The sequence below is a fragment of the Tenrec ecaudatus genome, chromosome 11 (assembly GCF_050624435.1).
Source record: "Tenrec ecaudatus isolate mTenEca1 chromosome 11, mTenEca1.hap1, whole genome shotgun sequence".
Classification (NCBI taxonomy): domain Eukaryota; kingdom Metazoa; phylum Chordata; class Mammalia; order Afrosoricida; family Tenrecidae; genus Tenrec; species Tenrec ecaudatus.
This window is the reverse complement of record NC_134540.1, coordinates 38,373,397-38,445,485: the sequence shown is the minus strand read 5'-3', so window position 1 is coordinate 38,445,485 and position 72,089 is coordinate 38,373,397.

The window sequence follows — 72,089 nt, the reverse complement described above, 5'->3', positions numbered from 1 at the left end:
TCATACACCAGAAAAAAAGGAAGTAACCATCAATGTATTAAACAATATCTATATAGAACATTCATAGCGTTGCCACAAAAATTCCCTGGGAAATTGTAGATTTTGTGGGGAGGGGGTTGGCTGCCTCCATTCTCAACATAAATCTTCATTTTTTCCCAGACTCTTCTGGGTGTACTATCACATGTTGACAGTTGGAATTTACTGAAGCCGTCATTGCTAGCTGTCTTCTTGAGAAATATGATGGGGTTTAAAACCAATGGACTACACACAGGTAGTAGTTTAGTATTTTTTATCTTTGAAATTAGCCAGACTTAGGTTGGAAAATGTCTACCGATCATTTTAGATGTTTTTAACTCTAATTTGACTTAGGTCAGAACCATGCCTACCAATCATTTTAGAAATGTTTAACTGTAATTTCTACATCCTCCTCTGAGAAATGGGGATACAAGTGAGCACTTACACAGCTGTTTGTGGAGAAGCAGTATAATACTATTTAGAGCCTAGCCTAGCACAGAGTTCACTTTACTTGGGCTCTCAAGCAGCGATCATGGGAGAAGTCAAGAAACCAAAGCATTGAGGAAATCTGCTGCACAAAACATCTTTCAAGTCTTGTAAAGCAAGGATGTCACTTTGAGAATAAGTTGTGTCTGATCCAAGGCATGAACTTTGCAGTGGCCTCATATGCATACGAAGGTGGACAATGAGGAAGATCACAGAAGAACCTTTGAATTGTGCTATGGCACAGAATAAGGAAACTACTGCAGGAAGTCCGATGAACAAACAGCTCTCTTGGTCAAAGTGCAAGCAGAAAGATCCATAGAAACAGGATGAGGAGACTTTTGTCTCACATATTTTAGACATGCTTGACTTATCAGAAAAGACCTGTCCTTCGAGAAGGACATCATGCTTGGGGAAGCTATGGGAAAAAAGAAGGACGACCCTCAACGAGATGCATTAACACGGTGGCTGCAATAATGGGCTCAAACACAGCTGGGAGGAGGGCCGTGGACTGGAGGTGTGTTACGTACACTCTGGTCGATATGGAGTAGCTGTGAGCAGGAACCAACATAAAGGCACCTAAGGCCAGCCAGTACACACCACGCAAACCTAAAGCAGTTGCCGCTCAATCACTCCCAACTCATGGACACTCCAGGGGTGTCGGAGTAGAGCCCCAAGGGATTTTCTTTAGGTTCTTCCATATGTTTCCCAAAGGCTGACTCATCACAAATATGTTGCACAGGTTTTTCTTCCAAGATTCCACTCTGGAGACTCAACCCTCCAACCTTCCAGTTAACAATCAAACACCTTAACCATGGAATTGCATCATGGTGGGTTGGCGTCACGCTGTCATGACTATCTTCTCTATAATCCAGAGATAGTGGTCTTCATTTGGGAAGAGGCCTTGAGCTCATTGTTTACCTTTGTTTTCACATTTTCTGTTGAAGACTCTTTTTGGCTAAATGGCTCCTGATCACTGTAATCATGGCACCTAGCCCACTGCCGACTACCTATTCCCTGGCTTCTCAGTGATGCAATTATTGCTTCTCAACTTCAAACCCTCCCTTCAATATGTCAAACCAAAGGCAAATAGGTCCATAAGAAAAAATATACAAAGAAAAAGATAGCATCCATTTATTGAAGGATAGTTTATTCGGTAATTCTAGGGCTAAGATTTTTTTTAACTCTTACTTATCCCTAGTCAATAATTCCCTTTAAGACTTTGTGAAAAAGAGACCCTCCTGGGAGACTGGAAGCTTAAAGCAGGAGAAGGACTGAACTCCTTGTTTGCATCCTCTTCCTTCTTGTTTGGGCCTTCGCTTGTGGTTTTGGTTTCCCCTTTCTGTGTCCGTCTAACAACATGTCTTCACCCAGTAACAGCAGTTTGTTCCAGTACAGTCACTGATCCCGGTTTGTAATTTTTCTAACACCGGAAAAGTCAACCTCCTAACCCCTCTCAGGGAACCAACTATGCAGATCCCTTCTTCCAAACCACAGAATCCATTCTGCCTCACAGAGTTTGAGAGGCTGTACATCTTTACTGGAACACATGGCCTCATCTTTTCCCCCAGAGCAGCTGGTGGACTTGAGCTGCTGGCCTGGCAGTTAACAGTTACCATATAGCACCACCAGGGCTCTAAACCATTAAATTTTAATAATTCCAATGCTCCTCTTCCTCCAGCCATAGGAATAAACCTCTGTAATCATGCTTTCTTTTTTTCTTTTCATTCAATACCTAGTTAATTTTTTATTTTAAATTCTTTATCTTAAGACAATGTGTTGTCCCCAAAGGACCAATAACTTATGACCCCACTCATATGAAATATATAGGGTAAGTAAATATATTGAGACCAAAATTTAACAGTAATTACCCAGGGTAGGGAGAGGGATTGGAGAAATTACTGTTTAAGAAGCACTGCGTTTTTGTTTTGGGAGATGGAAACGGATATTTTGGAAAAGGACATTGGTGATGGTTGTACAACACAATTTTGCTGGCAATGACCATTTCCCATTGCATCTCAGCTTCCAGTAAGATCATGTATAAAAGGTTTTTAATTCAGGCTGGCAATAGAGAAAATTGTTGGACTCAAGGGTAGCAGAGAAAGGCAAATAGATGCATTCTTATCATACCACTAATTCTCTCGTTCCTTCTGCTCTCTCAAGGACCCTCCAGGTCTTAGAGTCTAGGGTGATCTTCAGTATTTTCTTCAAACAGTTGCTCATTTTTGCACCTTTTCCCGCGATAATGTACAATAACTGGCTATTGCTTAAGGGATCAAGTTCAAACTTCTAAACTCAACTCTGGATATCATTAAGATGGCTTCAACCAATTTGATGGATGGCCTTATATAGAATTATTTTGTACATAGGAACTATTGATTTGGTAATAAACACAAAAACTTACAAGTCTATCTTTTTTAAAGAAAAAGCTAGTAACCACATGTAGGAAGAGGCCAACTCATAGGTTGATGTGCCGCAGTTCGGCTGTCTCACAGTAAAAAGGGATGTGTTGCAGCCAGAGAGAGACACCTCAGAAAAAAGTCTTGGAAAATGTGTTAGACAGGGTCCTCTAGAGGAATAAAACCAGGACGCTTATGTAGATGGATAGATAGATAGATAAGTAGATAGATAATTTCTAATTAGTCCACCCAGCAGTACAGAGGGTTCAGGTCAACTGACTTTGGTGGAACAGTTAATACGCTGAAGGTCCTTCAATTTGTGCAGGCTGCTACCCAAGCTCATGGAAGCAGAAATCAGAATCTACCATCAGGCAGACAGTAGGGTGGGGCAAAACAGCCAGTAGAGCTGGGAGCTTGCTAAGCAGGCCCTGATAGAATCTCAAACTCAAGCTACGTATGCACCAACACAGCAGCGAAAGGTCTCCAAGGAGCCTCAAGCTCTAGCAACACAATCCATGGGTTGGCTCAGACCGCAGGTAGTATAGCACATGGTTGAGGCAAAGAACTAGCTCAAACAGCAGGAAGAGAGATGGGATGCCCCCTGCCAGAACTATTTATCTTAATAGCCCTCCAATCAAGTTGCCACCTGATTAAACTCCACCCACATGTTCCTATGGAAGCCGTTTGCACAATAAACCTAACTATCACAGAAAACTGCTTCTAAAAAATCAGCCACTGACCTACTCAATAGTCTCATAATGAGAACTCAAGATGTGGGTGCTATAGCAAAGTGGTGCAGACACCAGATGGTGCCCTGCTATCAGAATGAATAGTGCCTATTGTCTTAAAACAAGCAGCATCTAAGATAGCTATCAACTAAGTCCACATGGAAGAAGGACACCAGCCCGTGCACATAATAAAGTCCAAATATGAAGGAGGGAATAGTGGCAGAGCTAAAACTGTGAACACCGAGGTTGCAGAAGGCAGTGGGTGACAGTGGAAGTCCCAAACCCACTTGCAGGGTCCACACGTGGATCAAGCCTCCAGTGGATCCCCTGTGAGCACAGAGCAGGGAGAGCCTCGCTATCAGACAGAAAGCAGAACAAAGCCACTTATAGCAGATAGATGTGGTTAGGTTAAAATCTCACACCTTATCATTTGCTCTCCCTTTTAAAGCTGTTTCAGCTTTTAATATCTTCTGCTTTCTTTTTGATTGAGATTTGATTTTCTCTGCTTTGTTTTGTCATTGCTGTTGGTCTTTTGTTTGCTTCCTGATTTTACTGGGTATGATTTTCTGGATAAGAAATCCAGGATAGCTAGATATCCATAGATAGTAGCTACATTACTAATTACCTAGGGGCACGGCATGGGAGCTTGAGGGGAATGAAGAGCTAACAACAATGAATACAAGAAGAAAACGTTCTGATTTGGTTGTGGTGATGATTCCACAACTCTTCTCAATGTGACTGAACAATGAAATTGCATGATATGTGAAATATATGCCAGTAAAATTATTTTTTAATCAGCCACTGTAAACCCTATGGCACAAAGTTATAGTATGATGTAGATGAATTGTCATCAATAGGAAGCAGCGTGATGGCAATTAATGGTAATTTGTAGAAGTTAGCAGATGACACAAGCTATTTGCATACCATAGACTCAGCTAAAAATGGAAAAGGCAGTCTAATTTCTGTATGTTTTTGTCTATATGGTATCAAGTACTTAGATATTAGAAAATGCCTGCATCCATTGTCTAGTTCCATCTAGTGCAGAATAGAACTGTAATTCAACATGCAGAATAGAACTGTCTGTAATTCAAAAGTTTCAAAGACTATGGACTTTCAGGAGCAGATCGGTGGCAATATCTTTCAAACCCACTGCCACTGAGTTAATTCCAGCTCATAGCGACCCCATAAAGCAGTGGTTCTCAACCTGGGGGTCGCGACCCCTTGGATTCGAAAGACCCTTGCACAGGGGTGGCCTAAGACCATTGAAAACACATAAATATTTCACAATATATAATTACATATTGTTTGGTGATTAATCGTTATGTTTTCATTCTGTTTAATTCTGTTCAATTTGTAACAATGAAAATACATCCTGCAGGTCAGATATTTACATGATGATTCATAACAGTATTAAAATTACAGTTATGAAGTAGCAAGGAAAATAATTTTATGGTTGGGGGTCACCAAAACACGAGGAACTGCATTACAGGGTCGCGGCATTAGGAAGGTTGAGAACCGCTGCCATATAGGGTTTTTGAGACTATAAATTTTTACAAGAACCGACAGCCACGTCTTTCTCCTGCAGAGTGCCTGATGGATTCAAACCATCAAACAGCCGGTTACCAGTTAAATACTTATTCCAGAGCACTACCAGGGTTCCTTGCTGATCCATTTGCACCAGGGGCACCTAAAAACTCCATCTAGGCTGCTGGTGTATTTTACAGATCAACTGAGGAAAGCAAACAAGCTAGGAAATGTAAGGCATACTGCATCGTTACATATTTTTAGTGTTCCTACTGAATTTTTACAGTTAATTATGATTTACCTTAATGTTAAATAATATGTTTGGGCTGTTTATTTCTTATAAGATGACTTGGTACTAAATTATCCTATTTTTTTATGTGTCTCTCATGCCTAACTTTTTAAATATATTTACTGTCATTCATTTTGCTTTAGTGTTGCTTCTCAGCTTCACTCATCCCATTTACTCTATTTCAGCTGTATCATGATTAAGATATGGCATATTTCAATTTTTCCCTCTCTTTATTTCTTAAGGATTTATGTCCTTAGCTTAGCTTGATTTCTTACTTAATGTTACAAACTCCTCTGATTTCAGGAATTGACAGAAATACTGAGTGCAAAATGATAGCTATAATCAAAAGAAAGTTTCTGTTACCTGATTTCACAAAGCCATGAAAATTTGATGAACAGGGTCGGGAGGGAGCGGCAGTGCCTAGCTAAATCCATCAATGGGATCCTTCGTCATGTAGTCCACGTTCTCAGCTTCGATGTGCAGCACCTTGCAAAGTATTTTTAACGTCTTCCTTCTTTCCATGAAATCAAATATGTTTACGCTGCATATGTTACTGAAACAAGTCGTTTATTCAAACCTGAAGGTGAAGAACAGGATTCTTGTGATGAATCTCCCGGAGGCAGCAAATGTAAGGAGTGCCACGTTTCTTTGCATTGAAACGTCCTTACTCCCAGTTGAGCAACCACAACTCCACATGCAGCTTGTACTTGGTACCTGGTCCTATGAAAACTCACTCTTACTTAAAAATAAGTGAATGCATATTAATCCACCATTTCGCTCTAGTTATACTCCCTTGGAATTCATCACACCTCAGCGCTGAGACTGCAACTCACTACAGAAACCTGTCAAAACGTACATCCCCGGATGCACCTAGAAATAAATCCAAACTCTCTACTGTGGCTGACAAGGCCCTGCTGATCTGTCCCCTGCCTTTAGCATCATCTCGTATCACCCCTGGCCTTAGTTTGCTCACGCTGCTGGAACCAGAGTACCACAGGTGGGTGCCTTTAAAGAACAGCAAAATGTAATTTTTTTTCCCATGAAACCAGATGTCTAAATCCAGGAACTCGCTCTGGAGAGGGCTTGCTCTCTGTCAGCTCTGGGGAGATGATTGTTGTTTCTTCTAGCTTCTGTAGCCTCGGCCATGTGTCAGTTACCTTCTCCTGTTTCTGTTTGCATGTCTCTGTGTCTATGCTCTGCCTGATGGCTAACACAGGAATAGATTTGGGATACATCATGCATGGATAGGGCCTCACTAGCATAACCAAGAAAATCCTATACCCAAACAGGATTACATCTGTACCTATAGGCATTAGAATTCCACCACACATTTAGGGGACACAATTCAATCAACCACATGTTGTTATTTAATATATTCTAGCTAAGTCAGTCTTTATGTTACTTGGTTTTCCTTGGCCCATTTTCTTACCAGGATCTTTGCATTTGCTGTTCCCTCTACCTGGAATGTTGTGACCCCTCCATTCCTGCCCATCATTCATATTTACCTCATTACTGACTCCACCAAGAGATAAATATCCCATCTCAAGCAGCCCTTCTTGACCCCATCACTGTCTCTTCAATGAGTCTACAAAGCATGCATGTGACGGAAATCATCTGCGTGCTTGCTGTTGCCCATCTTGGGATAGCCGCATGCTCCCTGAGCCTTTTCCTCAACACCAACTGCTAAGTCTGGTCCTAAGAGTCTCTCTGGGTTTCTAGTTCGGATGCAGTTTTCTGCTGGGATTAGAATCTGCCCCCAATTCTGACCCATTTACCTTAACCTTGATCTCATGCCTTTCTCCTATCAGCAACTATGCCTTAGGAACTGGACCCTGAATAGAATGCAAACAAGGCAGAGTCTGTCTGATCCAGCCTCACCTCTGGTTTCCACAGAGGGATTTACCTCTAAGAGATGTCTTATCCAAGAGAGACACTGCTGACATTGGCCAGCTACCTAGATCAGAATCTTTGGACCACACCTGGGAACTTTGAAAACCAGAGGATCCTTAAAGACCAGGATGAACATGAAAGCAGTTCTCTTCCTCTGATAGAATTCCTTGAGACACTGCAATCCCAGTGCTGGGGTCTCCCAGCATTCCTTGAAAATGTCAGGAACATCATCTTTGGAAATAATCAATTTCCCATTAATCAAATTAGGACAGGAAAATATGATCCAAGTAGTTTAATTATGGCAACATTAGGCATGCTTGAGTCTGAAATCATAGATCAAAACCAGAATAAATCATCTTTAAATAAACTTTTAAGTGTTTTCTTTGCCTCTGGAATCATGTAAACATTTCATATATCAAAAGTTTTTAATTAATTTTAAAGTGTTTTAAAAAATCATACTTTAAAATTGAATTAAAAAGAAACAAATGCACCTAAATATATATAAAATTTATCATATAACCAGGTTTTTTTAAAAAGACAAATTTAAGGAGGTTTTAAGCCCAGAGGACTAACTGACCACTCTTCTCAGACATTTTACCAGGCCATACGACTTTCTAGAGGACATGAACATAAGCCAGAGGATGATCCAGATGAATAAAGACGAAAGGGATAAGAAAATTCTGTGCAATATGTGGTCTCTCTTTGATCTTAGAATACGCATTTTAAAATGGAGTAATTATTTGAAAAACAACTTTATTGGGACAATTGAAGGAAATTTGAGTATGGAGTATATGTTGCAATCTACTATTTACCAATGTTATTTATTTATTTGGTTGTTTATTTATTTATTTATTGTATATGATCATGATAATGTAATTCAGAAGAGTAAAATGATTTTGTTCAGGAAGTACATGCTGAGATGGAGTATCACGATTCTTCATAAAACTTAGTTTCAAGCTTTCATCCAAGAGAGAGAAGGAGAGAGTGAAAGAAAATGTGCAAAATGTCCACAATACTATTTCCACTTCTCTCTCTGTTGCTGTTGGGTGCCACTGAATCACTTTCAACTGTGTACGTGCAACAGAATGAAACTTTGCCTGGTCCTACACATCCTCACAATGGTTCCCATGTTTGAGCTCATTGCTGCAGTCACTGGGCCGATCCACCTCTTTGAGGGCCTTCCTCTTTTTCACCATCCCCAGTTTACCAAGCATGATGCCCTGCTCCCGAGACTGTTCTGTCCTGACATGCCCAGAGCACATGAGACAAAGTCTCGCCAGCCTCTCTCAAAGGATCATTCTGACAGTACTGCTTCCAAAACAGATGTGTTTGCTCTTTGGGTAGTCCATGGTACTTTCAATATTCTTCACCAGCACCGGGATTCAAATGCAAGTTCTCGCTCTGTTTGAAAATCATTGGGGGGGGGGGGGGTGAGGAATTCTGAGGCAATAGCCTCAAAAAAAACAAAAAACCCACCAAACCAAGATCTGTGTGTCCACTGACCTGTTAGCTCTCACTAGCTTTAACTCTCCCATTCTCGGAGGCTGTGAGAAAGCCCCCTGGAATAAATACTTAAGGCTGGGAAATAAAAAAGAAATCATGTCCTGGGATCTATTTTCAGCCTACTGAAGCATGTCAGTTGATACTTTACTTATTCATTCCCCATAAGATTTGCCCAGATAAATACAAACCGGCTTCAACTTTTGGGAAAGGGGATGATACTGTCTCCTAGCTTGGCTGGATAGAAGCAGTTAAAGCTTATCCTTATTTTACCTCCTTCTTATTCAGTGATGTGCATTGGCAGAAATTCAAGAGAAGCATTGTTCTAGTCAGTCTCTGGAACACAGACAACACTGCCTCCCAACCCCAGTGACACTTGCTGGGGAGAAGCCGCTGCTTCCAGCCTGTCCATCTCAATAGTGGTGACAAAGCACCTGGCCCAGAGGCAGACCCCTGGGTAGTTGGGTCTATATTGCTTCAGACTTTAAATATTGGGAGGCAGACAGACAGAAAGCCCTTCTCCCAGATCAGGGAGCAGGAAGTAAAATTTACAATACATTAAGCTCCCCTCCTCTGAGAGCATTTAAAGATCCAGAAGCCTTCCTTTTAAATTCCCGGTTTACAATTGACCTAAGAAACCCCTTCAGACATTCCTAAATTATATACTTTTAAAAAATCTTTTTCCTAGATATATAATATTTGCCCCCACAAAGTGATGAAATGACATTTGCCGCTGGCCTTCTATTTTCCTTTCTTTCAAGACTTAAAAGCCTGTTTCACTGCTCTCACAGACTGTGTCCAGGTGAAGGCAGGCACCTTTGTAACTGGGTAAAAGCCTGCAGAAAGGCTCTATTGAAACAGAATGCTGCTCATATCCCGATCCATGCCAGGAGGAATACACTGCACAAAAGCACCTAAAGAAAGCTCTTGTAGAGTTACTACTGTGTTACATTAGCTGACAAGGGAGAGATGATGGCATTTATAGATTTTTTTTACCCTTTTTTATAGAGACAGAATCTATATGCAGTGAAAGAATTGTGTGTTATCACCACTGGAATTTGAATTCACCTAATGAGAACTAACAGCCAAAGGAAGACTGCTGGGGAGACTGCTTGGTCTTGGCCCCGTCCACGGGCCATCAGTCTACGCTGCCTTCCTTCCCTGTGGGCTCAGAGCACTGATCGGTTAAGGTCTTTCAAGATGCTATTTTTGTACCAATAAAAATACTAAAGCATGCATTTCTTTAAATATACACATCCTGGGCTAATTATGGAATGCATCTCTTAATGCCGTGTGATGGTACCTTATATGTATTTGCATAGTGTTATGTACATCCATGTCTTAGAGTAGAGTCACCTTCGTAATCTCACTTAATCCTGGGACCCTAGGAAGGCAGATAACAGGGTTAATCTCTCCATTATGAACTTAATGCAATTTAACAAGACATGATCATTCTCGGTGCTTTAACCTTGTGTGCACCATTTCCCAGAATTGGAAAGCGCTGATTTGAATGAGAGAGAGAGTATGATATTAATTTCAGTTCTGACAATTAACTGGTTGTGTGGTTCTGGATAAAAGATTAAATTTCTTTGTGTTTCAGTTTACTCATCTATAAAAATTTTAAATGATACTTACCATAAAGGAATGGTGTGAGACTTAACTAAGTGTAATTCTTTGGTGACTTGTGGTCATCAAAATATTGCCTGTTTAGATTTTCATCCTTTGCGATTTAGTGGGAAGTTACTATCTCACTCTTCATGTACAGTGTTACCTGTGGAACCTGTATGACTTTCTGAATCTCAAGAAATAGCGCTCATTCCCGCCACCTTAAAACCAGAGGGCCCTGAAGATCTAGGTGTTCCAGTAATTGTATCAAAATCCATAGTGTGTGTGATAATTAAGGTTGTGTGTCAACCTGGCTGGGCCGGGTTACTTGGTGATTTAGCAGTTAAGATGCGGTCATTCCCCATGATAAGATCTAATAAAAAGCAAGCATCTCTACCTGGGGTCTGCTATGATCAACAAATCAATTGAAAGGGAGTCTCCTCGAAGTTCTGACCTGCTTCTAATATGTGGATGTTCTGGAAATGCTTGCTTGTTTTTTGCTGGATCTGCATCCAGCGTCTGGCTCACTGACTGATCTCTAGTTCTTTGGACTTGATTCAATGCCTGACACATTGTCTGCAAATCTTAGGTAGTCAACAGCTCACTGTCTGCTTTCCTACTTTGTATCCATTTGCTTTTGCAACCAAAAGCTTGCCATCTAGCCTGTCGGTTTTCAATTCACCCGCCCCATGGTTTCTGTGAGTCAAGAGAAGCCTCCAGCCTGACATCTCTCCTACAGGCTTAGAGCTGGGAAATTTCTACAACTGTGTGGGCCAATTCCTTCATACTAACTGCTCACTTTCTCTCCCTTTCTATCTATTAATAGTTTTACTTTTCTAGAGAACTCAGTCTAAGACATTACATCAAAATATTTTTCATTTAATTCAAAATACCTCTCATCACTGAAAACATAGTTTCAACAACAAAAAATTCAAAAAAAAAATTTGTCTTGAAAACATAAAGGAAAAATAATTTAGGACTATTCATCCATTCACTCATTCAACAAATATTGCTTTAGTATTTTTAGCAATTGATAAATCGGTAAGATACAGGTCTTGAGGAAGAAAGTAATATCGCTGTGCCACCACTTAAATAAATCATTGCAATACAGTAGTTTTTAGAAAAGAAGTCTCAGTCCCCATGTACAGTTGTGAAGGTTTTACTCTGCAAAACTCCAGTGAAACGTACACATCACTGAATGCATAAGCTATCATGCTCTGGGAATAGATAATGCCCAACCTGAGCGGCAACAAAGCAACTCTGAAGTTGGAAAAGAAGGCTAAACAAGGCTTCATAAAAGTGACCGTTGATAGAGATGATTCCAGAAAGAAAAAAAAGTTCATAAGAAAGTATAAGATTAATATGGAATGAGAAGGCCACCAATGGCCACAGTAGATGCTGTTAGGTTCCACTGAGCCGGCTCTGATTCATAGTGACCCCATAGATAACCGAAAGAAACACTGCCCAGTCCTGGCTAACCCAACAATTGTATTGTGCTTCCTGACAAATGTTATTATGCTTTGAGTCCATTGTTGCAGCCACTGCATCAATCCAACTGGGTGAGGTCCTTCCTCTCTTTCACTGCCGATCTCCTTCGCCAAGCATGATGACCTCCCTCCTCCCAGGACTGGCCAGAGTAGATAGAATGGATAGATGATAGAAAATGAACGTGAAACGATAAAAAAAAAGACCCTCTGCCAAATAATTTGTACTTTATTTTCAAACAATTTTAGTTCAAATGTGTGGTCACTGTCTTTGCATACTTTATTACCCCTCACTCCTAGCTTCCATTTGGAGGGTCACATGGTTTTAGGGATTGTCTAAGCAGAATGTAACAGAAAGCGCAGAGTGAGAACAGGACATTGTGATTGAGAGGGAAGCCAGCCTTATACTAAAGCTGATACTCTGCCAGGCCCATTGGAGAGACAAAAAGAAACCAGGTTCCTGATGACAAGTGAACTTTAGGGTTAAGACTTGCCTCAAGTCCTCCTGCTTCTGGGATCTTGCGTCAACGTGAATCAATGTTGTGTTATTATTTAAGAAAATTTGGGTTCTGTTTTCTGTTACTGCCAACAATTTTTTTCTGAAACAGGTGCCAATGAAAGACACTGAGCAAAGAAGTAGCACAATTCCATTTACATTTTAGAAACTATTACTGGCACCAATAGGGAAGGACTGTATTGAAACAAGCCAGAAGTAATTAGAGTAGTCTAGCACAATTCCTTTGTAAGCCCAAGCAAGAAGGGAAGATGCAATAATGAGCTGTGTATCCTGACATAAAAGGAAGATCTTAGAATATATTGTTAATATGTGAAATCATGTTACAAAATACTTTACATATTATTATTCCAATTTCATTTTTAGAGTCCTCATTATTTCTGTGTCCATATGCCGTTTTACTTTATATATATTCGTAATGTATTATATATTTCTATCATATATAATATAGTTTTATTATATACACACATATATATGATCTCTCCTTTTTCTAAAAAAAAAACAAAGGATTGTTTTGATCAGTTGTGCTATTTAAAGGAAAACAAATTAAGACGCAGTGATAAACTGACTTAAATTTGTGGCCAAGAATGGAAAGGATAAATGGAAAGACATTGAGAAATGACCATCCTTTCAGGTAAAGTTCAAGCCCCTCTTTGTCCATGTCTCCTTCCTAGACGGCCCTGCGCTAAGTGATCATCTTCCTTTGGACTCCAAGTAAATGTCTTTGCTATCTGGCTCATCCTGCAGTCTTCCTTCCCACGGTCAACTTTCCTGACTCTGTTCCTTACGTGTTTGCCAACTGACGACAGCCTTCGAGAGTTCTGGTTCATGGTTTTCCAGTGCCTGACTCCATCCCACTCTGTGCTTTACCCTTAGTGATGCTTCAGACAGTCTCCAGTTAGTTGATCTTTCTTTCCAGTACACAAAACCACCTTCAATTCCCCAGTGCCCCCTGGCCCATTGCTCCCGTGACCTGAAGGGGACACTGTCCGCAAGGGTTAAGGACCTTTGTGTTCTGCTTTTGGACTACATGTCTCCAGGTCTGGTTTTAGCTCTGTGATAATAACGTTGTGTTCTTATTTAGTACCTAATAGTACCAAATAGCCTAGTAGCAAAGAGCTTGGGAAAGTCTCAAACACTCTGGTGTAAAAGTCTTCACAGGACTATCTGTAGGGGTGGAGATCCAAAATCCAGACAGTCAAAACTTGTGAGACACAGCAGGAGAAAGCAGGCTGGTAACGGAAGCTAAGATCAGAATGGAAGGAGCACGTCTGAAGGAAGACAGCTGAAATCCAGTCCAGAGAAAATACAGCCGCTAGAAGACAGCCATTTGAGAACAGCACGAGGTGGCAAGACGGAGCTACAGTGGCCCCCTTGCCAGAAACGCAGATTCCAACCAAATAAACAGCCCTCTCATGAAAGAGAAAGATGTGGCAAACAGGTTTGATTCTGCTATGTGTGTGCTCCCAGACTTATTTGCTCAGTGAAGGACTGAGAAGCCCTGGGTTGGGTTCCTGGAGCACTGGTGGCATGGTGGATTGTGAGTGGGCTGCTAACTGCAAGGACAGCAGTTCGAATCTACCAGCCACTGGGCTGGAGAAAGAAAGCTGAGACTTTCTGTCCCTATAGAGATCGACCGCCTCTGAAACCCACAGGAGCAGTTCCACTCTGTTCTGTGGGCTCACTCTGAGGTGGTGAGAGGGGGGCAGTGTCATACGATGAGCTTGTCTCTGCCCTCATGAAACTCAAGTTCGAGAGGAGGCTGAAAACAAAGGCATCATCAATCACAATAACAGGATTGTTAGCCTTCTGGCTTGGTTTGTCTCACGTCTTGCTTCTCAACGCTGGAAGAATTCACGCAGCAGAAGTACTTTTGTAAATCCAAGTGCCTTTTATGAGGCAAAGCGAAGCTTTAGGTAGAACAGTCTCAGAACCTATGTGCTATCTCTGGAAAGCATGCGAGGCCACAGGGGGACCTCACAAGAGGTCCGACTGAAGATGGCCACGTCAGGGGAGCATGGAAGAAACACGTGGAAGGACTACTGGAGCAGGAACAAGAACACAGACTTCTGGGCCAAGAGCAGGAAAGCCCAAGAGACCAATGGCCTCCAGGGCCCGGTCTTTATGCCCCTCCTACATTACTTGAGGGGGCCTGGTTGAGGATACGGGTCGACCTTACTGGCTGGGTTCAGGTGCACCTGTTGATGTCTTGTCACTGGTACCAAGGTTTTCTCCCATAGGTGTCTCAAGGGTACCTAAATTCTTTATAACCCTTTTATTGCAGCATTTGGTAGAGACAACTCTATCCCTTTATCCCTAATCTATCTACCTCCCCGGGTGAGCATAGGGGCACTCTGCACACAGTTCCTGAGGGCACGCTGTCACGGACAACACTGAGTGGTGCCCTAGGTCAGGAACATAACAAGGACAATCACAGAGCGTTACAGAAGCACCTCGCCCTTGTGCAGTTTTTCAAGCATTTGTACAGCACCGCAGGTCTGGCACTCGGAGATATGTGTTTTAAAATATGATCTGTTTACATCTTTTCTGAGAATATCATAATTTTACACCTTCCCATGATCCTGAACTTACAGTCTGTTCACTGGTTTTCAGTGCCTGGATGATGTAAAGGGTTAACACACTTGACTACTAACCCAAAGACTGCAGGTTTGAATCTACCCAGAAGTAGCTTGCAAGAAAAGCCCAGAGATCCTCTTCTCAAAGAGCAGCCTTTGGAAACCCCCGTGGAGCTCGGGTTTACTGTGACATACAGAGGCTTTTTGAGTTTGATGTTGCTATATTTTCACTGCTTTCACTCACTACAACTGTCTGTGCTGGGGCGACAGCAGGCTCGGAGCTTACCAACGTCTACCCAGAAGTGCCTCAGACAAGAAACTTGGTAGTACACTGCTAAAAATAAATCAGCCATGGAAAACTTTATAGAGCATAGTTCCACTTTAACACAAACGGGTGAGGGTCCTGTGACTTCAACTATTGTAGTGTTTTCACCTGTTTAAATGTTCTTCAGTGTATAGACATTTGAATTCCTAGCAATGTTTTCTGACATGGTGAGAGGGTCTTTCTCTTTAGCAACCCACATACTCGCCCTTCTCCAGAGCCCGGGCTTACTTGCTGGGTCCCTCTTCAGGCTCTGGGTCCCTGCACCTGTCATTCCCAGATTGGCCAGCCTTCATTGGAAAGGGAAGGGTGATCGTCAAGCATCCACTGGTGCCTCCTACCCAAACTGGTGTTGTCTTTGCACCTCCCACCAGCTGCTCATCCTTAGATGGCCATCACCACCGCAGGTCCACATTCCCACCCTTGCAGAAACGAGAGCTAAACATCAGAGCATGAAAAGATGTAGGATGAGCATGTCAGATCACATTCTCTCTCGCTCTCTCGCTCTCTCGCTCTCTCCCCCAGATTGTTTTGTGAGCTCTTGTAATAGCATTGTACAACACTTGTCTGAATGAAAGCCAACTTTGAAAGCACGAGTGAACGGGCCCTCCACGCCCATTTTCTAGGCATGTCCTTTTAACCATGCAGGCACAGCACGGGCCTGCAGGAAGGCTTCCCCAGTTCCACAGCACTGAGTACTCGCCACGGGTGGGAGTCCCCTGCTTGCAGGACGTACCTTCTTCTCCGCATTTGAAGAAAATAACTGATCTTACAAAGCTGGTTACTACTTCCCCACACTATCCATTTTTTAAATTGTGCATCTAGTGACTTGTAACAAGCCCAGTGTGATAAAACTTCAGCTGTGGAAAGAGTCACACCATAGCCCAGGACTCGGATTGATAAAGTCAGCAACCACCCATGAGCCTTGTGCCATCACTGCTTGCAGCTGGCAGCCAGAAGCCATCAAGAGGAGAGATGTTTCTGCAGCTCGTATTATCTGAGGCTCCTATTCAGATACCAGTCTAGAAATCGTCCTGAGGAAGCAAGGTGTGCTCCACATTATTTCAAAAGCAGAGACAGGTCATTCAGCCTACCTGAAACTCTGAGGGGAGAGCAAAGCGCACAGGCGGTACAACTGGTGAACAAGGCTCCTATCTGGGCTGCTAAAGGAAAAACCAGAGTTTGGAATTCAGAGTTGGCTCAGAAGAAAAACCTGGCAGTCACCTTCCCGAACAATCATCCCCGGACCGGCTCATACAGCACAGTCCCACTCCAACCCAAATGGGCGAACACGCCTGGGTTGGTGAATTTCCCACAGTTTTCATGTGTTTAAATAGTCTTGACTGTACTATTACAAAGGGAAGTCCTAGTAGTTGCTGCCCGTTTGTTTCCTTGCTCGCTTTTCATTGCAAATGCAGTGTCCCAGCTCCAGGTGGGTGAGATCAGTTTTTTGTCTACCATCCCAGAAGCCCTTACAGCCATTGTCCCTCTGGGAAAATGTATGTTGAGCTCCAAACACTGGGCTCAAAAGACGTTTGGGAACAGTGCCCAGGTAGGGGCGACCACCCAGGTAACAGCTGACATGAGCTTCCTGCAATTGTCAAACCCTTCAAACACACAGACGGGGTGCACCAGCCCATGAAAAACCAACGATGCCTTTTGAACTGTGCCTTCGTGAAACTGACATTGAGGGCCAAAATAACGTTCCCTCCATCCACTGGTGCCCAACAAATAAATTCAGGACCTCACACTCCAAAAGGGAGGCTCTTTCCAAAGATCACAAGGTTTAATGGAATCACAATTCATTTCCCGAACAAGCGCCTGCTGCCCAAGCAGCTCAGCTGTCCTTACAAACAGGATCTAGTCACTGCTCCTTCTATCCCCAGCATTATCCCTGTTTGACTGAAAAGAAAGCTGGCATGAGACACTGAAGTGACTTCAGGCCCACACTAAGGATCAGGCTTCAGCAGGCAGCGAGTGGAGGTGCAGCCTTCCATGTGGGTTTGCACTGGCTCTGCGCCCCAGCCTGGACTCCCTCCCCGCAGCAGGACTGAAATGCCCATGTCTCTCCACTTGACTGCGTGTACCTGTGAAACAGAATAAAAACAGCCTTTCCTAAGAAGATTTTGTCTTGATCCGAACCCAAATCCCACTCATTCCTGTTAGAGGGATTCTGATGTGTGCCAACCCGACCAGATCCAGAGCAGACCTGTCCAGTCGGGCTTCCTCGGCTGTGCTCTTGGCTGAAGCAGATCACCAGACTTAATTCACAGTGCTTCTGGGTGGGTTCGAACCACCAACTTTAAAGTAGAGCCATCTGTGCCCCCAGGGCCTTCTCTTGCTACTCGTTAAGCCCACAAAGTGGGACCAGGACTTCCGAGGTGCTGAGGAGCTTGGGTGGCATCAGGGTTACGCAGGACTGCAGGTTGAAGGTACCAGCTCCTCCTCAGGAGAAAAGCAATGCTGTCTCATGCCCACAGGAGTTGCCGTCTCAGAGCCGCCCTGGGACCTTGTCCTGGATGGTCTCTGGGAGCAGGAATGGGCGCGATGGCAGTTGGTCTGTTGGTCTGGTTTGGTTTGAGGGGCGTGCCTCTGTCATTCTCCTGGCAGCCATGTTGATCCCGGCCACAGCTGTTCCCTGGCAGGTCTGCAAAGCAGGATCAAGCCCAGCATGGCCCACCCGGCCCAGCGTAGGACAGGTGCCCAGTGCAATAATGCTGGTGAAATAAGTGCCTTTCATGACCTCCCCACAGTGGAGGAGTTTGAAATCCGTCCATTCAGCCCACGTGAGGGAGATTATGTGATTTACATGCGAAAGTGCTCCCGTAGTTTGATTTGCATAGCAAAGACTTTAGAGGCACGGAAACAAAGGATCTGTGTTCACAACAAGAGTGTGATTAACATAGAGCTTCGGGACACTCCAACAGCCCGCCAGGCACACAATCCTGCACACCTGCCTGCAAGCATGCGGTTCCTAGGATTGGACCAAGTCTCCTCTACCCGAAGGAGTGAGCCTGGGGGCTGAGGGTGTGGAAGGAGGTTAACTAGAAAGGCTGTTTCTTAAGCACAATAAGGAGCCTTTCCTTAAGGGGTATCGGGGTACACACACACCCCCCCCTACCACCATCACTTGCTTTCTCCTTTCTACTGATCCTCATTACAAAGCAGAGCTGGCCTGCTTGGAAAAACCGGAAGCGCCGCCTGGCCACCAACAGAGCTGAACTTGACTATGCTCAAGCCCACGCGGTCACACCCGTCCCCTTTGGTCACCTTCCTAAGCTCCCCTCCTTGGGTCCTGGGGAGCACTTCACCACCACGAAAGCACTTTGAGTTCAAGCTGTTGCCTGGGCTCTCGCACAATGAGGCAGCCGTTGAGCTGCCCTGCTCCCTCTTCTGAACAGCGCGGGCACGTTTTGCACACGTGGACCCGGCCCTGCGTGGGAGCAAAGCCCCTTGAACCCCTCCAGCGGGGCTGAGCTTGCAGGTCAGGGTCCTGAGCGCGGGGAGTCAGCGCAGGAGTACAGGGCAGATTGGGGCGGTCTCACCGGGAGCATGCAAATAGCAGACACGGGGCGCTGGGGGTCCTCTGGATCTTCCCACTGTCCTCACACCAGGAGATTCTTCTCACCCTCTCTCCTGAGACTACTCCAGGGAATGCCTAGGAGGGGCGAGGCGTTACAGCAATAAAATGGAAGAAAACACAGCCCTGCTGTGGAAGAGCTCCCAGGTGACTGGGGAAAACAAAATCGTGCTGCAGCTGGGCTTCGCGCAGGCCTGGCGAGACAGGCAGAGAGTTCTAGGGGAATTACAAAGGTGGACTTCGTCGTGAGGAACGGCGTCCCACGGAAGAAGAGGCAAAAGGCAGGACTGAGAGGCTCTGCACACCCTCAAAGCTAGACGGGGCAGAAGAAGCTCATGCTGTAGCCAGCACGCCCCTCCCCACCCCCTTACAGAAGATCACTCCCTTCTTCTGTCCACCCCTGCCCCACCACACAGTAGCTGCTTCCTGGACCCACCAAGGGGCAGGGCAGGGGCTTTGGGGAAACGCATTGGTTTTCCAACTCATGTTTCCTTCTGAATGATCGGGTCCCCATTGATTCAACACACACACTGCTGTCAAGTCGATTCCAACACAAGGTGACCCCATATTTGTTGGAATAAAACTGGGCTCCACGAGGCTTTCCATGGCTAGTTGTTCAATAGTGGATTTCCCGGCCTTTCCACTGAGGTACTTCTAGGCAGATTTGAACCTCCAGTTCGATATCCATCTAGGACTCCAGAACCAACCTTTACTTCTCCCTAAAGATTGTGAAGGCACCCTCTTGCTCATCATTGTCTTCTCTCCACTAGACATACAAACACACACATAACCCCAAGTCAAGTTACTTGCATCCTGTTCATTCATTCACGTGATGCTGACAGAGCAGCATCAGTTGAAAGAATGCTGTTAGGAAGTTAAGAGACTTGGGTTTAAGTCTTGACTTTATTGAATCCTAGGCAGATCACCTCACTCCTTTGTAGTATACAAAAAAAAATACTTTCTCCCCAAATATATGTCAGACCTAGGACACTTGCAACTGATGGTAAATGATTGTCAAGTTATCTCCCTGAAGGTACCAGCCATCCTGAGCAAGCAGACCCTATTGTCTGTCCCACCGCAGGTGAGGCTCACTCCCTTCTGTTAGAGACAGTGGATTGCTTTCCCTGAAGGGCTCAGAACAAATCAAGGGGAGGCCGCCATCGTGAATCTATGATCCGCCCATCTTGTCACATGCATACATGTAATCCCTCCTCTTCCTATAGCATGTACCCCTAGATTGTCCCTGTCCCATTGCTGTATTACCTATAGTACAACCCCTTCCTGTGATGTATGTCTTTGCCTGTAATCAGCTATAGAAGCCTTGGTTAGAAATAACTCGCTGAGGGAGGGGGAAAAATAAAAAGAGGACCTGATGCAGAGGGCTTAAGTGGAGAGCAAATGCTTTGAGAGTGATTAGGGCAAAGAATGTACGGATGTGCTTTATACAATTGATGTATGTATATGTGTGGATTGTGATAAGAGTTGTATGAGCCCCTAATAAAATGCTAATTAAAAAAAAAGAAATAACTCGCTCTCTCTCTCCTGTCCCCTCTGTCTGCGCTGTGCACAGACCTGACTGTTGAGATCATAGCGGCCCAGAGGTGAGCATGCTACTATGGAAGGTGTCTGACTCTTTCATTTTACTCTCTTTCCTATCTCTCCTGATCTTCCACGATGTTACTATAGCCTTTATGTATTTTAACCACACAATTGCACTTAAACGGAACCCGTGATTAGTGTGTGGGGCTGGCTTCCCCCACACTACTTAGCAAACTAGTTTTCTTCCCTGTGAAGATGGAAGTGATGGGCTGAACAACCTTTTCTGATCCCTTCTGGTTCTCACATAAGAGAACATAATAAGGATGATTAATGGATGGCAATATCTGATCATTGGAACCACACGAGTATAGGCACTGAAAAGAAGGCGAGGCTCCCAGAAATCCCATCTGAAGACTTTTGTCACCTGCCACTTTAAGAGCTTATCACTTAACAGCCTGAGTCAGTCGCTAAGTCATCTTGAGAAAAAGATGTGAGAGTTAAATATAGTGCACTATGTAGAAAGGGCTTTGGCAATGATAACCGGAATCCAGTGCTGCTAATGTGTTAGCTCAAGTGAGATTGAAAATCCGGTTGTAACAGCAGGATGCTGTGGCATTTCTCTTCAACCCAGGGATTTGCAATTGGGGTGGGGTGGGGGTCAGAGAGGGGTTGACTTTGTCCCAGTAAGAGACAGTGGGGCCCGTGCTTCAGCTGAAAGGATGACAGTTCAAACCTACCCAGAAAGGCTTTGGAAAAGACAGAGTACAGCTCCTCCAAGTGTTTCCAAGGTTGTCATCTTCCCAGAAGCAGCTGGCCACACCTTTCCACTTGTGACAGCATTGACCTTTAGGCGAGCAGCCTAAGGGTGAACACCTACCCACCCTAATAGCCGTATTGTTCCCTAAAGAACTCACTTTGACTTGTAGAGGCCCTATAGGGCAGAGTAGACTTGCCCACACACCCCGCCCCCCTCCCACCCCGCCTAGCCAACCCAGGGGTTTCTGAAACGACAGCACTTTTTACGGGAGAAATCGCCTCACTATCCTCCCACAGAGAAGTCCAGCCCCAGCCCAAGGCAGTTTTACTCAGAGCTTCGTTATCAAGTCCTTGGCAATGGATATCGTTGTCCAAAAATGTATAAGAAAAGGATGTGGAACATGATCATGGAGTAGGCGACTACGATAAGGAGAAAATGTATGTGCTCTTTTTTTAATTAGGGGAAGGGAAGCCAAATCGCCGAAATAGTTATCATGTATAATTAGGTAAATGGAGTTGGGAAAATAATCCAGGGAGAGTGGTTGAGAAGACAATGCGCTGTTCAGAAGCTGGGTCCGAACTCACTGCTGCTGGTATATTCCGCTTGCACATACACGATAAGGTTGTATCTACACAGACAGTTTTCTCTGAACGTCGACTAATTTAAAGAAAAAGGACATCATATTTGGTAAAGGAGAGGGGCAGCAAAAAATTATATATATATAGCAAAAATTATATATATATTATATATAGATATATATACGAAGTCCCTGGACAAGATGCACGGATACAATAGTTGCAACAAAGTGCCCAAACCTACCAGTTGTGAGGATGGATGGCATGGGACCAACGTTCTGCTGCACACAGATAGTTAGGGCTGCCGTGCGTCAGCACCACGCGGAGGGCACTGAACAGCAACCATCATGTGAACCTGGAAGGTGAAGGCATAAAATACCTGCTAAAACTTTTTGTTTAATTCAGTTTGAACACTATTGAAATCCTGGACACTTGAAGCACAACTGTTTCTACTAGATATATGTTGAGCATTTGCTCTGGACACCTCTTGCAACCAAGATTGACAGGGGGGCAGGGTAAGAGATCTTTGTTGTTAGGTACTGCTGAGCTGACTCTGACTCGTGGTGACAATAAGTATAACAGAAGGAAACGGACAGGCCTTTTGCCATCTTCACGACCATCGGTATGTTTGAATCCATTGTTGCAGCTATTACGTCCATCCATTTCATTGAGGACGTCTCCCTTTTTGTTGGCACTCAATGTTGCCAGGCATGAGTATGATCTTTAGAGGGTTGGCATTTTCAGATTCAACTGTTTCAATACCGTAGATGATGTTATGATTTAAATTCTATCCAAAATACGTGTCAGCCTGGTTGGGTCATGACTCTCAGCTGTACTTTGGCAGTTCTGTATTGATGTAATCATCCTCTATGTGCTATCGTCTGGTGTGAGCATCAGTTTAAGAGGGTTAGGGTGGTAGACACCACCTTCACACAGGTGTACAGAGCAGGGCTTAGCCATGAGATGAACCTGCCCAAGAGTGAACAGATGAACACATCATGCACACATTCTAAAAGTATAACAGATGGACCCAGAACCTTATGGTGCCCCTGACAAGAAGCATCTGCTTAAGCTAATACTCATAAAACTCAGACCATACATCAGCCAGTGGCAGACCGAGTATGTGGCAAAGAGTGCCATCAGCAGCAACAGCTCAACTAGGGCTGACCTCAGAGCCACTTTCTCCAGAAACCCTGACATTGGCTTTCACAGAGGAACCTCCAGCCTGAGACAGATGAACTGAGTATTGCAGGACATGCTGGGCCTCAACTTTGAGTCAACAAAGGAGATTGCTCTCCCTCCCTCCTTTTTTGTAGTTCTTTTTAATCTGATGTTTACATGAGTATGACATGCCTTTTTATAAAAGCATTGGTGCCTTCTACTCAATATTTCAAACCATACCCTTGGTTCATTGAGACAATTGCAAATTATACTAGACTTAATGTGCTATTCCCTTCAATAAACTTGACGTTGTAGAAAAGCACAATCGAATGCATTACAAGCATTTTTAAGTCAACGATCCTCTTTAAGTGCTTTTGACATCACAACCCATATTCAAAGAGGAGTCTCTCTGAGGTGTGGCCCACACTACCTTTTACAATACAAAAGGTCAAAAGACAGAGAAGGAAGCAGAGGAGGGACCCCAGTACCCCCAAGAACGAAGAGCCAGGAGTGGAGTGTGTTCTTTAGACCCTGACTTCCTGCACTGAGATTGATACAAGACACATGGTGAGGGTCTCTGAGGAGACAGTACACTCCTCTAGAATCAGCCGAGGGAGAAAGTCTTCCCCCAGAACTAGCACCATGAATTCAAGCTTCTAGCCTCCTAAACTGTGAGGAAAGAAACTTCTCCTTCTCACCTGTGGTGACTTGCAGCCACTTGTGCTATTTCTAAGCTAGCAGGACCAGCTAACTAAGCCAGGTGGAAGAAAACATGTCTGAAACAAAAGACTCATTTTTAGCACGTACCTGCTTTTTATTCAGAAGAAACAAACACAAAAGCTTTAAACACATTTCTATGGACTGTTTCTCACCCCATTTCCTTGATGAGAATGTGACAATAAATGTGAGGACAAAATCTTAAAAAAAAAAAAAAAGAAAGAAAGAAAGAAAAGAAAGCTTGAAGGTAGATTTGTAAGTAATCCAAACTTATACAAACCATTCTGAAAATGCAGCAACTGCCCTGCACTTGCTTCCGCACGAAGGCTGCCACACCAAGAGCTGAACCGCGTAGTGGGTAACTTAGAAGCAGGGGATGTCTTGATTCAGAGGGGTGGAGGCTAGCACTGTTATTTAGGTAACCAACGAACTGAAATATGCTTTGCTCCGAGGCTGTAGAGAGCGGTCCCTACGGTTCTTTGCCAAGTTCTGGTCTCCCCAGGTTCCCCTGGGCTTGCAGCTGCAGCATAGCTCATCCCGTGGCCCACTTTTTCCCATACCCTCTTCTCTTTTATAAGATTCCTTACAAACCGGGTGAGGACCCATCCTCGTTCAGTGGCCCTGTGGCATGGTAGGTCACCAGCCAGAATCCGCCAGCTGCGTGTTGGAGAAAGACAAAACATTCTGCTTCTGGAAAGGTTCACAATCTCAGAAGCCCCAAGAGACAGTTCTACCCTGTCCGCTCAGGTTGCTGAGTTGGAACCAACTCAATGTCAGTAGCTCACTGACAGCTTCCTTAATGACTCTTTTTTACAAACATTTGCCAAAGTAGCGAGGCTGGGATGTCACCCTAGCATTCTGGGCCATACTACTCACTCCTATGGTGTGGGGTGGGGGCGGGGCATTGCCACGAAGTCTACTCCCACTCATGGCCACGCGTGTGCATCAGAGTAGAACTGTGCTCCATCGGTTTTCAGTAGATGATTTCTTTTTTTTCATAAATCATTTTATTGGGGGTGCTTATAGCTTTATAACAATGCATATATTAACTGTATCAAGCACATTCGTACATATGTTGCCATCAACGTTTTCTAAAGATTTACTTTCTATTTGAGCCTTGGCATCAGCTCCCCACCATCTTACCCTCATGAACCCTTGATAAATTATAAATTAGTAGTATTTTCATATCTTATACCGGCCACTGTCTCCCTTCGCCCACATTTCTGTTGTTTGTCCCCTGGGAGGGTGGAGCTGGGTTATGCATGTGTCAATCATTGTGATCTAGTCCCCTTTCTCCCTCTTCTCCATCCACCTTCCCTGTACTCTTATGGTAACCCTACTCCCATTACTGGTCCTGAGGGGTGTATCTGTCTTGGATTCCATGTGGTAAGAGTTCTTATTTGTACCAGTGTCCACGCCTGGTCTAGCCAGATTTGTAAGGCAGAACTGGGGTCGTGATAGTGGGGGGTAGGAAAAGTTCAAGACCTATAGGTGCTCTACTGCACTGGGCTGACTCGTCCCTTACTTGTGACCCTTCTGTGAGGGGATGTCCAATTTTTACAGATGGGTCTTGGGTCTCCCCTCTGAACCCTCTAATTCGCAGCGATATAATTATTTGTTTGGGGGTCTGATACCTGATCCCATTGACAACTCGTGATCACACAGGCTGGTGTGTTTCTTCCTTGTGGGTTTTGTTGCTTCTCTACTAGATGGCTACTTGTTTAATGAGTTCAAATCTTTAAGACCCCTGATGTTATATCTTGTAGTAGCAGGCACCATCAGCTTTCTTCACCACTTTTGCTTACGTACCCATTTGTCTTCAGCGATAGTGTCAGAAAAGTGAGCATCACAGAATGCCAGGTTATTAGAACAAAGTGTTCTTACATTGAGGGAGGACTTGAGTAGAGGCCCAAGGTCCATCTGATACCTTAATACTTAATATGTAAATAGATATACACAGACCTACATTGCTATCATTATATATTAATATGTCTATATTTATACTCCTATAAATGTCTTTTGCCTCCTACTCTTTTCCTCTTCAGTGGGTGGTTTTATGTACATAGAACTCTAGGCCTTTCTGCAGAAATACCTCTGGGTAGACACGAATGTTCAATCTGTTGATTAGTAGCTGATTATGTTAAGTACTTGGACCACTTAGAGACTCCAATTCAGTCCATCACATCATCTATGTCAAGTCTCCTTAAAACTGAGGTTTTCCTATTCTACATTCTGCCAACCTATTCTGTCGAAGGCCTTTTAAATGATTTGGTAGGAGAGGGTCTCGCAGTACTTTACAACTCTGTCTCGATGTGCCCTGTTCAGACACTGAGCCTGGTGTCAGGCCTCTGAATCCCGACATCACTGACCAGAGCTGAGAGTGCTTCCCTTGACCCTCTTGAAATGTGAGTGGGGGCACCAGCACGGGCTCTCTCCTCTGAGACGAGAGGCTGGCAGGGAAAGAGCATGTTGAAGGTGAAACCCTTGTAGAACGCAGAGCTAAGGCATACAAGCTTTAGAGGCAACACAGGTCACTGTTCCTGAGGGCCTGGGGACACAGCACTGACAACAGCTCAGAAACCCTGGTTTGGCATGCAGTGGTAATTGTAGTCCCTTGGTGAGGAAGCAGCTGGTTCCGGTGTATGTAGATAACATTCCAATTCTCCCTGGGTCTGAGTGCAGGGGTGACACGCTCAAGAGATGGTGTGAGGCCTGTCGCCGCACTGGGATAGCATTTTTGAAAATGACAACCACAATGAACTGCACGGCGGCACCTCACAGGACTTACTGCGTGCTCAAATATTGTTCTTATAATTAAAGGATGAAGCCATTTGATAAAATCCTAAGAATAAGTCCTCGACGAATTCAACTATTTTGGGACCTGCTTTTGTCCGTGCACTTCCCCGAGGACTGTGTGAACTCTGAGATTTTCTAATTAACAGTTTATTGTTAGAAATTCTTAAAAGGCATTATTCTTTCTCCATCCTTGAATGTGCACGCATACACCTACATACTTCCTAAAGCTTCGGGTTAAGAATAATTCCAGCTTCAGAAAAGGCTTGCTCGTTTGAGGCAATGAGAGAAACAGAGGGACACGGCCTGGGTCGCCCTGTCCCGCAGCTCTCGCTGGTTCTCGGGTGGGCTGTGATCTCCAACTTCCGAGAGGACAGTCTGTAGAGAGCAGGAAGGAAGACTTGTTTTCCGCTGACTTGGATACCTTTGGTCAGGACGGCATAAACAGACATCGGCATTCGACTAGTAAGTTCGTAGTTGGCAGTTCACACCTACCCAACAGCATGCAAAAGAAAGGCCTGGCAATCTGCTTCTATAAAGAGTACAGCCCAACCCCTACAAACCCTTTGTACTCTGCAGTATACATGGTCGTCACAAGTCAGAAGTGATGGGCTTGATTTTCTCTTACAGATCAATGATCTCGTGTAATAAACCAAAAAGAGCCCTGCTCTGGGTGCAGAGAGATCCAATACCTGCATACTATCCTGTGAGAAGGAGAAAGTCGTTTTATGATTGATTACAAAGCACTGAGCAAGCAGCCAGGAGGACAGTTCCTCAGAGCTGACTCCCTGATAGCTGCGTTTTACCTTTTTCTTTTTTTTTAAATCATTGTCTTGGGGGCTCGCACAATTCCTGTCACAATCCATACATGCATCCATTGTGGCAAGCACACCTGTACATTTTTTGCCATCATCATTCTCAAAACATTTGCTTTCTACCTGAGTCCTTAATATCAGCTCATTTCTCCCCTCCCTCCCCACTCCCCCTTCCCTCATGAGCCCTTCATAATTCATAAATTATTATTATTTTGTCATATCTTACACTCTCCGACATCTCCCTTCACCTACTTTTCTGCTGTCCATTCCCCAGGGGGGAGGTTATATGTAGATCCTTGTAATTGGTTCCCCCTTTCTACCCCACCCTCCCTTCGCACTCCCGGTATCGCTACTCTCACTACTGGTCCTGAAGGTATCATCTGTCCTGGATTCCCTGTGTTTCTAGGTGGCACCTAAAAGAAGTAGTGCATGTCATAAAATTCATTTGGGAACGTCATACTTAAGCATTTGAGGCAGATTAAGGTGTCCATGCAGCAGACATGTGGTCCACGGACGTCTGCTCAGAAACTGGCCTTCTTAGCGTGATCTGCTGGAGACGTTTGTGGGGACATGCGAAGCTGGGCCATGAATAGAGAAGGCCGGAGAAGACTTGTGGCCTTGGCATTTTGGTGTTGGTGAAGACTCTACCACAGACTGTTGGAAGAACAAGCAGTTCGTTCTGTCGTGCAAAGAGTGTACATTCAGAAGATTTCTTGGAGGTGAGGGCTTGGTCTCGTGCACTTGGGGCATATTGTTAGGAGAAGCTCGTCCCTGTAGAAGGACATCATGCTTCAGAGAGTTCAGGGATTGTGAAAAAGAGGGAGACCCCGTCAAGCCAGACGGACACAGTGGCTGTAACAATGGACTCAGACCTAAGAATGGCTGTGAGGACGGTGCAGGACCAGGCAGGGTTTCCTTCAGTTGTTCGTTGAGTCGCCATGAGTTGGCACCAACTCATCAGCACCTAACAGCAATAGAACACTGTGCTGATGGGTAAACCAGACAGAGCAACCCCACAGGGAAAACCAAACAAGACGCAGATAGAACCCAAGGGGAGAGTGTGCTCGGCACGCTGTCCTGACCAGACACTTTTGACCTACTTTCTATCCAGCCCTGGGTGACTATAGACACCTGGGACTTAGGCTCGGACCTTTTTAGATGCACAACATCTTTCACAGGCCACACCAGACGGCTCAATGAGGAACCCCCGCTAAGTGAACTTGCAAAGGACGGACATAATCGCCTGTACTTAAGGCTGAAACACCGAGCGTGAGAGGAAGCAGATGATTCCTCTCCCAATGTTATCAAATCGGTAGTCATGGGACTTTGGTTTAGATCTCCTGCTTTGATGGCGCCCAATGAATGGTGGCCTGGGACTACCACTTATTTACTATTTCAGTACTTGCTTGGCTTTCTTAAGATGTGTATTAACTAAGAGGCATCCTTCCGCCACTCTGTGAGTGACTGTTATGGAAAGGTTTGCCCGATCACTAATCCCCATTTTTCAGGTGACTATTGTCCAGCCACTTAAGTATTTGATCTCTGCAAGTCATGTGTTGCAATCGGAAATCCGGCCTATATATGTATAATTTTCTTTTCTAAACAGTTTTTCAAATTCTATACCATAGACTATATGAATGACACCATCAGTAGACTCACCTTATGCCCCAGGAGGATGATTTATGACGTTCTCTATCATAAACAGATAATGCTGTCTCTCTCTCTCTCTCTCTCTCTCTCTCTCTCTCTATATATATATATATATATATATATATATATATATATATATATATATATATATATATATATATATATATATATATGGATTTGGGGCTTGCACAAATCTAAGAATTAGTTCTTATGATATGGATCTACTCAATATTCACCCTCACGAAGAGATCATCGAAGATATGGGTGCTGTAGCAAAGAGCGGTGAAGAAACCAGATGGGGCCTGGCTGTCAGAAAGAATCGCATCTGGGGTCTTAAAGCAGTGGCTCTCAACCTTCCTACTGCTGCCATCCTTTAATACAGTTCCTCATATTGTGGTGATCCCCCCACCATAAAATTATTTTTGTTTCTACTTCATAACTGCAATTTTGCTAGTGTTATGAATTGGGCAACCCGTGTGAAAGGGTCGTTCGACACCCAAAGGGGTCACGACCCCCAGGTTGAGAACCGCTGTCTTGAAGGCTTGCCTTCAACCAAGCAGCCATCTAAGCGAGGACTCAACATAAGTCCATGAAAAAGCACACCTGTGTGAGCCAAGGGTGCAATCATGAGCACCTGGTTGGTAGAAGGCTAACATCCCAAATCTCCTGGCAGGGTCTCCACATGCATGAAGCCGCCAGTGCATGTCCTCTGACCACAGTCAAGGGACGTGAGTGGCCTTGCTCTCGGTTGAGAGCGTCACAAAAGTGATTGTGGCAGATGCAGTGAGGTTATCATTTGACCTTCTTTTTAAATTTGTTTCCGTGTTGAATAATTTTTCCTTTCTTTTTTGATTGATGATGTTTTCTGTTTCGTTTGGTCATAGTGGTCGGTTTTGTTGTTTGTGTTTTGTATGATTTTCTGTATACAAAATCCAGCATAAGGTAAACATATAGAGACAGTCACTGGATTGATAATTACCATGGGGCACGACAGGGGGGCTAAGTGTGAACTGGGTAGTTAGCAGCAATAAGAGAAGAAAATGTTCTGAAATTGATTGTAGTGATGATTATACAATACACCGTAATGTGGTTGAATGATTAAATTGTAAGATATGTGAATCATATGCCAGCAAAACTATTTTTAATAATCTAAGGGACATACATGAATAATAAAAGAAAACGCTTGGGACCTTTTGCGTGATTGAAGAGCCTCACGACAGCAAATGAGATGATTGCGATAAACTTTTGCAAGGGAAGTGGGTTCAATCCATGGATTAACTCATTTCAGTGTAAGGGCTGATTCACACAACATTAAAAGGCAAACACAGTATGCAACTTATAAGACAGACGTTTGTACCCCAGGGACTTCCTGCACTGAACTTTTTTCCATGCAAGGAACTCTATATCTGAACAATATGCTTTACAAATCAAACAAAGCTCTGTGGCTAGTTGATCTTAGCTGGCGCCTGAGATTCCTCTTTGTATGGTCTAAAGCAATCCTTCCCCGGCCCTCAATGGATGGCACTCACCTAGGAAACCGAAAATCCATCTTTCAATAACCCCAGGAGATTCTTTTTCAACGTGAATATCTCTGTGAGTTGTTCATGTCCTGTCGACTCTAACCCTATTACTTTGATTGGGAACAGATGCTGGTATGCTGTGAGAAACTAATATTCATCTGAAAAATTCATTTGGATCATTGCACGTGAACTCCTAGAAACAGATGCAGGGCCAAGACAGAATTTAAGAACATGGGCATTCTCACAAACAGCACATTCTGGGTATGGACATTATTGCCTGGTAGTGGAAGCAAAATGCTTAGCCAAAAATTGATTGGAAAATCCTGTGACCTAAATCAAATGATAAATTAGGAGACTGTAGGATTTTCTTCAGACACTACAAACTTTTGCTTTCCAGATAGCTGTTTATTATGCAGTTTTATATATGTTCTTAATGATACTCTGTACTAATCAACATAATTTAGTTCATATATGGCTTTAGTTCCATTTGGATTTTAAGAACACACTGAATTCCAAATATAAAGGAAGTGGTGGAGACCCGCTGCACAAGAATGCCTCGTGATGCCCAAACACTTGTGAAGTTAAACAAATGATAGTGAATAGTTTGGTTATGATTAAAGTATATCGTGATGACAGATACAAGGAGCTTCAAAGAGATCCTGTAAAAAATACACTATTTTTTCATTTCCGTTTCCTACAAACTTTTTGAAACCCCGTTGTACATATCAACAAATAGGGACATTATTGGGGGATTCCAGGCCTGGTGCTTTGACGTTAGACTGTTTGCTGTCTTAGCTATCCAACAACAGCTGCTCATTATTCCAAAGGTAAAGTGTTGGTGAGTAGTCACCAAAGGTGTTTCCTTGGGCATCGAATCCTTGAATGGTTATCAGTTGTAGGGTGTCAGACAACAAAAGCATAAATAAAACCTCATTACCATCCAGTTGATTCGGACCCATAGTGACGCTACAGAACAGGATAGAACTGATCCTGTGGACTTTCCGAACTGGAGTAGAAACCCTCCTGGATATCCCTCAGAGGGGTTGGTAATTTCTAACCACTGACTTTGTGCGGGGCGCAGCTGAACATGTAACCCACTGCCACCTGGGCTTTTTATATCAGACAAGGGACTTTTAAAATCAGGCCCTAGTATGAGAAAGGTGCGCTGGTGGCACAGTGGGAGACCCGTGAAGTTGCAGCAGGCTGCTAACCACAAGGTCAGAGGTTGGACACCACCAGCCTGCTTATGGGCGAACAATGCGGTGCTCCTCTCCCATACACATGTACAGCCATAGAAACCCTCAGAGACGAGTCTGCGCAGTCCTAGAGGGTCACTCTAAGGCAGAATGACTCAGCGGAAGTGTTTGGGTTTTTAATTTTAATGTTAGTGTATTTAGCTGCATGGCGGTGTGACTTCAGCCAGGGGCACTTTGGAAGAAATACCTGGAGCGACAAACCCACTGCCATGGTCATGAATTCTGATTCACAGCCAACTGTAGATAGGCTTTGGGAGGCTGGCACTCTTCATGGGAGCATCTTCATCTTCGTTCTACAGAGTGACTACTGAAGGGTTTGAACCTTCCATGGGGAGACCGATACCGCAGGGCTTATCCTACAGCGCCACCTGGAGATCTATTTCCGAACAATTAGGCATTGAGAACTAGGAGCACAATTCTTCCCTTGACACACATGTGTGTGGAGTCCACAGCAAGTGATTTTAGTATTAGAAAAGTCCTCAAGATTGGATGCTGGATAATGACCAACCAAGAGATGGGCCTCACCAATGACAAGAATATAGTTCCCATACCTTGTCATCCTGGAAAATATTTTGGAAGTTGGAACAGTATAAGATCATCCAAGAACATGTCAGTATTTCTCGGTAGGATTGCTTCAGTCTAGCCACGCTGCGATCAACACAAGGCAGTGATAATGCAAATTAAGATGAAAGGCGTTTTTCCTCTCCTAGTCTTGCTAGCAGGAGTTCTGGTGGCACGGTGGATTAAGCATCGCACTGCTAACCACAGGAGTAATGATTTTACCCCACAATGGCTCTGCAGGAGGAAGACAATGCTGTCTGCTCAGGCTGTCTGCTCCTGTAAACATGACAGCCCTAGAAACCTGAGGAGCAGTTCTCCTGGGACACACAGGGTCCCTGTGACTTGGAGGTGACCCAAGGGCAACAGGTCTTCAGTGTGGTAGAGACCTACCCTGAAGAAGAATGTAAGAATCAGACCCAGAATCAAAGAATTTGTGTCACAAAAGTTAAAGGAAATGTATAATTAAAAAGGAACCTAAGAACTTTTCTCTAACTCCCATATTTTACAGAAAAAATAGGCAAATAAATTTGGAAATACGGAATGTCTTATCTTAACAAGTTAGTGGTGTATAGTTAAATTTGATAGTGCATGTACAGCCTGCTAGTATGTGACCAGGAAGCATGCGCCTGCCTTTCTCTTGGTTTCAGCTTCTTTATTCATGACTAGTGTGGATGCTCTTTTCCCTAACGTGACAAAGACCAAAGGATACCCAGAGGCCAGTGCAAGCCCCGGTTGGCTGTCAGTCTGTGGCATTGTGGTGGCTCACGTGCCACTGTGCTCTGGAAGCCCTGCCACTGGAAGCAGTCTCCAGACTAAGAACAGACCAGAAAAAGAAATGGAGGGCCCATTTCTGAGAGATTGACCACGGAAAAACCTTATGAATATCAGCAGAACATTGTACAAGCAGTGGTCATATATATATGAAATTATTTCTTTATAACCTAAAACTGTATACATTCATTTACAACTCACCCAGTGGCTCTGTGGGACAACCACCAGGGACCTACTCCTATGAAGATCACAGCTCAGGAACTCTTTGGGACAGTTCTACTCTATCACCTGGGGGCGCTGTGAGTTCAATGTCAACTCCTTAGCACCTGACCTCAAGCAATTCATCTGTCTTGTAAGCTCAACACCTTTCTTTTGAATATAAGTGTGCTCTGGTTGGATTCTCATTCTCTCTCTCTCTCTCTCTCTCTCTCTCTCTCTCTCTCTCGCTCGCTCTCATATAGGCCACATGCATGAAGCTTCCTTTCCTTTCAAGTAGGCAGGGGAACATTTTAAAGACACTTCGGAATCAATCTACGTTAGAAGTTTTAGATTTTTTACAATTCCTGAATTCATTGTGGTTACCTTATCAATATCGAATTCAAGCTCATCTTTAAAAATAGATCATATTTATTGAATGGTTCCACTGCATTCAACTCAGTTTTTATAAAAATTGTTTATTCTATTGGAATTCAATGTTCATTACATTGTGTTATATTTAGTGGAAATATGTAATTAGATTACTGAGTGCAGCTAGAGTAATCTGATTTTAATCCAAACACCACTGACTCTTGGCGACATGTTCCTTGACCTTGGGGAGCAAAGGTGGTCTAGCTTCCTTGAAGCAGACCTACCCGCTGTTGTCTCTCAAGGTGCCATGGTGTGGAGCCCCTGGAGACAAGGTCAAAGCTTAGAGACAAAAATGAAGCAAACACACAAACAAAAACACCAGTGAAGGAAGATGGCTCACTCTTTCCAAATGAGTTTGCTAACTGGCTTCTCAAAAGCTTGTTTTGCGGAAAAGTGACTGTTAGGATCAGCCTGAGTTAGATCTCTTTGGTTCTTGCCTACTGAACCTGAGCAGTCAGACTTTGCCATGTCCTTAAAGATGCTTTGAAAACACATCCCTGTGAGAAGTTCCCTGTAGAGCATGTGAAGGACGCCTTTATCTCAACATGGTACCCCTGGCCACAGATGAATCCTGATCTGTCCCCAAATGCACCCACATGAGGTTTCTGAAGAAATGTTATGAATATGTAGTTTCTCTTATGTCCCACCTGGAAAAATGTAACACCTCAACCAATGACGATTCCGAGCAGAAGCACCATCCTCCTGCTTCCTGGCTCAGCAGTTCACAGAGAAAACACTTGTTCTTTCTCAGGAGCTCAGTCTACAGCTGGGACAGAGTAGGGATCCTCTTGCTTCATGTACAGACACTGGCCAGTGTGTGTGAGGGATGGAATGGAGAAAGTCGAGTATTCTTTTAAATGTTGAGAGTTAACAAAGCATCCACTTTGTTAAGTCATGGAATGGTACCAACATATAAAAAGCATTAAACAAGTGGAAACAATTAATATGCAAGTTTGCAACCCACTTCTTTTGATTTTGCTACAATTATTCTTATATATGTGCAGTTATCTTCAAAATGAACTCCCTAACCTTAAGCATTATTGATAAAAATTACCAGGGGACTAAACTATATACACACTGTTTGTTGTCACAGTAAAGACTAGCAATCAATTTTAAAATCATTCTACCTATCATATTGGTCTTAGTAATTTCCCTTGACCTGACTCCAGTGCATGGTGGGTGAGCCCAAGTTGGTTCCAGCACAACCATGATGCCCAGGGACCCAGTGGTGATTTTCGGCAGGTGGATTGTCAAGCTTTCCTTTAAGGCATGCCTGAGGAAAGTCACACCTCTAACTATTCCTCTAGTAGCTGAACAAATGACCTGTTCGCATCACCCGAGGTTCCCAAGTTAAACACGGCCTCGATGACGTATGAAATATATTTTTACTACTTTAATTTTAATAGCTGGTTTCTATTTTTCTCACAATGAAGATGCACACAGCTTAAAAGCCAAATGCTGCGCTTCGCTGCGTCTAAGGTGCACATTTCCCCGCATTTGAATATCTTTGACACCTGGGTGCCTTCTTTCTGTCCGTGACATCTTATAATTACAGCGGGCCAGGTGGCAGTCCTAGCACGGCCACACCATCTGCACGTTGACACTCCTTCAAAGTCCCAACGTCAGAATCCAGAAGTGCCAGGAAGGATTCAGAAGTGATGGCCACTTGGACGAGAATCACAGAGTCGCGTGTCCTGCTTTTGAAGAGTGTTGCCTCACCAGTGATCTCAGTGGCACCGAGCTGCCTGGCTGGAAACATACCAACGCTGACAACTCTGAGGGAATTTAATTCCAAGGAAATCTGTTTGATCAGATTCATTTCACTCATATTTTTGTTTTCTCCTGCATGCACAGGAGCAATGTGGGATTTGAAAAGATATCACATAAACACAGAAGGGTTCTCTCACCAATATCATACAAAAATTAGAGTGATTTCTGACCATGGTAGAGTAACTGGTGTCAAAGTAACCTTCGTATCAGAAACAGGCATGATAATGGGCATTTTAGTTCCTTAGTGCTGCCATCGGAGGCCTGGTAGCATAGGGGTTTCAAGTTGAGATGCTAACTACAAGGTTAGCTGTTCAAAACCACCAACTGCTCCTTGGGAGCAAGGTGGACTAGGTACTCCCCTAAAGAGTTAGTCTCCAGAATTGCCAAGGGCAGTTCAACCACGCCCTGAAGGTTACTATGAGTGGGCATCTACTGGATGGCAATGAGTGCTGTCACAACATGAAATTACCATACATGAGTGGGTTTTAAAGAACAGAAACACATGAGTATTTGCTCATATTTCTAGAGGCTGAAATTAGTGTCGGATCATGGACAAGTTCATTCTTTGGGTGGGCTCCTCTCCTATTTCATACAAGGGGATACCCTGCCCCCGCCAAAAGAAACAAGAAAAATGCTCCAGTGGGTGGAGCTTTCCTAGTATGCATTTTTCTTGATAGAGGAGCATCCAGCAACTCACTCTGAGTCAGCGCCCCCAGTGACACATCAGGAAGGGTTCTTTCTGGTCACTGTGAATTTTTGTGTGAAAGCATTTTTGCTCAGACCTCTTTGTGTGTGTGTGTGTGTGTGTGTGTGTGTGATGGCCAATTTCAGAGAACAGCATTTAGCTGTGAGATTTTGTTTCCTGCTTGAGAAAAATGCTGCAGAAACGGTTGTGATGTTGAACACAGCTTACAAGGACAATGCTAAGAGAAAAACTCAAGGGTACAGGTGGTTTTCTCATTTCATAAAAGGTGAGATGTCAATTGATGACAACCTTATTCGGACATCTGTTAACTTCCTGAATGGATGAAAATGTCAACTTGTCATGCATTTGGAATTCATTCCACCAGGTAAAGCTTTCTATTTAAAGCAGTGGTCTTCAATCTGTGGGTCGCAACTCCTTTGGGTGTCAAACAAACCTTTCACGGGGGTCACACAATTCATAACAGTAGCAAAATGACAGTTATGAAGTAGCAACAAAATAATTTTATGGTTGGGGGTGGTCACCACAACATGAAGAAGCATATTAAAGGGTAACGACATTAGGAAGGCTGAGAACCACTTATTTAGAGGTTCTGAAAAGATAGCATAACAGTGTGGAACAAAAGAGGCCTTATTTATGCATGGGGGGGCTGGTTTTGCCACCATGAAAATGCACCTGCTCCTGCAGCCACTTCCTTGGACCTGGTTTTTAGCAAAAACAGCATGTCTCCCTGTCCTATGCACCTTACTCACCTGACCTCAATCCTTGCAACTTCTCTTTGTTCCTGCAGATGAAAAGGGGCATGAAAGGACGGAGACCTGATGACATAAAGAGGTGAAGAAAGAAACGAGGAAAGTGCAGTCAGCCATCAAACAGATGAGTTTGAAAAATGTTTCCAAGAATGGAATTGGAGATTTTGTAACTATATTAAGTGTAATGGAGAGTACTTTGAAGGTGATAAGGTTGTTTTGTTAAAAAAAAAAATTTTTTTACCGAGCATAAGGTCCTTCTCCGGGGACTGGTCCTTTGTGACAACATGCCCAAAGCACATGAGACAAATCTTGCCATTCTTGCCTCTAAGGAGCATTCTAGTGGCCCTTCGTCCAAGACAGAACCAGTTGCTCTTCTGGAGGCCCATGGCACGTGCAGTACTCTTCACCAGCACCATCGTTCAACTAGCTCAATTCCCTTTGGCTTTCTTTGTCCAATGCCCAACTTCCACATGCACATGCGGCCATTGAAAATATCCTGGCTTGGGTCAGGCTCGCCTCAGTCCTCAAAGAAACCTGCTGGGCTTTCAACACTTTCACGTGTCTTGTGCAGCAGGTTTACCCAATGCCATGTTCCTTTGGTCCCTTGACTACTGCATCCACAGCATTGATTGTGGAGCCAAACAAGACAACAACCTTGGCAACTTTACCCTTCTCAGTTTACCACAGCCCAGGTGTGAGAATGTTTGTTCCCTTTACATTGAGTTGTAATCCATATGAGACTGAAATTTGTGATATTTATCAAGATGTGCTGCAATTCCTCCTCACTTTCAGCAAACAATGCTGTGCCATCTGCACATCACAGGTTGTGAGTACACCTTTTTCCAATCCAGATGCTGCATCCTTCTTCAGATGATGCAGTTTTTCTGATTTGCTCAGTATACAGAATGAACCCTGATGGACACCTGTAAACCACGCAGCGCTCCCCTATTCAGTAGCCCTCATGCCCTCATCTGCCCTCCCTTCAGAGTGGATCATTGCCGTTGCACTTAGGTTAAATTGTGAGAGCTTTTCACTTGATTTCCTTTTGATCCAATGTGGATTTATTCCAGTTTGTAATTTTTTCTTTCTTTTCTATTCAGACTTTCTGTTTTAGTATTTAGTATCTACTTTCTGTTTTAGTATTTCATTGTTTTGACTTGTTTTTGTTTTGACTTTTGTATGTTTTTCTGCATATGAAATCCAGGATGGATAAATCTACAGAGACAGCAAATGGATTAGTAGTTTCCTATGGGAATGGCAGAGCAGGTTGGTGGGAAATGGGAGCTACCCACAGTTGAATGCCCGGAAGAAGAAATGCCCACCATTGATGGTGGTGATGATTGCACAATTCTTTGGAATTATGGAAATGTATGCTATGTGAACTACATGTTGATAAAACTGTGCTTTACATTGAACTGGAGACCTTTGGGGAAGCAGTCAGCTGCTCCCCATTTCTCCACCAGAGTCCTTTGGTTAGCATCAGGGAACCTCACTGTGCTCATCAGAAAAATAAAATAATAAGACCATGAGCTCCTGCTTTTCCACATCCCATCTCATCTTTTCACTCTGATCAAAGATACCTTGAAGATTATATTAAGAACTCAGCGCCGTGGAGTCAGTTCTCACTCGTGGCAGCCCTACAGGAAAGAAGAGAACTGCTCCTTCAGACTTCTGAGGCTGTGTGCTCGCTGCAAGGAGAGAGCAGCATTTCTCCCACAGAGCAAAGGGGGAGTTCAAATGCTCCCCTTGTGGCCAGCCATCCACTGCAGGACCAGTTCACCAGCACACCACCCGGCCTCCTCCTGAAGAGCATATACATTCTGTAAGTTGTGGATTTTTTTTTTGCCTTACTTTGGATTTGTAAAGAAAATGTTGCATTCCAATATTCTTTATCTTGATTACTGAGGGATTTGGGGACCGCCCTTTTTATTTGGAGCTCAAGGTAAGGGACCAACCCTAACTTCCCTAAAACCTGAAACCTGTGTCCCTGGCTGAGTGCAAACTCCATACTGTACTTCGGTTCTCTTTGCCTGCTCTGCGTTCTGATCCCTCACCAGTCAGTGATCTAAGCAATGCTAGGGCTGAACTCGCTGGTCCTCCTTCTCTCACAAATAACTCTCTTACACTACCGATTGTCCAGTGGCTGAATGTCATGGTTTTTATATTCATTGTCCAGCTTTCTAGTTGTGTAAGGGGGAGATTCTCAGTTTCCGTGCCTACATCATAGGTAGATACATAAACACTATGCAAGACTTTTAGAAGTATGTATATATCCAGAATAGCTCTAGTTTATATGTTTAAAACGGGATGCTTTTGGCAAGTTTTTAAAATGTACTTCAGCGTTGTGAATTGAATAATGTCCCCCCAAAATAGTTGTCCATTTGGCTGGGCCTTCATTCTCTATGTCATGAAAGAAAAGCTGTGAGTAGGGTGTGTCCTTTGTGGATGAGGGGTCCCTAAGCTGTGAACATTTGAGACTCAAGAGAAGATTGATGCCAAGATGCATGGAGCCCTTTGAGGAAGAGTGGGTTCACAGATGCTGGACGGAGACCAGGATCTCCTCAATATTGGCCAAGAGGCAGCGAAAGCCTTATCCCACAGTTGGTTCTCTAACTCAGACTTCCAGCCTTCTGGGAAGGAATACATTTCTATTTGCTGTTGGGAAAGCACTGGATCACAGACACGCAATTGAAACTGATTTAGAAGAGAGAATACTCATATTTTTCTAAAGGTATTATATTTTTATTCTGCATTAGCACTTTTATCATGCTGATTTTTAAAACACTATTTGGTAAATACCTGTAAGATTGCTCTGTGAAGTACACTTGCCTGAAATTATATCCGAGTGCAAATGTAGGAGGCATGACTCGCTGTAATATGATTCGTGATTATGCCTACTTGGAGTTGTTGGATTCGTTTGGATGATAATACAATTGTCTCCATTTGATTTGTAAAAACACATTCTCTTTGTATGGGAGAAACCCAATACCAGAGGGAAATGGACATACTAAGAAATTCAATTTACATCACTCCTTCCCCACCAAGGGAGTCATTGGGTGGTGCAAATGCTCAGCACGGTGAATGTGAAGTGAAAGCTGGGGTTCGAGTACAAGCAGAGGCAGCTGGAAAGAAAGGTTTGGTGTTTTCGCGCCAATGCCAGCCGTTGATAACTCTGTGGGGCACATGGGATCATGCTGGGTCAATAGTAACACCTTGAAAAAATAGTAACACTAGAGAAGATTTGAAAGATCCTCCCCCCCCCCCCCAGTCCAAGAACAAGGTATAAAGTCAGATCAACTCGGGGCAGTGAGTGAAAGTTGAAAGTTAGGATATCTGTTGCTTCTGAGTGCAGGCTCGCATGGGAAGAGGTGGTCAGGATGGTATGTAGTTCTGGAATGGAGAGCAGAGAAACCAGGCACAGGAAGAGGATGGGACGTCGAGAGCAGCTCGGTGGTAGCAGCTTTGAGTGGATCACTGTGACTTACCGTTCATAGGTACTTGAGAACTTTGTCCAGAGGAGGAGAGAATTTCCATCACGCTGTCATCAGCGGCGTGCATGGGCTAGGAGAGAGCAATGATCAAGAGAAAAATGATTTGCCTTTTTAAGGTATGCGCCTAGAAGCGTAAGATATTATTTAGATTAGCCTCAATTAAGCAAATTGTCTTCTTGTTTTTCCTTTCCTGACCAAATGTAGAACAAGCTTCAGCATCGTTCGGCCTTGCAGCCACATGTGCTTATTGCCACACAAATGGGAAAGGAACTGTCATTAGGTGAGGCATGCAGGGGCCCATTCAGTTTTAAAATGATTCAGTCTTCCCCCTGCTGAGACTGCCAGACACCTGCCAATTGTGATGAATTTTATGATACGGACACAGGGAGCTAGACAAAGCTCACCAATTAATTTCCTTCCCACTAAATGACAAAACATATCACAAAACAGAATCACTGAACCCACTGGCCGCTGCTTCCTGGGTTCCACTCCAGAGGCAAAGCCGTTTCCTCTCTGACAGCGGCTTTCACTAGGGAGGAACTGGGCAGCCTCCACCCCCACCGCCGCAGCTGCTTCAGCCAGGTCTGTAAACAGTGTGCCCTGGTGGAATATGGGCGAGACTGCAGAATTGATGTGATGCCAGCCGCCCAGTTTCATGAGATAACCGAGGCCCTCCAGAGCTATGTACCTTGTGCGAAGACATCTGACACATTTATCCAGGTAGTTGAATCATTGCACCTTGTTTCACTTGCTTTCTCTTGACTATCCAATCTCAGGAAAAGTGTGTATTTGCCCAAATTATTAAACTAGTTTGCGAATGTATGCTTTGGCTTTTTCAAAACCAGGTTCCGAGCCTGATTCACAGTGAACCTTTAGAACTAAACTGCATTTCCAAGAATGCAATCTTTACAGAAGCAGGCCATCTGCCACGACGTCCTTCTCTAAAGAAGTAACTGATGGGTCTTAACGGCTACACCTTTGGGTTGGCAGCCACCAGCTTAACTGCATTGCAGCCAGGCCTGCGGTCGCCACCATATTAAAACAACACAATGAAAACAACCCAAGCAAAATGAGCAAAGATTCTCCATCCTTATGCTTACCCTCAAGAGTGACTCACTAGAGATTCGGGCGCTGTATTAAAACCCAATGAAAGGATCAGACAGGGCCCCGCTGTCAGAAAGCATCTGGGTTCTTAAAGGCTTGTCTGAAAACAAGCAGCCATCTAAAGGAGTCAGCATCCAATCTGTGCAGAATAAAGCACATCCACCTAAAGATGACTCCAGGATTTTTAACAAAATGTATGATCAGAAGAAGCAATGTCTTAGAGTTTACATGTCCAAGTACTTGGCTTGTGGAAGGCTGCAGTTCACTGTGGGTGTGCTAACTCCATTTTGGGTAGTCTTGATGTAAGTTCAGCTGCCACTTCATTCTGACCTTTAACCCGAAAAAACAAAGTGCTTTCATAAATAGGTGATAACTCCCCTGACTAGCCTCTGCAGGGCCCTCCTTGCCTCGGGGAATGTGCCTAGTTGTGACTTATTTACCTACAGAAGAAAGTCACCTGGAAATGGAGGGACAAGGGCTGTAGAGTCCTGAGTCACATGCAGACCAAGAAGTCACGTGGTCCAAAGACCCTATAGCCAGTCCTGTATCTGTTCCCTTGTATGAAACACATTGACATGAACAATTAATAGTTTCAGTGGTGGGACAAGGGGCAAGGGAAGGTTTGCTTGTGACATCATGTTAGTGGTGGTTGAATATTTTGTAAAAAAAAAAGGTAGAGTTGTGGTGTCACATGAAAACTGTAATTAATGTCACTGGATTATCAATGTGGAAGTTGCTTGGTGAGTGTTTTGCGTTGTATGCTTTCACCATATTAAAAACAAACAAAAAAACAGCAACAAAACCAAAAGCAAGAGCTCCAGAGGAAATATTGAAGTTGTTAAGGATTTCGTCTTGCCTGGATCAGCAAGCATGCTCTGGGAAAGAGTGTCATGCTTGATATAAAAAGGACACTGAAAAAACAGACTCGCAACAAGGTGGCTTGGTACGGCGCTACAACCGTGGACTTGGTGCAGCCACTGTGAGGTTAGTGTAGGGTCGGGCTGAGTTTCATTCTGCTGTGCGTAGGTCGGCTGAGGTGGAACTGACTAGACAACACCTAGCAATAACAACACAATCTTATGAACTAGCATAACTAAATAATATACCATCTGCAAAGAGGAGGAAACTTCAGTATGTAAAAGGGTAACTAACTTGTCCAAGGTCATCTCCTTGGTGAATATTGAGGCAAAAGTCAAGCCCAAGAAGTCAAATTCCAGACACTAGACTCTTGACCACAAGTAATGGTGCTACGCTAGCTTGCTAGTTTCACTGCAACACATTGCCACCAATGTAGTGGCCTTGGACAGTATAAATTTATCCTTTTACGGGTCACAAGCTTGTCAAGACTGAACTCTTATTCGTGACTCTAGGAAGAAGCCATTTAGAAGAATCCATTTCCTTGTGATGGGAGGACTTAATGTCCTGTTCTCCTGTTGGCTGTTGGCTTGGAGTTACCTTTATCTCCGAGATTCGAGGACCATGGTGCTTCTCTCCAGTCATGACATGTGAACCCAGGGGGCCATACAATCCTTCTAGTGCTTAGAATATGAATCAAATATCTAGAATCTTCTGCCACAACTATCTTTCCTTCTTTTTTTGCCTCTTCTTTTTGACTGGAGAAAGTCCGCTGCTTAAAAGTTTCATGTCTAAGATTGGACCCATCATATAATCCAAGATAAATTCATTTTTTGATGGTTCATAGCTTGAGTTACATCTGCAAGTTTCCTCTGTCTTCTAATATCACACAAGTTCTAGCAATTAGGGTATGAATAACCTTAAGAGCCAGTCTACCCACCATGAAGATGAAGTGCTGTCAGACTTCAGAGGGGTATGTAATCCCCAGAGCTACGCGGTTAAAAAGCGTTCATGGAGGTAACCTCTAAGTTTGAGTGTGAGAGATGCACACTGTATCGCTAAGTGCTCCTTGTGCCGGGGAGGAAGAAGGCGATGCTGAAGAGTTGCACAAACACAGACACACAGGAAAAGATCAGGCATTTGTGGTCAAGAATAATGACGAGAATGATGTTTTGCGGAGGCAGTCGGTGGGGAGATACGTTAGAGTGCAGGTTAAGGTCAGCGGTGGAGAACCGTAAGTGCCACATGAAGGAATTGGGGTTTTATTCCAAATAGGAAGTCATTAGGGTTTTGAGTGGAATGTTAAAATGATCTTCTGGGGAAATGAATCCAACTAATTTATAGGGAGAATAGGGGTGTGGGAGGCAAGGCAATGGTCAGATATGTCAGAGGCTGCCACCACTGTCCGCTTATAAGCAGATAATAAGGATAAGCAGCAAAGTAAAGAAATTGGTGAGAGACCCTAAAAAGCAAGAGACAATCAGACTGTGAGGTTTGAATGTTACACAAGAAGGAGGTCAATGCGATCTTGGGAAAATGGGTGAAGGATGCACAGGATGGAATGTACTACTAAAGAGGGAAGGCCAGTCACGGTGAGCATTAGACATGACCTCCGTCTGCACAGAGCAGCCCTGCCCTGACAAAGGTGATTGAATTACGCATCACAGAGCCCCATTCCCAGTTAGGGTAAGGCATGAGCCCCTCCACAAAGCTCGATCCTGTCCGAGTCCCTAGGACTTCAAAAGGCACTTCTCCAGGTAAAGAAAAGCAGGAACACATTTCCCTGAAAAGTTCCTTTTAATATTTGCAGTTATTTTCCAAACAGTGGTTTAATTAGTGTTTTTAATCTCTATACGTAATGAAAAATTTATAGCTCCTCAGTTGCTTAGGAGGATTTGGTGCATTTGTTGAGTGTTTTAACTTTTTTTTCTTTGTTATTTCTTTCTATTTTTTTAAATGCAAGACTTTTATGGACTGATAATCTTCCAAACTTTAGTCTTTGAGGGAATTTCTGCAACTCAGAATTGATGTATATAATAATAATAATAAGTTCTCTACTGTACAAGAGGGTGGAATAAGAGATCACCATTTGAAGGTACTTCTTAATAAATATTCCTTGGCAAGCCCGAGTTTTACAGGGGGCCATCATCAAAGTGACTGTGTAAATAGGGACCTATTGATAGCTATCTTCAACAAAGCGAGAGGCAAAAAGGATTTATATGTTTCCACCAGAGCTCCCTTGGGAACTCAAGGGACGTATTTTGTTTCTCTTTAATAGCTCCTCGTGGGTACTTTATGGACCAGTTCTCTCATGGCAAGTGTCTGATCTCAAGACATAAATTAATTTTAGATGCACCTTTTATCCATCTTGTCTGCTAAGACAATATTCACTATTTGTTTTGGTTGCCATGGAGATAATTGACTTCCTGCTGTGGAAGGAGTCTTGGTTGGGGGTAGTAAAGGGGATTGGGTCCAGGGATTCTTTAATTTCCACACAGTGAGGCTTTATATACTTATCATTGGAATCACTTTTACTATTACCTGTGAAATCTGCCTTTTTAATTTTCCATCACTTTCTTTTTCATATTTTAACCTCTGCTCTCCCAGGACGCTAACTGAAACCACACAAAGGGCAAACAGTCCATTTATTACTGTTTTGTAAGATGGTTGGACCCATCCTCCCGGCAGAATATTATCTGGGGGAAAAACACGGTTGAAGAATTTGAGAAAATGGTGGATTATAGGACTATACTCCAGTGGAACAAGAGGCCACATTTTATCAAGGCAAGAAGCACTTTGAATAGCAATTCATAAAATCAATCTCCCAGTGACCAACTCTGGCTGATAAAGAGTGAGCCCCTTTGGAGCTTCCATACCAGTTCTGATATTTACAAAGGCAATTGTTAGATTTTGCTATGAACTCTCAGAGCAGACAACAAGTCCTTTTCAAGTATAGTGAGAAAAAAATAGAAATATGTTTTTAAAGTCTCCTTTTTAAGGTATATAAACAACAAAATGCAGCACTTTATATACATTCTCTCATTCTGTCCCCCTGTTGACTGTCACTGCATATAAAAAAATCTCCATGTCAGATTATCCAAAGACCTTTGAAAGCATTATAAAACAAAGCTAGCAGAAACACATCATATTTGTCGCCCTCAGTCTGAGAAACATCTGAGCTGCAGTGTTTCCACACACATATTTGCAGCAGTACCACCCCACACCTCTGAGAATCCTCTACTGATTGCCACAAGGCTAATATTTTTGCTAAAATACATTTTTTGGTGGTTGTAGTTCAGAAAGCTATTACCAAAAAAGAAAAAAAAATGAATCAATGATTAGAATGAAAATCCTTAGGAGCAATAATAGTGAACCAAACTCTCAGAAGCTACTTCACTCCTTTTAAGTGCACAGCACAAAATCAATCTGCAATGACCCCGAGAACCAGCCCTCCTCACCACACGACAACAAAAGAAATGGGGGATGAAAACAAATTAAAGTAAGTTCTTAAAAGTCTTTTTTGGCTTCCAAAGATTTCAGGGTATCTTGGAGCTATGAAACTTTTCAAGGCAGCCCTTTGACTGTTTATCAATATCATTGTATATTCTTGCAGTAATGGCTTTTCGGCTGACCCTAGAAGTTCAGGACTCACTTGCTGATTTCTCTGACATTCTCATGATTTGTTTACTCCAGAAATGTCTTGTGAGTGCTTATAATGTCCAAGGCAATGTGCTAGGAAATAAAGGGATCGAAAAATGCAAGACACGATCACCAGGTTTTAATAAAAACAACCCAAGACAAATAATGGGGTGCCTGTGTCTACAAGAAAGCAAAGGGATGCAACAAAATGTAGGGGAGGCAAGGAGGGGACCCCTTTAGTATTTCAAATACCAGTGGGGAGGGTAGCCTGTGCTGGGCAGGTCTCAGCAGAGCTTCCAAACTAAGAGAGACTAGGCAGAAAGGCCTGGAGATCTACTTCCAAAAAGTAGCCAATGAGAATCTTATGGCTCACCACACAACATTGTACCATTCATTTGCTTTGGGCATGCCCTGAGGAAGGATCAGTTGCCGGAGGGGGAAATCGTGTGTGTTGAAGTAGAAGGACACCCTGGGTGAGATGGATTGGCCACAAATCTAGCACAGTGATGGACTCAAGCATGCCAGCATTTGTGAGGGTGCTGAAGAACTGGGCAACATTTCACTCTGGTCCATATAAGTTACCACAAGTCAGAGTTGGCTCAATAGCAGCTGTCTATCTATCTATCTATCTATCTATCTATCTATCCTCTATGTAACTTTTAGGACATTCAGGTCATTGATGACAAAGCTACAATTTAAAAGGTGTTAGTGATGGACACAGACTCAATTTGACCCTAGGTCTACATGAACCCTAACTGCTAACTTACAATACTTCCTGATTTAAAGTATTGTAATTGGCTTCAAGCATGTCATTTAAGCTGGGCCAGAAGGTATTTTAACATGGCCAGAAGATGAAAAGCCATTCCAAAGGAACAAAATGGAAAGCAGAGAATTATTCCCTGGGATGATGTAATTAAAAGTGAAGCCTTACAATGTACTGCTTGGTGCCAGACATCATTCTAAGTGTTTTAAATATATTCTCTTTTCCTTGTAACAATCCAGTGCAAGGACGGACTGCTCTTATTTCTACTATATAAACGAGGAAATGGAGGCATGGGGAAATCGAGGACTTGCCCAAAGTGAAGCAATTAGTAGATGACAGAGATTTAGACCCCAGAATACTGGTTCTTTAGCAATGCTGCTACCCCACTGCTCAAACCATGCTCATCCCCCTGAACTCGGCTGCTTTCCTGAAGATTTTAGAGAAGAAAGAGAGGTAGAGTAGGTCAGACACTATTGCTTAATGCTGAAGGCTGGCAGTTTGGGACCAGATAGAATAAGGCCTTCAAGTGTCTTTTCTAGACTTCTTAAAACCCAAGCCAAACAAATCAATTATTGAATTGATTACAACTCACAGTGACTCTATGTAGTAGAACTACCATATATACTCGAGTATAAGCCGACCCAACTATCAGCTGAGGCACGTAATTTTACCACAAAAATTACATGGAAAATGTGAAAAAAAACTTGGCTTATACATGAGTATATACAGTATCCCCAAAGAGTACCAGTGATGTAGATCATTATGGAGGGAGACTGCCACATCTTCCTCTATAAGAGCAACAGGTGGGTTCGAACCGCCAACTTTTAGCAGTTAGCAGTTAGCAGTTGAGCACCTTAACCACTGTGCCACCAAAGCTCCTTCTCTGCATTTTCCAAATAAAATGAAAAACAAATGTATCAAGGCCCTAGAGAACAGGGTGGAATCACTGGAATTCCATGGATGAAAGCTTGCTGTTAGCAACTCAGTGCAAAGCCCAGCAAACCAAAGGAGTCACACGTTCTTTCTTTACTTCTTTGATTTCCTTTCTTCTTCCTTTATATACTTTTTGACCAGAGATATCCTAAGTTCAACTTTATGTTATAGAAAGATAATCCCAAAGCAAAGAGGAATATGGATTTGAGGGAAAACAAATTGAAGGCTCTTTTAAAAAATAATCATGAGTAACATCCATTACAAACTCTCATCTATCTATCTCTATCTCTCTCTGCACACATACCTCCCACACCTCACATCTGACATATATAACCCCCTGTAAGACATATCCATACATGCTACACTAACTCAACTTCACTGCCATCAAGTCAGTTTTGACTCATAACACCTCACATAGGCTAGAGTAGAACCGATCCTGTGCATTTCTGACTATCACTCTAGGCAGGAGTAGAAAGCCTCCTCTTTCTCTCAAGGAGTGACTAGTGATTTTGAACTACTGACCTTTCGGTTATCAACCCAAATTGTTACCCACTACACCATCAATGTTGGTCCTATCGAAGCACATCTACTCAGATGTATATATACCTCAGACACATGTTATTGCTGCTAGGTGTTGTTGAGTTGTCTCCAGCTCATAGTGACCATAAGTACACAGAAAGAAACATGCATGCCCTGCCTGTACTCTCCTCCCAAGTGTGATGATGAAGGCCATTGTTATCACCACGATGCCAATACGTCTCATTCAAGGCCTTCCTCCTTTTCGCTGGCTCTCTGCTATACACGCTGTCCTTCTCCAGGACATAGTATCTGTCCATGGTATCTGTCCTGATAATATGTCCCACATTAATGAAGTGAATTCTTGCTATCCTTTCTGCAAGGGAGCCTGCCGGCTGTATTTCATTCAAGACAGTTTTATTATTCTTCCGTGATATTTAAATATTCTTTGCCAGCATCATAATCCAAAGGTATTAACTTTTCTGGTCTTCTGGATTCATTGTTCAGTTTTCACTGGCAATTGAAAGTGCCTTGGCTTGGGTTAGATGCACTTGGTCATCAAAGTGCCAGCATTACTTTTTAACACTTTAAAGATGTCTGTGCAGCAGATTTTCCCAGTGTAATGTATCCTTCGATTTCTTGATTATTGCTTCCAGGTGTTTTCATTGTGGAAACAGGTAAAATGAAATCCTTCCCACTCCAGTTTTTCCTCTGTTTATCACGACGCTCTCTACTGGTCCAGCTGTGAGGGTGATGTTTCTTTTGTCTTGAGTAGTACACACACTGAAGACTTAGTCTTTGGTCTTCATCAGTAAGCTCTTTAAATTCTCTTGGCTTTCAACAAGTGAGCTTGTGGCATCTGTGTATGGTAGATTGTTACTGAGCCTTCCTTCAATCCTGATGCCAAGTTCTTCATTCCATAGTCCATTTATTGGCTGATTTGCTCAGCATACACATGGAATAAATGTATCTAAGAAATACAACACACTTCTCCTGATTTTAGTCCAATTGACTTATTCAAACAACTGCCTCTTGGTCTGTGTATAGGTTCTGCATGAGCACAAATAAGTCTTCTGGAATTCCCATTTTTCTAATTGTTATCCACACCAGTTGAATGCCTTTGCATAGTCAATAAAACACAAACATTTCCTGGTATTCACTGCTTCTTTGCTTTCAGCTAAGATTGTAAGATCCATCTTACATCAGTTATCATACACCTTATTTCACATCCTCTTCTGGATTCTGCTTGAAATTCTGACAGCTTCCTGTTGATTTACTGCTACAATTAAGTTTTTAATTTTCTTCATCAAAATTTTACTTGCATGTGTTAATAGTGATGCTTTATAATGTCTGCATTCTATAGGGTCACTTTTCTTTTGAATGTGTATAAATATATGGGGTGTACCCAAAAATAACAACAACAAAGCTCTGCTGGGTGGGGCTTTCGTATTACACATTTTTCCTGTTAGATGAACATTGAGCAGCTCACTCTGAGTTAGTGTGCTCACTCTGAGTTAGTAGTGTCACCTGAGAAGGTTCTCTCTGGTCACAGTGAATTTTTTCCTATAAGCAGTTTTGCTAGAACCCCATTTTTTTGTTGTGGCTGATTTAAGAGAACAGTGAGAGGCTGTGAAATTTTGTTTCCTGCTAGGGGAAAAGGCTGCAAAAACTGTTGTGATGTTGAACACAACTTACAAGGACAGTGCTTTGGGAAAAACTCAAGCTTATGGGTAGTTTTCTTGTTTCAAAAAAGGTTGATGACAAACCTCATTCTGGACATCCATCAACTTCCCAAACGGACAACAAAAAATTTCAACAAAATTGGTACACTTGTGTTCGCAGACCGAAGATGGACCATTGAAGAGATGAGGAAGCTATCTGGACTGTCTTGGAGCTTGGCTCAGCACATTGTAATGGAAGATTTAAGAATGAGAAGGGTCACTGTGAAATGTGTGCCTCAGATCCTGACTGACAAAGACAAAGAGGTGTCCAGTGGAAACATGCCATGCTTCGAAAGAACAACTGCAAAGAGAGCCAGCCTTTTTATCCCCAAGGTCATTACTGGTGACAAGACATGGTGCTATTCTTATAACTCCAAAAGTAAACATCGATCAAGCCGGTGGAAGATGCCATCGTCACCTCCCCCACCCCGCCCCCCAAAAAAGCTCCTCAAGTGGAATCAAAGATCAAGATGATGCTCGTTTGGTTTGGGTTTTCTTGTGTGATGTGATGGGGGATAGTGCATTTTGAGTTTCTTCCATGGATCAGACTGTTAATCAAGCCTTCTATTCAGAGGTTCTGAAGCGATTGTATAACAGTGTGAGACCAAGAAGGTCTGATTTGTGGCAGACGGAGGACTGGTTTTGCCACCACAATGCACCTACTCAGACAGCCATCTCGGTGCACCATCTCTCTTGCCCTATGCCCCTGACTCACCTGACCTCACTCCATGTGACTTCTTTTTATTTCCAAGACTAGAGAGGGACATGAAAGGACAGAGAATTATTGACGTAGAAAAAATGAAGGAAAAAAATGAGGGAGGTGCTGCCAGCTATCCAAACAAATAAGTTTGGAAAATATTTCCAAGAATGGAAACGCAGATTTGACAACTGTATTAAATGTAATGGAAAGTACTTTGAAGGTGATAGGTTGTTTTTAAAAAAACAAAATTTAATACATAGTTTTGAAAAAAATTTCCTCCTTAGGGTACGCCCTTGTATATATGCACTTTAACAGAGACACACCCACAGCACACACACACACGCATATACAATACTTACATATATATTTATATATACGCCACAGGCAGACCGGTATAGGAAGGTAAGTAAGAAAAAGCTTTGTTACTGGGGGTCTGGTTCATTCATCGATGGGCCTATTCAAAACAAAGCAAATCCAAACATATATCTGAGATCAGTGGATGGCTGCAAACAAATTATATATGTAACACACTGGGCTTAACCTCACGAGGTTTTTCCTGAAGAAAAAAATCTAATTAAAACTACTACTGAGATCATCTGCTGGGTTAGTTCAATTCAAAGCAAAGAGATTAACTCAGGTCATGGTGAGTTTTGTTTGTTTGTGTGTTTTTGTTTTTTTCTAGAAGATCATCAGGCTGGTCATAAGGATTTTATATGAAAAAATATTAAGGAAAGAGAGAACTGCATTGGTGAGGAAAAGTTCAGGAGAATTTCACTAAGAAATTGTTTTCCATTGTAACAAGGCATCGGCTCATTCTGTAAGAAAAGCAAGGCCGCCCTGTGGGGATTGCACCGGGAAATCTTGTCCCATCCATGCCATAGCCCTGATGTTGCTGTTCTGACTTGTTTGTGTTACCCAAACTCAAAGAACATTGAAAAGAAACTCTATTTCAGCCCCCAGAGGGACGCCCAAATGACCGTTTTGACACAGTGTAAATCAAATAAACACAGAATTCATCCAACAAGAGTTTGAAAGATGAAAACATTGCCTTCAGAAGTGTGTAGACCTACATGAAAGACATGTTGAGAAACATTAACATCGCATTTTGATTTTTTTTCTTCAGTAAATGTTCATACGATTTTCTAGCAATAGTGGTTGACATACCTTTGTATTCAAGGGGATTTTTTTAAAGTTCATGGGATATTACTTTTTTTCTTTTTATTCTATTTATTAACAAATATTTTGAAGCCTCCTCTTATACCACATGCACACTCATATATTCACATACATGTTCACTTTCTGGTTTCAAACATGTAAGTTAAATGAACTCACAAAAGTGAGTTAAATGAGCTCACAAAGATGAGCTGAGATATCTTTTTTTTCTTTCCCTGAGTACAGATCGACAACATCAGGAATCCTGATCCGGTAACAAAGGAAGATTGCACATCGCCCTCATTTTCCACTCCTCACAACATTGGGAAGATTTTTCTTCCTCCCTATTACTTTGGCCCTTTTCCAGCTCAGGGAGCACGCTGAGGGAGCATCCCTGCGACACTACAAAGGCACCCCGGCAGCGCTGTCCTCTGCTCCTGCAGATGGTATTCCCATCACTTACGGCCCAAATTTAAAAAGCAATGCATTTTGGGTCTTCCAATTTCATCTGATGTTCTATTTAGAAGAATATTAAGCCTGGACACAATTCATGTGCAAGGACTCCAAAGATGACTCCAGCTTATGAGGGAATCCGAAATTCTATCTACCTGTATGTGAACATAATTCTGCAAATGCCTGTAGAGCTATTGCTATATTTCCATATATAATAAGCACACTATAATAAGCACACATGTATAACATTAATCTTAGTATATGTGCTGCTGAAGCAAGGACGACATAACATTCCTTATCCATAAGAATAATATATGTGTATCGAACAAATGAAAGGATTTAATTTTTAGTCAAAATAATACACACCAAGATGGTAAGAGATATTCAGATCATGGCTCATATTTACAAATAAAAATATGCATTTAATATATATATATATATATTTAAGCCATTGACAAACTCCGGAAAGTACAGCAATCCCTGGAACAGACTCGAGTTCCACTAAAAACCAAAGCAAACCCATGGCCCAGAGTCCGCTCTGTGTCATAGCTCCCTACGCAGAGCCATTTCTTGGGGTTTCCAAAAGTGTAAACTTTTGCCGGAGCAGAGAGCCTCCTCCTTTCCCCTGGAGAGGCTGGGAAGTGTGCAACGCTGACCTTGGGCTTAGCAACCCAATGCTTAGCCCACAGCCCAGGAAAACGCACCGGAAAATGCAGCCTTGAGAAAACATGTGAGGTACTTACAGGAAATGCTGTCCGTGAGATACAGCACTCTGTTGGGCCTGAATGGAGGATCACATTTTCATAGTTTAAGATCAAATGACATCATTTACTTCCATTACAACAAAACAAAGTATCATCATGCACGAATGTTGAAAACCTCCGAGACTCAATATTGTGCGCTCAGGATGATTTAATGCAGATGAGACGGAAGAGTGGTGTTGAGGGGAAAGGTGTTCTAGGAGAGCCTATTGGCGGGGAAAGGTCAATGTAGCATGCTTCATTTTGAGAAGCTACGTTTGGAGTAGGAGACCATGGGTGGTGAGAAGAGCCAACAATCTTCCTCCTGTGTGGAGAGACCGGAGATTTGAATTCCCATAGCGGCCCCTCAGAAGAAAGGCCTGGGATCTCGCTCTGGAAGATCAGTCATTGACAACCTTACGGAGCCGAGTGCGACTCTGACGTGCATGGGATTTCCCGTAGTCGGATTCTACCTGACGGTAAGAGGGAAAAACTCTCCACTATATATGAACAGGGATTTTTAGCCCTACACAATAAGAATGACTCTTTGGAGTAGCCGGGATAAGTGATAACCAATTTATCACTATATAAAAGCAATTCCCTGAAAGAAGCCAGCAGAGAGAGTTCCTTTCATTTCGTACCCACCCAACTCTCTATCGGTACACTTTGTATATCTACAGAGCAGCAGGAGAGGGAAATCCAATAAGGATTGATAGTGCACCCACTCTACTCGATGCAGAATGAGAAATAAAACTGCAGGAGATTGCATATTTGCCCTCCATGAGCCTGACGTCCAGCAGGAGAGAAAAGACACCCCTGGGAATATCTAAAAATGAGGATGCACAGTGCTAAGGGGAGTGGAGCAGGCTGCTCTGGGAACGCAGAGCTACAGTCGAGAATCACCAGGCTGCAGGCAAAAGAAGCCATGTGCTTCATTCTGCCGACGGGAGATGAAATTCCCATCCCAGGACATCAAGTTAAAGTCTGTGGGGGGACATTTTGGCTGCAGCAGCAGATGTTTCAGACCTGGTGCTAGAGACAGGGAGAGCTAATGACTACAGGTGGTTATCACACCAACATGACAAACAACAACAACAACATCCATAAAAGGAAACCCGAGTGGCTTTTGCTAGGTTTGCTGGCATGTTCTCAAACACTGAGAAAGATTGCACATAAATTATCTTTCATGCTGATTTGCTTCTTCTCTGTGTGCTTGTGCAATGCTTTCGTGAGCATCCACAGCACGCTGGTGAAATCTGAGAGTGAGTGTTATTTGGGAAAAGCAGGCAAGGTTGCTTGCTCAAGGACATCTCACGTGCTCCTGCCAAACAATACAGCCGTGGGCTCACAAATCTCCTACAGGCGTTGGGACAAGCCCAGCCGCTATCAAAGCCAGAGTGTTGTTGTCACCGGGGAGTTTTCGGAGTGGAATTTTATAGAGGACTCTATCAGCGAGTCCTCAGGGTTCCTTCTGATTTAGAGGGCGACCACAGGCTTCCATTGGGCACACACACTTCCTTCCTCTGCTCCCTTGGCATCGGCAGCCTGAATTTCCTGCACCGCATCCCATCATCTAGAGAGTGTGGAAGACTCAAATTGGATCCGAGTTGTCCCTTGCTACCTGCACCTGCGGAGAAAGACTCTGTTTTTCTTATTTCTGCCCAAGTCTGAAATAGAGAGGCTGTAGGTTAAGTAAATAGATTATCAAAATTGCCAGCCTACAGGAGAAATAGCATTCTCTGTCATTTGCCAAACCCCTACCATGTTCACGAGCCTCACAGACTCTGTCTGCCCCTCTGAAAACAGTGATGCGGTCGGGTTAGCTGGTGCCCTTGTTTCCTTTCCCTGTGCTTCAAAGGTTCGATTCTCTGCCCCAGGCCACATGTCGAGGAGGAGGTGAGCAGTTCTTATCATTTTGCTGTCTTTGGTAGCTAAAAATATGACCCTCAAGTGAATTATCAGCTTCCATTGAAGCTACACAAAAGCAGGGTGACCTGCTTTTTTAAAAAGCTAGGTAGCCATGATATTGGGAAAACCCCGAGAGAAACTGAGACAGAAGTGTGGCTCCAAAAATCAGTGAAAAAAATTTCTATTACCTTTTAATTCTATTTTTTCCATGAACTTTTTGGAGATTTCTGATAGTATCCTACATGATGAGAGGTCGAGGAAGTAGCCCCCCAGGGACGCTGTCACCTCACATCAATAACGGAACATCCGGTCTGTAGGAGCCAGCTCCATGCAGCCCTGTTGACAGTCCCAAGAGACAGTCATTTCACAGGCATTAAAGCTCGTCCAGAGTGGAGAAGCAGAGCTTGGGGATCCATCCATGCACGCACAGTGCTCGCTGGAGTAGGCTGCGTGAGAGCCCGATCCCAAGCATATTCTCAACGCTCCTCTCCCCGTGGGTAGCTCTGCCACAGATCCATCGAATAGGAGAATTCACAGTGTCTGTGCTAACCTTTAGAAAATGGATGGTCACCCAGCCAGTCAGGACTGACTCAAGGCCACCCGTGAGTTACAGAGGGAACTGCCTTATAGGTGATCTTGGCTATGACCTTGATGAGAACAAGTCACCAGGCCTTTCTTTTTCAGAACCTTCGGGCCAATAGATAATTTGGCACGCTGTTTGCTCTGCTTAGGCTACTTGAATAAGCACAGACTTGAAAGTGGCTGTCATCAAAGTCTCGGGCTGACGAGAAAGGAGAGGAGAAAAGCTCCATCCCAGGCAATAATAATGTCACTCTCTGTATTTAGAATAAGATAGATCCCAGATTAGGCAAAGTTCCTAGCATCTCAGAGGAAGCACCTTTTCATCGCTGTTTGGTTTTCCTTTGCAGCAGTCTCGGGGGAGTGTATGGGTTCAGAAGATCGGTGTGGAGGTTTCAGGGGGATGGAGCACATGAGGAAGAGGAGGACGTGATCCATTCTCTGAATCATTCATGTAGAAATATCTGAGTGCTTACTTTGTGCACCACAGGCCACACTGCTGAGCAACACCGTCAACAACCCCTGCCCTTGTGGAGCCCCCATTCTCATGGGGGCGGGGAAGATGTGACAAAGCAAATAAATGTAATAGATCATGTGCTACGCAATGATAAGTGCTAAAGTGAAAAATAAAACAGAGGGAGATAAGTTATGGGTTGTGGGTGCATTTTTAAACTTCTTATCTGTATTCATGTTGCTGCTGTTGCCATTGTTGTAAACGTGTAGATAACACCACATTTGTCTTGTCAACATTTTTCACGTATGTAAGAGAGAGAATTTTTTAAATTTCCTGGGAAATTGGAATTTGAAAAGAATGGTTTTTTTACATGAAATTTTTGAAAGTGTCTTGTTTAATTCAGTGAAAGGAATTACATCAGTCATATTATGCAATCATTGCCAGTGTCCTCTACCAAAATTCCTATCCCTATACACAAAAACGTAATGATTTCTAAAGAATAATCTACTCCCTCAGCCCTCTCTCTTGCTCTGCGTGACCCATTGGCCTGTTGTCACTGGGTGGATTCCTACTCAGAGAGACAAGTAGAGCTGCCCCATTGGGTTTACTGTACATTAATCTGTGGGAGGAGCTCTGCTGCTGCAGTGGGCTACGCCATGTACTGCTAACCTCAGGGTCAGCAGTTCAAAACCGCCAGCTATTCTGTGGGAGAAAGATGAGGCTTTCTACTCCTATAGAGATTTACAGTCTTGGAAACCCACAAGGACAGTTATGTTCGATTCGCTTCTGCTCACGTGGCTATGAGTCAAAATCAACTCGATGGCAGAGAGTTTTGTTTCTCCGGGGAAGCAGCCTGCTTCATCTTTCTCCCAAGGGTTGGCTGTGGGTTCAAAATCCAGATGTTGGGATTTGCAGTGAATACTTATCCACTGTCCCATCAGGTCCCTTCCAGTTCGAATAGCCATTACAAAACTCTGATTTCTCGATCTTTTTCAATTCTAGATACTTGAGGGGGATGTGTGCAATTTTAAATGAGGTTGTTATTTAACACAAAACCCCTCTGTAACCCGTGGAGGACTTTAAATTAAGGGGAGCCCTAGGGGCACAGTGTGCCACTCAGTGTGCCTAAACATAAGGTCAGTGGTTCAAGCCACCAACTACTCAGAGGGAAGGACATGAGGCCGTGGGATCCTCTAAAGCTGATAGCTCAGGAGCTCAGTGGGGATAGCTCTTCTTTTCCCTGTAAGATCACTACAAGTCAGAATCAAGCAAACAGAAAGGACTTTATCTGAACTCAGGCCTAGTTGGCTGAGAATCCCAACTGCCCTAGAGTGGATTCAGATTCACGGCGATCCCTTAGGACAGAGTGAAATGACTCCTTGTGATTCCAAGTTGTAAATCTTTAGGGATGCCGCTGTTGCAGTTATCCTCTATGGAGCAGCCGGTGTGCCACTGCGTGGCGGGCTGCTCCATTGGGGCTCTTTCTTAGTTGGCTAGGGGGTCAGAAACCTTTTAAAAATTAAGTAAAGTCCAATGGAAGACACGGAAGGAGTTGATTACTCTCATCAGGGAATGATGAGGATGCCTGCATCTATCTTTAATAAAGACTCACTTCAGCCCTACAGACATTCATGATGGATTATTTCACGTAAGCTGGAAAAATATATACCTATTGCTTTGGGATTTGACTATAAAGAAGAAAGAAAGTAGTAACTTCTCCAGAACAAAAGCAGCCAAAAATCAAAGCAGCAAAGGTGTCCTCAGCCCATCCAGAGCACTCTTCGTGAGTCATCTTATGGCAATACCGGCATTACGAGTGCCTCAAAAATGGTTTCTTTACCAGTGTATTTTCTTTTCATAAAGTGAAGAAAATATCATCAGGCTACATTGTTGCCTCTGCCAATGACTTGACCATGTGGGTCAAGCTGATCACATAAATTAAGGCTTTAAAGCACAATGTTCGAGCATTTCCAATGGAACGTTACTATCCTGTATAAATTAAAAATGTCTAAAAGGGGGTTCATTAGAAGGAGACCATCAAAGCGTTTTATAAACATGCTTTCTCTTTTGATCTATATAATTTTCAAAAAGTGCTAGACATATTATCATTTTCAGTACAACTGGAATTTTAACTCTAAGAATCAGGAGGAGAAAATGCAAATAGAAGAGACATGCTTTCGAGGCCATGTCCATTTCACTGCAATTAGTCATTGAGCTGAGGAAATGAAGTTCAGTAAAAAGCCTGTGCTATCCAGCACTTTATCAGCCAGAAAGCTCCAGGAAAGAAGAAAGAAAGAAAGCATTTCTAATATCCCCACACAGACCTCCAATCCATTAACTGCAGGACTACACGAAGGTTATTCTTTACTGGCTTACTGGTTTGAGGAGGAGAGAGAAAATTACATCTTTGCATCATGAGTTTTTTCAAACAATGGTGATTTACATGTCAATCGCCCGATTATTAAGTATTATCTATGTGACTTTCAATTGTATCCAATAGAACAAAAATTAAATCTCAGATGGTATTTTGGAAACACTAACAATTTTGAATTTACATAAAGCCTTGGAGAAGATCAAAGTCCTTTCGAGGCATACTTGCTGATCACTGAGCCATAAGCGATCTAAAGTACCATAGTCTTCTGCTTCCAGACTCTCTCTCAAAGCGTTACAATATTAAAATAGGAAATATTCAGACTATATTATGAGACAAAGTAAATAGTATCTCAATGCAGGAAATTGCTAAATAAGAAATCGAATTTTCATGTGTGCCCATTTTGGTGCCTATAGGAAATGGTATATTTCTAAGATGGACTTCAGGAAGTTTGCATAAAAATGGGGTTCAAAGATAAATGGAGGCCTCTCCCTGCAACTGTTGGTATCTCCCTGTGCAGAGGAAAGAAGCGCATGAAAATTGAAGACTGGTGGAAACAATGAATCCAATGAAGGCGCTAATGGACCATGCAAACACCGGCCCTGCAATCCTGGAACTAGAACTAGATGGGGCCCTGCTACCATTACCCAGTGGGCTCACATGAGGCGGTTCTGAACAGAGGGGAAGAGACTAGGGAATGCGTGTCAAAATGATAAAAAAGAGGAGATTTGACCATTGGCTAGGGAACACTGAAACATCGAAGACTCCCCTCAACTACCCTTTTGAGGTCTGGAAAGGAACCCGCCCATGGCTTACTTCTCAGCCAGACTTATCAGAGGATGTGACGACACTGTGAGATCACACAACTCCCCGCCATCTAAGTGACGGGGAAAGAAAGAAAGGCAACATTTATCCAAGAACAAAGTTCAGGTTGGGAGAGAAATAGAAATAGGAAACAGGGGGGAATGTGATTTCATTGTGGAAAAGGTAATTAACGAGGTGAAACCAAATGTGCGTGAGTGGTTGAATCATACTCAAGGTGAATTGGGGGTGGGGTGGGCATGGAGTGGAGATCCACTACCCATCTGTAGACAATTGGACATCCCCTCTCAGAGAGGTTACATGGAACAGATGAGCCAATCAGGGTGCAATCGAGCACCAAAGAAACACACAACTTTCCTCTAGTTCTTTGGTGCTTCCTTCCCCACACTGTCATGACTTCAATTCTACTTTACAAATTGGATTACACCAGAGCATGAACACTGCTACAGGTAAGAGCTCCCAACACAGGGAATCCAGAATAGACAAACCCCTCAGGGTCAACAATGAGAGTAGAGATACCAGGAGGATTAGGAGAGAGTGGGAGGAGAAAGGGGGAATGGATCACAAGGATGAATCTAGAACCCCCTCCCAGGGGGATGAATAATGGAAAAGTGGGTGAGAGGTGATGGAGGACAAAGTAAGATATTAAAATAATAATCTATAATTTATCAAGGGTTTGTGGGGGGAGGCAGGTGGGGTACGGTGGGGGAAGCCACTGATATCAGGGGCTCAAGTGAGAAGAGAATGCTTTGAAAATGATGATGGTGGCATATGTGCAAATGTGCTTGACACACTGGAGGAATGTATGGATTGTGATAAGAGATGTAAGAGCCCCCAATAAAAGTAAGAGAGAAAAATGTAATCTGCTCTATAAATCTTCACTCAGTTCACAATAAAAGGCTTTTTATTAAGTATGCCAATAAAAATAAATCAATGAAATGAAAAATGATGTAAATAAAAATATAGTCATTCCACTTCTTTAAAAAGCCTTTAAAATATGAAAATGTACATGAACTCTTTTTGAAAAGGTAATGAATTTCTTTAGGCATGTTTTGAAGGCCCCTTGTGTTTCAAGCACCTTTCTTTGTTGAAATGTGAACTCGGGTGCCCTAGGGTCCTTCACAGTGGAGAGTGTAATGGTGTTATGTTGTGTGTCTCCTTGACTAGACTATGATTCTCAGTGGTGTGAGAACTATCGCTGTACTTGCCTCCTATTTTGTGATCTGATTTGAGCAGCCAATCAATTGGGAGAGGCGTTTCCCCGGGGGTGTGGCTTGCATCCATGATATAAAGAGATCTTCTGGTACAGCTCACTTTCTTTAGATCTTGGACTTTTTCTCATTGCTTGACTTCAGTGATTGGGATATGAGAAGCCTCCAGCCTGCTGCCTGACCTTCATCTTTGGGGGGTTGTCAGTCTATAAACACATGAGCCAGAAGAGGCTTTCAGCATGTTCCCTGACCATCTCAATGCAACCATCCAGGGCAGGGTAAAACTGCCCTTGTGGGTTTGGGAGACGGTAACACTTCATGGAGTAGACAATCTCATCTTTCTCTCACCGAGTGGCTGGTGGCTCCTATGTACTGCCCTCATGGGCAATAGCCAGCTCGCCCACTACCCTTCCAGAGTCACTGTGACCTGGAATCAGCTTGATCACCGGGAGTTTGGAAATGGAGTTCCTCTGACCTGTAAGTCTCCCTTCTGATACAAGTTTGCTTACTAAGTGTACAGTCAACAGTTCCAAACTACCAGGCATTCCACGGGAGATAGATGAGGCTTTCTCCTCCTATGTAGATTGACACAGTCTCAGAAACGCCGAAGGGCAGTTCTACTGAAGGATGACGGGGTGTTGGAATCTGAGTGACGGCAGTGCATCTGAGTGTAAGCTTGACTCATGGATTTGGACATTGCCAGCCTCCACGTGATGGGAGTCATTGCCTCAGAATCACATCAGCCATGGCCTTAAAGTAAATCTCTTTCTATGTATATCCTCAGACATGCCCCACTGGCTTTACTTCTCTAGAGAACTCAGATAAGGGCAGGATAGTCTGTCAATTAACTGGAACACAGAACATTCAAAAGATACAAATCAAGAGATTATCTGTTGGACTCACTGGTCACGATTCTCCTGTTCATGAGGTTTTTCACACACTTCCCCTTGAAGGATGAATGTGGGCCTTGCTTTATTCAACTGCACATGACTTTGTGATCTGTGGAATGGTGGGACAGTTAGACAATGGAGACTGCTGAGAGATAGAAACTTCCTCCATCACTCAAACACTGTCCCTTCCATTCTTAAGATGCAGAAGAAATGATGATACATCTAATTATAAGGTCATTTGTAAGAAGCGATGCTGTACAAATCTCAACTTCAATCTCAAAGCGGGATCAACTGGTAGGTTTCAAAGTTTTGCCTATAACGGTGTGTGGTAAAAATAGGAGCTATTTGAATAAAAACAAAACAAAAAAACCAGTCATCATTGAGTCAATTCCAGCTCATAGCGACTCCATATGTATCAGAGAACTGTCCCATCGATCTTCATGGTTGAATTTTCAGAAATAGACCACCACGGCTTTCTTCTGAGGTGTCCCTGGCTGGACTCAAACTTCAACCCTTTGTCTTTTAACAGTCAAGTGCACTCAACTGTTTGTATCCCTCACGGACTCTGCCATCAGAATAGTAGATTTCTAAATTGGTTGGCTGCCATCTTACCCCTCTTGTTCCTATCTTTCTCCTGACAGTGACCCCTCTGAGAGCAGAGATTTACTTCATTCACAAGGTCTTTCTGGGTCTGGGCGTGGTAACAGATACATAGTAATCACGCAGTTAGACCCGCTGAGTGAATGAATATCCTTCCTCTTGGGAGGCAGTGTGAGAGCTAAAACAGTTGTAGGTGTCTGCTCAAAATCCCTGCCTTTGGCTTTTCTGCATCATCTGATTCAGATCCTCTGTCCATTCTAGCTTTGAATGTGACGGCGTGATTCATTAATCCTGGGTATTTCTTCTTTTTTCCATTTCTCTGTAGAGCCTAGTTCCAAGCTCCCCTGTCTGGAAAAGGAGACAACTTTTAATATGATTGACTTTCCACTGATTGAAGTTGTTTGTAGTTTGATTAATCTGAATCTCAATCAGGGAAGAGTCTTCACAAGAGTTCAATTGAAGATAAGGGCACAGATAGTGAAATAACAATGCTTCTTCTATGTTACATAGCACAGGGCAATTTTATTTCTCCTAATTAAAAATCTAACATTATCCATTTCATTACATTCCTTAGTGAAGTGACACAAATAAGAAGTATTCTTTTAATTGGTGACGGAACTTGTACTCCTTTACAGAAGAGCACATCCAAGTGTGTTTTCATTGCAGTGCATACAAATGTAAGTCTTTTATGCCTGTAGATTCCTGCTTCCCATAGTAAGGGCTCCGGGCATTTAGAAATATCTCTTAACCTCAAAAGGCATCTGAGTATCAGCACTGCTGTTTCTCTTCCTAATCCTTCCTAGTGTCCTGGAAATGAGCAGCATGCCAGTCCTGGGTGGCACAAGCACGTACATCCTAGACTACCAGGCAAAAGTTGGTGGCTATATCACCCAGGTGTGGTGCCTGGGAAGACAGACTTGGAGATTGACTGCCCACTTGGGGTCACCATGTGTAGAAATCAACTCAAGGTCAAATAACAATTACAAACATTGTATTATTATGAAAACCGGCAGGGAAGAATGGCTTTCAGTCCATTCTACAGCGTATGCATAGTTTGCTTCACGCAACTGGTTGCATCTCTCCTAATGTTCCAGCACTCCTTCCCCCAGGGCCCAATTGGTCCTTCTGTCCTGCCCCCTTCAGCCAGCTGAGCTGTCTATTGGGCAAATGCTGCTCCATTGTTCTCATATTGTTGATGGTGTGGAGGAGTACATATTTCCTATTCTGTGTTGTGACTCACTTCATAGGCCTGTCTGTTGTCATCAACAACCTCTTTCCTAGAGGACCCTCTCCTATGGGGCAGCAGCCTGGAGAAGGCAGGGGAAGCAGCAGAGTGAAAGATCCTGTTTCCAAAAGCCTCACCTTCATTCCCAGATTACGGGTTAGCTGAAGGAAAACTTCAATTCAACCAAAGCACTTGCTCGGCTTCAAGAACCTGAAGACGTTTTAACAGGCGCTTGTAAAGAACAGCAAGCCTGGAGTTTGCCCAGTTCCCAGGGAGCTGGTCTTCACAGAAAGTTGTCTGTGGTTAGCCATGCAGGAGGAAGGGGACTCTGTCATCTCCTCGTCAAGCACATGTCCTGTGTCCCCTTCCCCCTTGCAATGAACTCACTATGTTTACAAGTACCAGCTCCGACTCTGGAGATGGAAAATCTGATACCATCAGCACAAGTGCAACCAAATGAAAAGGGAGAAAACCTACACCCATCTGGTCTTCCATATGCTCCGTAGCCCAGAGGCTAATATAATTCCTTGAATGTTGGTTATAAAGCAATGTGATACGGAGAACGGCAATGCACTGAGCTTATTTAGACACGTGCTTTTTCTACTCAATAACCCTTGGAAAGGATTGAAGTACGATGACTTCCAGTTATCTATGTACATGTTCTTCCCGTCCCTCAGCGTTTTGACCCCACCCTGCAAGTGGTCCCTGCTTTGATCTGAGTCTGACTTCCCTCCCCACAGATCATTAACGTGGCCCATTAACGTGAAAACACAGACATTCAGGGGGCGGGGTATTGAGAAGCTTGATCCTGGGATACAGGGATCCTGGGTGGCAGGGCTCTGATGAGAGATCTACCGGAAGAGTGAGTTAGAAGCCAAATTGCAACTGGCCTTGCCTGCCAGGCTAAGGGTTTTATTTTCTGAGCATTAGGAAGGCTTGAGAGGAATGTGATGATTCTGGTTGAAAATAAATAATTCTGGGGACAGTGTGGCAGCACTCATGGGAAGATGCAAGAAGTTGAGATGGACGCAAACCTGGTGCTGTTTCTGAGGTCCGGGGAGGACAGCCAAAGAGAGGCAACTCCCTGAGGGACACGGACAAAGGCCAAGGTTCAGCTTTGCGGTCAGATTTTTATTTATGAATGTGAGATAATTTTTTTTACTACATGTTTAAAAAAATTTTTTTTACTACATGTTTACTACATGTTTTTAAAAACCCTAGCCAGCCAGGGTTTACGAAAATACATCCTGGAGGAAGGACACACACGTAGAATGCTTGTGTTATTTTTGTAAAAGTACAGCATGCAAGGGAGGCTTTAAAAGTGCATGAGGACGTTCCATTATCTTTTCATTCCATTTTGCCATGAACTTCTCAAAGCCCCTCACGTACTGGGAAAACGCACTCCTTTCCCTTTCAGGAACAGAGCAAAATGAGACTCCTTAAAGAATGTCTCTGGATTTTTGCAGCTCCTAACTAATACACGAGGAACAAGATATTAAAGAGACTTTCTGTGTGTGTACTAATGAGTGTAAAAATGGAAGAGTCTTATCATTAGAAATCTTTATCTTACAGAACATCGGTCATTAGTATTCTAATTTCTCACTTGAACATGTAAGTTGCTTCCTTATTCTTCAAAGGCATAATTTTTGAAACCCTAATTTATTCTTTTGCCTTGAATATAATAATAGCCTTATTTTCTTTAGCCTTTTTCATCTTTTTTTTTTAAATGAGGCGTTGGATTTACATGTTTCAAACCTCAAGTAACAGCTTTTACTAAATGGATTTCAGTGATCTAACTTAATTTTTTTTCTGATTCATCTCTTACGGACATTTAAAAAATAAATATGGAGAACACACAATGGCTTTGGTGTCAACAATAAAAAGAAAAGACAGATTGAAAGCTACTCCCCTCCACCCCCATAAGTTTTGCCTCTTGTGTTAAAAATCTAGTCAAGACTATTGTTATATGAAAGAAGTGAAAGAACTCGGTGTGCGGGATGTGAAAATGAGCACTATCATCATGTAATTGACAAAGATTGCACCACGCTAACAATAACTCTCCATTATCCACACTCGGCATCACTGGGCATTCTGAAGATCCTTGCTTGTTAGAAGGGGCTGGACAGCCTAACTGAGCACTCTTTTCTAGGTCAGCAGGTTCAAGGTCATAGTTAGAAGCAGCTCCAGAAGAGCTCCAGGGTGTGATGTGAATTAGATGTACACGCTCAGCATCCCTTGAAGTGCTGGTGTTTAGGGACCCCCTGCCCAAGAGGCAGCCCGGGAGCGTTTGAGGTAGGTGAGAAGAGGGGCTCACTGAGCCATGTAATAAAAGTATTAACAGTTCCTAAAGGGTGGGAGAAATTACCTACCATCCTGTGTGGGCTTCCTTGGCAAGGCACAACATCACTTCATCAGAGAAGCAGATGTTTCTGATTTCTAGCCGTTTTTTCCCTTTGTCATGAAAATGAGCAACGGTTCCTGAGAACCGCGTTCGCTGGGCCACAATTTGGAGCCCGTTTCCCACTGGTAGAAGAGAGGCGGCTTCAGAAGCCCTCACCTGTTTTCATGATGGGCTGTGCAGAGCCAGGCTCTCAGGAAGTAAACAAGCTTGTCACTTCACCCAGGAAGCAGCCGGCCGGCTGTCATTCTATGGCACACTTAGTTTTTAATTTTACCCTGAAGACATGAGAACAGGCATCCAATACCATCTCTCATTTCTCTTAAGTAACACAATGAAACAGATTCTCCAAGTCACAGGGACGATGCAATCGGAGTAGCTGAAATGGGGAGGGGAGACGTCTATGTAGAAGTATACCGCAGCAGGTTTTCAATGGGCCTCTTTCATTGTGTCTGAGGTCTTTAACGGCTGCTTCCATGTTCCCCAGTATAAGCCCACATTTCAAAAGCAAATTGGATACCTGCATGAACAGGCAGGCAGTTAGGCAGCTAATTACTGTTTGCAATTCAATTACCTAATTACTGTGGGCAAGTATAGGGTGTTTGTGCAAGCAAACAATCCCACCCACAAATATTGCAGATTTGATTAAAAAGGCTTAGGTGCAGAGATCCATGTTCACTGCCAGTGCCTCCTGGGATCAATAATGTTTCCTTTGGGCCGGGGAGAGTCCTGGTGAAGCACTGTTCTAGGACTGGGCATAAAGTGAGGTCATCTTGCCTAAACAGATATTCTAAGCCTCTCCCACAAGCAGCCTGAAAGCCACTTGGCTAAGGTCTTCCTACTCAAAGTGTGGTCCAAGGACCAGCAGTCTTGGTGCCTCTGGGAGCTGGATTGAAAGCCGGAATCTGGAGATGCTAAATTTGACTCTCCATTGCAACAAGGTACCTGAACAATTTGTATGCACCTTTGTGTCTAAGAAACATCTCCCTAGAAGCTTGCTCAGAACACACACATTTAATGGTAGGTTGTTTGCTTTCTATGCAAGAGACTTAGGTTCAATTCCTGGACAAGGCACGACCTATGCAAATGCTGTCAATCTATCAGAGGAGTCTTGTGTATTGCTGTGATACAGAGGAGGCTTCAGCAAAACGTCTAGACCAGCAGTTCTCAACCTGTGGGTCACGACCCCTTTGGGGGTCAAACGGCCCTTTCACAGGGTTTACCCAATTCATAACAGTAGCAAAATTACAGTTATGAAATAGCAACAAAAATAATGCTATGGTTGGGTGCGGGTCACCACAACATAAGGAACTGTATTAAAGGGTCACGGCATTAGGAAGGTTGAGAACCACTGCTCTAGACTAAGGCAGAATAAGAACAAGAAGTCTGAATGACTATTTCCAGGAATCAGCCAGTGGAAACCCTTGATCACCGTGTTGTGATCTTGAGGGCATTAGTGGCCCAGGCGGCATTTCATTCCTTTGGCCATGGGGTAGCCATGAGTCAGAGGCCTGCTCCCAGAGGCATATTGCGTTAGGCGATTGGGTTGACTAGAGGAACAAATCCAGGGACACTCATTTATATGTAAGAGAGCTTCATATCAAAGAGCAGTTATATAGTGAGAAACCATTCCAGCCCATCCCAGATCAAGTCCATAAATCTGTCTGACATTAGCCCATATGTCAGATACTAGTCCATAAAGTCCTATTCATAGCCATGCAGCACATGCAAAGATGCCAAATGCAGGAAGATCACGGGCTGCTGGGTGAAGTCTGTGGATCCAATGACGGGGAAGCATCTCAGTGCTGGCAAGGGTCTCCACATTCAGTTCCATGAGTTTCATTTTTTTTCATTTGTTCTTTCTGCTATTGATTTCTAGTCTTACAGTATCATCAGCAGCAGAAATGCTTTGTATTACTTCTGTTTTTTAATTTATTGGGGCTTGCCTTCTGGCCGAAGATACTGATTTACACTGCAGAGTTACCCGTGAACACTGGAGCAGAGTTGTGTTCTGGGCTGCTGGTAGGTAATGTGTTCTGCATATGCCTATGAGGTCTAGTTGATTGGTTGTATTATTTAGATTTTCTGTATCTTTGATTACTTGTTTTCTTCTCTTTCTGTCCACCATCGAAAGTCATGACGTAAGGTCTCCTATTTTCTTTATACCCTATGCCATCAAGTTGCTTCTGCCTCTGAAAGGCTTTGTGGGGATGTGTTAGCCTGGGTTTACTAGAAAAAAACAAACTCATAGACATTCATATGTATGTAATAGAAAACTTTATATCAAAGAGCAATTGTATATTAAGAAAATATCTTAATATCTATCCCAGCCCAGTCCAGATCAAGTCCATAAGGCCAATATTAGCCCATACTACTCTAGAAAGCCCTCTTCAGACCCACAGAGCACATGCAATGATGCCAAATACATGACGATCACAGGCCAGTGGGTGGAAAGTCTAGTGGATCCAGTGGAGCTGGAAGCATCTCAGTGCTGGTGTGGGTCTCCATGTGGCTCCTCCAGCTCCTGGATTTTGGCTCAATCAGTGTAACTCCATGTGGCTTGTCAACAGGAATGTGAAACAGAGAGTGGGTGTCGCACCTCCCGCAAGCTAGTTATCTCCTTCGCACCTCCAAATAAGGTCATCAAGCTGTGACCAGATTGACAGGCTAAACTCCACCCCTTCATTCTTAATAGTCTCAAATTGACAACAGATTATGTAACCGTGACAGTGGAGTTTCTGCATCTGTGGATCTTTAAGGGGCAAATAGTTTCACCTTTCTCCCACTGAGAGACTGGTGGCTCAACAGGACCAGTGGTCCTATCTTTAAACACTATTTCTCTTTTCAAGCATCTTAGCGTATATTTTATGGTCTTTGGAACTCTTTTACTAAGCGCATAAATACTTATTATGCTTACGTTCTCTTGGTGGAACAATCCTTTGATCATTTATACTAGGAAGCTCCAACAGGTTCTTGAAAAAATCAAATTAAAAGATCATAGACTTTTCCCACAGGCTCTTTGAAGCCTTCGTGTATGGTGTCCTTCTTTGGTGCTTATGATGATTTTATCACAGATTATTATTACCGATCTACCTCTCTTTTGGTTATTTCCTTAGAATATTTTTAACATCCTTTGACTTGGGTTGATGTTTTGACCTATTATGTCTTTTTGTCTAAAATGTGCCTTTTGTAGGTAATATATTGATGTGTCTTATTCTTTTTTAAACTCTTCTGTGGATGGGTTAATTTAACCATTCATACTCAATATGATTATCAATAGGTATGGGTTTACTACAGCCATTTTGTCATGCCTTTTCTTTGTGTTAACAGTTCTTTTAGTTGTTATTTTTCTACTTAATTTTATGTGCTGAGATTTTTCTAGTTTCTGAATTTTCTCTTCATTCCCTTCATTGCTGTTGATTTTGTTTGTTGAATATTTTCTTCTCTATGTTGGTGAGGTGATTTATTCGTTTTCTTTAGGAGTATTCTGAAATTCACCTTTATCTTTGTGAAAGGCAAGTTTTGTGTCAACTTGGTCGTGCAGAAGGTCTTACAGAAGAAGGTATGGATGGAGCACAAGCTCTCATTCAAGGCGCAGTCTGACGACGTTTCCGGGGGACATGTGGTCTATTTCACATTCATAAATACGCTGTGGAGAACTCTCCCTCTTTTTCTTCCTGCATCTGGATTCTTGGGATTTAGATTAGCAGACAGTCATGCTTGCCAATTCTGGACTCACTCAACTCTGCCTCCACCAGCCTGTAGTGTTCCGCCCCTGCTTGGTCCTCTGCCTTCTGATTTGTCTTCCAGATTCCTGCTGTCAACCGCTGAACATTGAAGGGCCTCTAACCTGGACCAGGTCTGTTGGCCTGTAGCTTTGTGAGCCAATTTCTTGATAGAAATTTCTTTTTCATACATATATGAGTGTTATTGTTTCTTTAGAAAACCCAGCCTAACACAGTCTTCCTAAGTTTAAACATTCTGCTGTATCTTCAGAATGCCTTGACCTCCTTTCCATATGGGACTTCTGTAACTACAATATTTATTCCTCCTTTTAAAAAACACTGATCATTGCGATGTATAGACTGACATCTGTGTTTCTCTGCTTACAGTTTTGTGGATTTATTTTACTTTTGAGAATTTTTTTTTGATAAATCATTTTATTGAGGCTCATGCAACTCATCACAATCCATACAAACATCAATTGAGTAAAGCACCTTTATATATTCGTTGCCCTCGTCATTCTCAAAATTCGCCTTCCACTTGGGTTCCTGGAATCAGCTCATTTTACTTTTGCCAATTGATTTTTTAAAAAATATTTTATTAGGGGCTCATACAACTCTTATCACAATCCATATATATACATATATCAATTGTATAAAGCACATCCGTACATTCTTTGCCCTGATCATTTTCAAAGCATTTGCTCTCCACTTAAGCCCTTTGCATCAGTTCCTCTTATTTGTTTTCCCCTCCCTCCCGGCTCACCCCTCCCTCATGAGCCCTTGCTAATTTATAGATTATTATTTTGTCATATCTTGCTCTATCCAGCGTCTCCCTTCACCCCCTTTTCTGTTGTCCGTCCCCCAGGGAGGAGGTCACATGTGGATCCTTATAATCGGTTCTTCCTTTTCAACCCACTCACCCTCTACTCGCCCAGTATCACCCCTCATACCCCTGGTCCTGAAGGTATCATCCACCCTGGATTCCCTGTGCCTCCAGCTCCTATTCACCAGTGTACAACCTCTGCTCTATCCAGATTTGCAAGGTAGAATTTGGATCATAGTAGTTGGGGGAGGCGGGGAAGCATTTAGGATCTGGGGGAAAACTGTATTCTTCATCGGTGCTACATCGCACCCTGACTGACTCATTTCCTCCCCTAGACCCCTCTGTGAGGGGATCTCCAGTGGCCGACAAATGGGCTTTGGGTCTCCACTCTGCACTTCCCTTCATTCACTACGGTAAGATTTTTTTTTTTTATGATGCCTTATACCTGATCCCTTTGGCACCTCGTGATCGCACAGGCTGGTGTGCTTCTTCCATGTGGGCTTTGTTGCTTCTGAGCTAGATGGCCGCTTGTTCACCTTCAAGCCTTTAAGACCCCAGACACTATCTCTTTTGATAGCCGGGCACCATCAGCTTTCTTCCCATTTGCTTGTTCACCCGCTTTGGCTTCAGCAGTTGTGTCGGGAGGGTGCACATCATAGAATTCCAATTTAATAGAAGAAAGTATTCATGCATTGAGGGAGTGCTTGAGTAGAGGCCCAAGGTCCTTCCGCCACCTTAATACTAAACCTATAAATATAGACACATGGATCTATTTCCCCATCCTCATATATATATTTGCATGTACATATCTTTGTCTAGACCTCTATAAATGCCTTTTGCCTCCTAGCTCTTTCCTCTATTTCCCTTGACTTTCCTCCTTCCCCACTAACATGCTCCATCCCCACCTGGGTTACAGCTATACCTCTTCTTTATGTAACCTTACCCTTGATCATTCCCTACCAGGCCTGCCATTCCCCCCTCACCACCAATTTGGATCCCATGTTGTTCCCTTGTCCCTGGGTTTGTTAACACCACTTCCTTAACCCCGCAACTCCCCCTATCCCAAGTCCCCCCAGAACTGTCGGTCCCGTTGTTTTTCCTCCAGATAGTTCATCCAGCCTGTCTTATTTAGACAGACCTGTGGAGATAATAACATGCACAAAAACAACACAGAGGAAAACAAAGGAACAGTATACAACCAGACAACAAAACAACAACAACAAACCATGACAAAGAACAAAACAAAACACATCAAGAAAGAAAAGCTTGTAGTTAGTTCAAGGATCATTTGTTGGCCTTTAGGAGTGTTTTCCAGTCCAGCCTGTTGGGGCACCACGCCCTGGGCCCAAAGTCCACTTTCAGCATTCCCTGGGGACCTTGCTGCTCCATTTCCTTTCTGTTCCGCTGCACTCCCCCAGTGCTTTGTTGTGGTGTGTTGGGATCAGGTCAGGTGCAATTCCCACAGTGCTGTCCCCTGTAGCGCCATTGGTCACTGAGGGGCATCATGTACTTTTGAGAATTTTTTATCTGGGTTAGTGTCTGGATGATGCTGTCATGTGCTGCAGTGTAAAGTTGTTGTCTGGTGTTGTTTTCCCTGTATCTGAAAGAGTCTCTTCAATATTTCTTGTAAAATCAGTCTGGTTTTGACAATTTTCTTCATTTTATGTTTACCTGGGATTGTGCTCATTTTGCCATTGTTTTTTAAAGATATTTTTTGCTAGATATGTGATTTTGGGTGGCAATTCTTTTCTTTCATAGTTTCATGTCTGCCACCCCGCTGCCTTCTTGCCTGCATGGTTTCAGCCCACCACTCAGTAGTGGTCATATCGGTGCTCCTTGGTAATTGATATTTTACTTCGCATGAGCTGCTCTCAGAATTTTTTCCTTGTCTTTGGTTTTGGAAAGTTCGATTATGATGTGCCTTGGTGACTCTTTTGGAGTCCTATCTTGCATGGAGTTTATTGAGCTTTTGCTCATCATTGATAATAGTAAGGAAGTTTTTTTGTGAATAAATTTTCAAAAGCATCTCTATGGCTTTTTCTTCCTCTTCTTCTGGCATTCCAATCATGTATAAATCATCCCACTTGAAAGAGTCTCCCATAACTCTTAGGCTTTACTCTTTTTTTAATTTATATATTTT